Below are 72089 nucleotides of genomic sequence, written 5' to 3' on the forward strand. Positions count from 1 at the left end.
GGCAATTGCTAGAATTTTTTCATTTGGTGATCATCAAGATTTGTCATAAAACATGGCAATCGCTAGAATTTTTCATACGGTTATCACTAGGATTTGTCACAAAACATGACAATTGCCAGAAAAATTCTAGCGATCGCTAGAAGCGCTACCCAAAATTCTGCCCGAAGGCTATTTTCCCAGGATTTTTATTATCGGTGTTAAAATTTAAACAATGATCCTAAAAAGGTCCACCCAGCATAATTTTGTGTTTGGAATGATACATTGTAATTGAATTTGGTGTAGTTACTAGGATAATAATTACACAATATAGTAATTAAATAGGCCTATTTTGTTTGACGTAAGTAATTATAATATAATACATGTGTCACGTTGATTGCACATGTGTAATTAGTAATTAATTTTTTTATTTTAAAATTAAATAACAACAAAAATTAAATAAATCTTTTTAGATGAACAAGTAAATAGACTTTAATTGAATATAAGAAATATTAAATTTTATATATTACTAGGTATTAAAAAGTTACTTTGTAATTACATTATGTAATTTACCAATAAATCTCACCTCCCCTTGAGAGTTGGAGAGTGTAATTGGTCCCCTTCAATTATACCAAATTTCATAATGACCAACTACTTAACCAAATAAAAAGTCCAAAATTGCGTAATTACACCCACGTCCAATTAAAACGTAGCTTTCCAAACATGCTCTTATTTTCCTCTCAAATAAAGTACATACATATTTCTCTCTTTTTTCTTCCTGTGATCATCAGTCCCTAGATACACAAGAACATACTGTTTTAAGCTCTGCTTGAAGTCGCCAGCTGAACTAGGCACACATACAAATTTAAAAACAAAAGTGTGCATCTGCTAAAATGAAGGAATATTTGACAGGAAACACTACTTGAATGAAGAAACCAAATATTCAACAAGAACCCGCTAAGTGCATGGATTTTGAGAGCAATATCCGAGTCAATGCATAAAAAAGGAATCCGATTAAAAGGGTTTAACAATGCTGAAGAAATTTCATAACCAATCAACCTACAAGTACTTTCTGGAAAGGCGTCTTACTGGATGAAGTTGGCAATGACAGCAGACGCAGGCCACATTTCAAGAGGATAAAGTACACTAAATATTGAAAGAAAAAAAGCTTCTACCATTCATATATGCTAACCCCCTATCGCACAACAGAAATTTAAGGACACAAAGACTATATCATAGAGTAAAATGAAAAGTACTCTCGGAACTCTGGATTCTTACACCTCATTCAGATTTTGAGCTGGAAAGATGCGAAGGTATTAACAAGACATAATGAGACATGGTTCATACACAGCGACACACGGTTCTTTAGGACACCTTCTTGCTATCAGAGCGTGACAATGTACGATCCAGTGATTGCAATTGAGAACGAAGATTTTGGTTTTCCTCAAGTAAGCGGTCATATTCAAGAAGAAATCCTTCTGACTGCTTTTTTAGAGCAACTGCATTGGCTTCAGCACCGCTTGCTTCTTTGGCCTTCTCCTGCAGTTCTGACTCCAGCTGTTTAATTTTTCCACGCAATGCACTTGCCTCTTCCTCCAAAGTTTTGATCTCCTCAGAAGCTCCACTTTTTCCATCCTCAAAGGCTCTGTTTTGCTTTTTCACAGCTTCCATGGTCTTCCTTCTCATACTAAGTTCTCTTATATAATGGTGTAGTCTATCGATCATGAAAGCGAGGAAGAGGGAGAATCCTGCATAAAAAAGTAATTGTGAAATCCAGAATGGGAAGGACACCAGAAGGAACTGGGAACAGAAGACAGAGATCAAGTGCAAGTCAGATGCTTTTCTCTGACACACGAAAGAAGCCTAAAAGGTTATACTTTTAAACATGCTATACAATTGCAGCATTAATCCTTAAACAGTAAAATTCTCTAATAAAATAACTTCCAGTTTATTATAAGACCAGCCTGCAGAGAAACCTCAAAAGGAAAAGATATCAAGTTCATTGCAAGCAAGAAAGTACTTCTGAACCGCATTTTTCAAGTGCTTATCAATACACATCTATAAATACTTGGCATTACTATGTGCGGGAAAAAGAGAATATGTATCACAGTTCCTTTCACTTCTCATATCGGTAAAAGTGGAAACATAGCCATCATTAATAACATTTATGCACCATTATATAAGACGATTTGAAAAGAATCAATAGTTTGTACAAAACTACGTCTATGCAGATTATTCCAATTTTCCATCTTTGATCCATGAAAATTTCCCTCCTGATTCTTTTTCTTTTTTGATAACCAATAAATCCACGAGTAACCAGTGGCACACGGTTTGAAACTCGGTGGACGATGGACCCTTCCCTCTACCCTTCTACAGTGAAGCAACAAGCTTTTGTTTGACACATGGTTCAAACCCGTTACGTGCACCTAACACACACAACGCTCTTACCACTACACCAAATCCCTAAGAGCCCATTTCCCTTAGGATTCTTCCTAGCCTTAACTTTTTCTTCCTTTTGATTGAAAACTTTGAAACCAAACAAAGGGAAGATCAAGGAAGACTTTTACTTTGATGGTAAAAGTAGTTCATCTAGACAGTAAGAGCACAAATGTGACTTCACAGATGCAAATCTCAGAACTAACCCAGTTACAATGCCCTGGCTCTAATAAGCTGGCAAAACCCCTAACGAAACATCTCAACTGAAGCAAAACTCTAGCTTAGGAATAGACAGCCCCGAAATACCAACACCAGAGCATGACACGTTTGAACGTGTACTTTTTCCTTTCATTTCATCGTAGTTGAATAATCAGTTGATTTAAACAACAGAAGGCAGAGTACCGACTTAAAACATAAAAGTAGGTTAAATTTGTGGTTGTGGACTTAAATGGTCATTGCACATATCGAGCAGTTGCTAAATGAAAGCATTAAAGACATTGTACTAATGAAAACTAAGTTTTTAATCAGAAACACCCTCCACAATCGGCATGTCTTTGTGAAAAATTAGTAAAACAAATCATTGTATACAAACGTTTAACATATAATTAAATACGAAATTATACTAAGCAATCGACAAGGCTATTTGAAGGTGCTTGCCGGGGCACGGAATTTAAGATGTTAAAGAAGACTCTTGACGTGTAAGCCAAATATATACAAAGTACCAAAATTATCCTTTCAGGGTGGTGAGAGCTCCACATATCTTTTCATTTTCTCTCCTTATAAAAGAATGAACTTTTATCTTTCTCAAAAAAATAAATGAATGACCTTTTATGTCTAGTGGGTCCAACAAATCATGTTATTAATAGTAAAATGGTAATGATCAGCTTAAATTGTTTCTAAAAAGAGAAAGATGTCATTCTATTTTGGGACAAACTAAAAAGGAAAGCATGTCACATAAAATAGGATTGAGGCAGTAGTTTTTTATCAACTGCTGACAAATGGCAATGTGCACTGACTGGCAAGATGGCACAGGTGGAGAAAACCATGCATAACTTTGCAAAGGGTGACTGTATAAGTCAAGATCTCCACATCCCCTCCCCTCCCCCCCCCCCCCAAAACCTTCAATAGGGTTTAGCAAAATAGATGAGGTTCCCTTTGTAAGAGCACTAAAGCTATGCGTTCTAAATAGTTTTTCTAATACCGTTATGCTTAAAGAAGTGACGACCAAATGTATAACCTGATGTTATAGAAGAGGATAATAAAGACAATTCTTGTGCAAAAAGAAGTGTAGCACGAGCATTTTAACTTTTTAGCATGCCCCACGCAACTGTTGGTGTGTACATGGTAATGAACTACTGCGTTAAGTATGTCATTTGTCAAAAAGGAATAAAACAGTGTTTAGAGAGGACGGAATAAAATCACTGTCATATAATAAGGTTAAAACTTTAATTCAACGCTTTAAGCTAACCATTTGAAAAGGTCAACCTCATTCAGATCAATAGACCTTAGTTTAGTATAGACTAACCAACGTGAAATAAAATATATAAGCTTTGTCGTGAATAAATAAACCAAAAGAGCTCTAATTCTAAGTCAACCACTGATGTTTACTCAAATTTCAGAGGTAACAAATATACATGTAACCAATAATTCAAATCATTGAGTTAAGAACTTGCACGGATAAGGAAGGAGAACCGCTTTGCAGTTTATAAATGTAACAATTCAGACAACAATTCAGCACAACAGATATAACAGAAAATAAAAAGAAAAAGAAAAAGAAAAGAATCTTACAAGAGGCAATTGAATTTTTAAAAACAGAACAAGTGGAAGGTTTATTGTACAGGTTGATGCACTTTTACATACATGTGCACCCACTGCTTGTATGTTGAATAATCGATCCAGCATACCGGCAGTGGGTGCACGTGCACTCATGTGTTATTAAAAGCCATTGCTTCGTCGCATAAAGTGATGAAGCGGTGTGAAGCGAGGTGTTATGCTTCATGGGTGAAGCCATACGCTTTAGAGAAGTGTATGCTTCCAACATTGACAAACCTAAACTGAACTAATGAGTAATATTACAATAAAGAAATCAAGAATGGGATGAATTGGATAAATATACAGACCCCAAATAATGACTACAATTGAAAAGGTCTTATCAATAAAATTTTCATTTATTCGTGATCTAGGCATCCAAAAAGTGATCTCGACAAGAAGTAGTTGGTTCCCTGAATCTCAACTTTGAGGAGTTCGATTAATATGGGAATTATTGCATTTTGAATGTTGAAATTGATTATTTTAATTGTAATTTAATTATTACAGTACTAAACTTATATGTTTGTGGTACTTTTAATTTTCTATAAATTGTGTGCACTTACTTCACCAGAAACGGATCCAGGATATATACTTTATGGATTCAATCTTTAAGCTTCTTAGCATTGAACCCGTTATTTTTTTTAGAGGTAATGGGTTCATGTCTACTGTTTGTTACAATTTTAATGAATTTTTAAGCATAAATTTATGCTCTGTGTCAAGAGTACTATTTCAGATGAACCCGTTAGCATAACGATACATCCGAACCTTGTGCTTCACACTTTTTGCTTCAAGCCCCATGGGCTTTGTTACTTTACACCTTTTGCTTTTAAAAACACTGTACACTACTATCTCAGACTCAAATTATATGGAGTAATATGTATAGGATAAATTTAAAGGAAAATTTCAGAATCCGCATATAAAGTACGATATACCCGCTGTCTCTGAAACCGGAATCTTCCTCTACTAGCACAGCACACAAATTTTACACATTTATTTATTTTACATCCATAAGCTTCAAAAATAATACAATTACAACTAGTCTAATCACATCCAACACGCAGTCAAATACCAAAACTAATAAACTAAATTAGAGAATCACAAGATCAAAATTCAGTTTGAGAACGATACCCATGAGAGAAGCTTCGAGAAGATGCTGAGCCAATAGAATCTGATCAGTGGGAGTAATATCACCTCCTTCATCCATCCACCGCGTGCGGATCGACGCAATACTGTAGATTGTGGACAGCATAACGACGAAGAGAGTACCAGCAACAGTTTTCACAATAATTGGGCCGCGGCCTCTCTTGACCCGGTCCAGGCCCATTATCACTAGCTTCCTTAATGGCGTCTTGAACACGAAGATCACGATTAATGCCATTTCGGCAAATATCAAAGTGAATAGTAACTGAATCATGATTCTAGTCGGTTTCCTTTTTTCTTTTAAACGGTCGAGATTTCAGATTGCGAGTGTTGATGGAGGCTTTAACGGCGCAGGAGAGCGTTGAGTGCTCAACGATGACGGAGGAGGAGAATATGATCTGGAGAGGTTTTTGTTGCAGGTTTTTGTAGCTGAAAATAAGTTGCAATTTAGTACAGGACTCTTAGTTACACTGAGGTCCCTTAGCTTTTCCGAATTGTAGATTTGGTGTAAATACTTTAGATAAATTGACAAAGTGGTCTCTTGTATATACTCCTGAGTAATTTTGGTCTTTTAAGTTTTCCAAAAGAAAGCACTTTTAGTCTCCGTTAATTATATAATAAATTTTAACTGTTAGATCTAACGGGAACTATTAAAAAGAAAAGGAAACATGAACTCACGCTAGGAGCTACAGTTTTTTTTTTTTTAATAGTTTTTGGTATTTCAAATCTATTTTTAAAGTTTGATGCAGCTTTTGTGGTATTATTTCTACTACTACGTATTTTTTATTTATTTTTAGTATCCGATAAAGTTTTTGATATACGATTATTGTTCGACATGACTTTCGAGATGTTTCTTGTTAAATTTGTTAAATGTAACAACCATGATTGTTAAATATTGGACGAAAATCAAAAGTATTCAACTTTAATAAATTTAGAGGATCAAAACTGTCAAAAAAAAATTTAAAAGACCATCTTAAACTTACCTCAAACATAAAGGGCAAGTTTTGTCTATGAGGGTGATATAAGCCTAACTAGCTTGTAATTGAGGCTCATAAATCCTTTGTAGCTGTGATTGGTTCACTTTTTTAGGACAAAAAAATCTTTTTATAATTCCTAAAATAAGTGATTTTTTTCTGTTTGGGTTTGGAATAAAATTGCACTAAATGGCAGCAACTTTCATTAGATTAAAGTAAAGAGAGAGGAAAGAAAAATGTTGAATAGATTTTTGTTTTCACATTGTTAAGCGAAGGAGTGGGAAAGGTTCAAATTGTGAATAGGTTCAACTTGATGGAACTGAAGTTAGAATTGTTTCCTTTTGACCATTGTGTTATTCTTCTAGATCAAATCTTGAAGAGATTGAAAAGAAAATGAATGAATTTCATTTTTTCTATGTACGTGGGTACTACTTTTTTAACATATGATTATATAATATAAAATAAGCGTCTGGTGAAGAGGAATCAACTGCCCTGGCTAACTTCTACCTAAACAACTTAATTGTTGAAGTAATATCTACGCACGCCCAAGTACAATTCATTGTCTGTAATCGAATTGAAAATGGTATGGCGATTTAATGTAGTACGGGGAGATTCACATAGGTAGGCAGTTAACAGGCAGTTAACAGCTTATCTTAACTTCTTGGTTGTATTAAATTGTACTTACTCCCGTCCATAACTGGTGATCATTTTATCTTTTTATTTTGGTCCGAAATAAGTGTTTATTTAAATAATCAAAAAAGAATTGTCCTTCCATACTCAGTTGACAAAAATTGTCCCATTATCACACATTTAAATTATGCGGATGACACTATTCTCTTTTCTTCAAGGGATCCCTTGTCCCTCATTGCTATGATGAATAAGTTGTGAACTTATGAAAAGTGTTCAGGTCAACTAGTTAGCAAGAGCAAATCTTGCTTCTTAGTTGCACCTAGTACATCTCAGTGTCACGGGCCGACTCCCTTACGCTCGCCAGCGGCACCGAATTGTCCGTGCGGCACCTGCAGTTCCCCTCGATGCATGCCAGGCTTCATCCTTTCCCAGGTTTTCAAGCACGATCTTGTGCCTGTTGGTGGGACTCGCCCATGAGGCTCGCCCCAACTTGTGCCACCCGTAAGATATCTAGGCACTTGGCCCTAGACATGTCGTGGCGCTTCTCATCTTAGGATCATAATCCATGCGCGCCCTGGGATTGGCTTAGGACATGTCTTGTCCTTCGCCCAAGACTGAGCATCGCTCTCGCGTGCACAACCCAATCCTCAAGCTTGACACTCGCCTAATGCATCCGCAACCGACTCGCGCCTCGCCCGAGTAAGGCAACCTTTAGTCCTTGGCCATTGTCATGTGCGTCTTTCGTGCCATGCCCATACATAGCCCTCGCGACACACTTCCATCCCGAATAGTGCAGTGTCGCCCCACAACTGCACGTTTAGGCCAACGGACCCTTGCTTGCATGGTTGAACCCAAGCCATGCTCACAAGTCGACACATGATGCCCCTAAGCTAGGTGCATCAAGTATCCAATCAGCACGGAGGTCTCTTCCAACATTTCGGCAACCCACGGGGCAGGCCGTCCCACACATCGAGCCTCCAGCGCCTACTTGATGCCCAACGCTAGCCCGAAGGCATTGCGTCGTCCATAGAGTTCCCTAACTCGTATGGATACCAAGGACACTCCTTTGAGTCATCCAGGCAGGCCCTTGAGGTTCACCCTCAAGGTAGCTCTTTCTATACGGCTCGGTGGCAGCACCTATGGGAGAGGCAGGTCGGAGCTTTCATCACCTATACCCCCCTTATATATACTTAAAATCAAAAGGCCCAGGTTCCCCGAGTAGACAGATCTACTTCACACAATCAGAAGAGCCTTTTCTCACTAGTTCTTGGCTGAAGTCATAACCCCAAAGTGCGGGTTGTGACATCCTTCCACACTCATTATGTCATTGTCCCTGATGATACATCATGGCCTACGACATCCCGGAGTCTGCCCCCTCAGGTATGTACATTTCGGCTCCCTTTGTCCTGTGGGTTGGACTTCCTCGAAGTCCTGTCTCAAAAGGAGTCGTGCCCTATACATTTCTCCCCCAAGTATCTTCCAAGCGTGCCTCTGCACTTCACCTCCTTTCGGTGTTCACTTGGAAAGTGCCTCCGCATTTGCACCCTCTGGTGTCTAACTTTGTGATTGGCCCATAGTAGTCAATTACACCATGACCCTCACGGCCGTCATGTCCGTTTGAAGCTTTCCCTTCACAGGTAAGCACATCAACGTGCTCTTTGGCGCGGCTCTCGCAGCTCCGTCGCTCACTTAGCCTTACAATGCCCTCTGGCATAGCTCCCATAACCTTTCGCTCTCGTAGCTTTTCCTTGACCTCATTACCTTGAAGATGTGTTCGTTTCCGGACTCACAATTCGCCCTTATGACTCTTGCATAGGAGGATCCTCCCACACTCAATGTGGAGGATACTTCTTAGCGATGTCGTCCCACTTGGCATTCGGCCAGCTCTTGGGACGACTCTTGGTGAGTACTACTTTCTCAAAGTCATAGCATCGCCGCATTCCCGAACAAAGCTCTTTGTTTTCCAACGTCACTTCCTCAGCAAGTACCCAATGTTCCCGGTAGTACTTCAATACTCGCCCTATAGACAGGTACTCTCTTAGTCCTGCTAGCACGGCTTTCCGGTTCGATAGTTCCTCGCACTTGGACTCTCAACGGTCCCCGATCATTCGGCGTACCCCTTTCCATAATGATAACATCTTCCAACTTGGAAATTCGCCCAATTCCGAAGCTTCGATATACCCTCGAATTCGTCTCCTCACCTTAGCAATGCCCTCAGGCAGTCCAAAAGTCTATCCTATTGGAAAGACACTTAACTGATGCATTGCACGCATCCTTGGCAAGATCTCCGCTATGATCATGCCGAATGTTTATAGTCCACGGCTTCCACTCTTTTACAATATAGTTGCACGACCTGGCAAACATGGCCTTCTCTTAACCATCCAACTCATCGGCATATTACCACATTCAGTAGCACCCTAGACTTTCGAAAGAAAGTGGAATCACCCATTTCTTTCTTCGACCAGCAGTATCGCGTTCTCGAACTCTGATGGCATATGAACATCAATCTATGCTTTGACATGATCTCCGCACAGACATCCAACGTGCACTCGCCATCTCCACCCTTGCCTTGACACTGTGTCATGGCATAGTATGGCCTTAATCAGCTCTGATACTATGAGTCACGGGCCCGTTTCCTTACGCTCGCCAGCGGTACCGATTTGCCCATGCGGCGCCTGCAGTTCCCCTCGCTGCAGGCCAGCCTTCATCCTTTCCCAGGTTTTCTAGCATGATCATGTGCCTGTTGGTGGGACTCACCCATGAGGCTCACCCCAGCTTGTGCCGCCCGTAAGATGTCTAGGCATTTGGCCCTAGACATGTCGTGGCGCTTCTCATCTTAGGATCATGATCCATGCGGGCCCTGGGGGTTGCCTTAGGACATGTCTTGTCCTTCGTCCAAGACTGAGCATCGCTCTCGCATGCACTGCGCAATCCTCAAGCTTGACACTCGCCTAGTGCATCCGCAACCGACTCGCGCCTCGCCCGAGTAAGGCAGCGTTTAGTCCTTGGCCATTGTCATGCGCATCTTTCGTGTCATGCCCATACATAGCCCTCGCAACACACTTTCATCCCGAATAGTGCAGTGTCGCCCCACAACTGCACGTTTAGGCCAACGGACCCTTGCTTGCATGGTTGAACCCAATCCATGCTCACAAGTCGATACATGATGCCCCTAAGCTAGGTGCATTAAGTATCCAATTAGCACAGAGGTCTCTTCCAACATTTTGGCAGCCCACGGGGTAGGCTGTCCCACATATCGAGCCTCCAACGCCTACTTGATGCCCAATGCTAGCCCGAAGGCCTTGTGTCGTCCATAGAGTTTCCTAACTCGTATGGATACCTAGGACACTCTTTTGATTCATCTAGGCAGGCCCTTGAGGTTCCCCCTCAAGGTAGCTCTTTCTATACGGCTCGGTGGCAGCACGTATGGTAGAGGCAGGTCGGAGCTTTCATCATCTATACCCACTTATATATGCTTAAAATTAAAAAGCCCAAGTTGCCCGAGTAGACAGATCTACGGCAGACAATCAGAAGAGCCTTTTCTCACCAATTCTTGGCCGAAGTCACAACCCCAAAATACGAGTTGTCACATCAGTCTGTGATTGATGATATCCAACAAGTTACTGGTTTCAACCATTCTAAATTTCCTTTTTCATATCTAGGGTGTCCTATTTATGTTGGAAGAAAGAAAGTGGTATATTTTGGGGATCTTGTTGACAAATTCTCCAAAAGGCTACAGGGCTGGCAAGGAAAAATGTTATCCAAAAGACGGGTTTTAGAAGTAAAATTCTGCCCAAGGTCTCACCATGTTTCCAAAAAATAGGTTGCAGGACAATATCATACTTGGAAGAGAATTTTGGGGGTCAGAAAGGAATGTGAACAGTTTATTCTCCGGAAAGTTATTGCTGGAGATCTATCCTTTTAGTGGGACAATTGGGTGGGACTTGGCCCCCTAGCTCAATTCTTTCCTTATTCCTATAAATCCAAGAAAGTTAGAGTGGCTGAATTTATGGAGGATAGAACATGGAATTTGGCCAAACTACACGAGCATCTTCCCGATCATCTAGTGTCAAAAATTCAAGGGATCACAATACATGAAGAGTCAAATGACATTCCAGTTTGGACACTTGACAAGCAACGGATTTTTTCTTGTAAATCAGCGTGGAAAACTTTGAGGACCAAGAATATCACTCTTTTTGCAACCAAAATATGGCATCACAAAGTTCCTTTCAAAGTTTTCTTTTTATGCTCAGATTATTATCCTATAAATTGCCTACTGATGATGTTTTGCTAAGGTTCAATATTATTGGACCTTCTAAATGTCTTTGTTGTATGAATAGACATACAGAAAGTATTGATAATTTATTCAATAATGGGGACCTAGCCATTGCAGTTTGGAAATTTTTCTCTAGAACTTGTGGGGTTAGCTTAAATCAAAGAAGCATTAGATCAACTCTGATGAAGTGGTGGCTCAAACCAAAAAACAAGGTACACTCTTTTCTGCTCCAATGCTTGCCTTCAATCATCTGCTGGGAGTTGTGGAAAGCAAGGTGTAGCTCCAAATATGAGGATAGTCGATGTAACCCAGGAAGAATTATAAATCAAGTTATCTACTTAATGAAATTAATGATTTCTTCCCAATTTCCTACACTTGTATTGGATGAGCAATGGCATGTTGCATGTGATCAAGTTGAAAAACTTAAGCCTAAGCTTGATATTCAGTGTTTGAAATAGATCAAACCCGATCCTCTGATGTATAAATTAAGCACGGATGCGTGCTGTAAAGGCAACCTAGGCAGAGCAGGAGGTGGTGGTATTCTGAGAGATGATAAGGGTCAGCTAGCCATGGCATATGCAAATTATTTTGGGATATGTTCCAACAATGTGGCAGAGGTTTAAGCAGTGCTTATGGGAGTTCAATGGAGTATTAACATGAGTTACTTGAATGTTATAGTTGAATTTGACTCTTTGGTCATTATTGGAATAATTAACGGGACACATGTTATACCATGGCAAGTCAAACATATCATCATGAAGATTTTAGAGCTAAAAGTCCGAGGTAATTTTGTTTTCCACCATTGTTACAGGGAAGTGAACTGTGTAGCTAATTTTTTTAGCTAACTTTGGAGAGCACACAATGCAAAGTTCATTCTTCACACTTGATTTAACTCTCCCTTTGAAGGCTAAAAACTATTTGAAGAATGACATCAACGGCATACCAGTCCTTCGGATCAAAGCGCAAAGAAGAAACTTCACTTTTGATTATGGGTAGTTACAATAATATATTTTTACGGGTTTTAACTAACTTTTACCTAGAGTACAAAGTTCATAGTGTAAAGGATGAGACTTCATTTACTTTGTTGTATTCTGAACACTTATGTACAAGAATGTCTAAAAACATTCTTCATTTTGTATTGGAGGCTAGGGTCTACATCCTCCTTCATGTACTCTTTTTATGTTATAATTCACAGGTCGGGGTGTCCGCCTAAACCCCCCACAATGGTGGCTTTTGACCAAAAGAAAAAAAAAAATTTAATTTTACTTTTCCAAAATTTGTCCTATTTACATATTCCAATGTGTCAAGGTAACAGTTAATTAAGGTTAATTTAATGAATACATTTTTTTTTCTAAGAATTTGTATTTTCTTAACGGATGTGCCAAAGATAAAATAGTCACTTATTGTGGACCGGAGAAAATAGTTACTAGTCTCTTTTTAGTAGGGATATCTATTTTACCTTCCATATTATGAATGTTATTTTAGTAATATAATTTTTTCACCGAAGATTTGTAAAATATATATATATATATATATATATATATGCATGAGATTGATTAATAGAACACTAAAGATATTTGTAGAGTTATTTTCTTTTCAAATCACATATGGTCATTTCCTCCTTTTTGCTCTATTTAATGAGAAATGATTAGATATTTTTACGAATTTGAATAGAAGAAAATGCATCTGTAAGATTTCTTATTTTTTTTCCCCAGATATTTTACATATAAACATAAAAATCTTTTGAGAAATTTGATATAAAACAAAACAAAATAATTGTAATGAACCGCAAAATCAAATTGACTTCTTCACATGTCTCAACTGATGGAAAACTTCACAGTCATCCTATAAAAAAGAGTGGAGTTGAAAATTTTAAATAAACTAGTCAAGAAATTCAATAGTATGCTCTAACTTCTTTTTCTTCAACTCTTCTGACTAATCTTTCAACTATTGTACATATTTATGCAACAGAGAACTCTGTACAGAATCATTCATGCAACAAATTAGAGAAAGCCGAATTAGAAGTTTGAATTGAATTTTCGACACACTGCACGAGAAAACTGTGCCTATATATAAGTTGATTTATATTGATTACACATATGCATTATTTACTTTTTTTCTTTATTAGAGGTTTTGCAAAACAAAAGTTTCCGTAAATAAGAAAAGGCAGAATGACTTCCTTACCACTTAAATTTGTTGGGTTTTTAAAAGCCGATATATAAATTTTTTACTTTTTCATCTTAACATTCGAACTCATTTTTTTTGCAACTAATAAACACATATGACAAGAGACCATGTGCGCGTGTATTATACATACACATACGTGTCCATCCAGTCAGCAAATGACCAATGGATGTCTTACGCGTCAAAGGCGCGAAAACCCTAACCCAAGAGATCGGGGTCCCCTCTTTTATTCCATAGACCGACCCCCCTCCCCTCATTCTAACCTCTCTCTGACCAAACCCTCCACTGTTCATTCCCAATTCTCCATGTTCCTTTGTTCACGCAAACTCTGCAAATTATCCGACTTAAACTATATCTCCAAATGCCATAGCCTAGTGTAATTCACAAAAAAAGGAAAAAAGAATATCCTATAAATCTATTCAAACTATAGCTTTTGTTAACATTTTCGATGACATTTTCAATCAATTGGCTTCAAAGTACCCATTTCCGAATCAATTTCTAGGGTTTTGAAATTGTTCATTCCATGTTACGAGAATTACCAAAATATAATACTTTCATGTATTAGCCGCTCGCTCTCTAAGTCTTCTTGCTCCAACATTCAAAAAGGACTTGTTTATGGTGGTGGATATGGCGTGAGGTAAGCGGTACTGGATGAACTTCCAAAATCGATCATAATCACTCACTCCCTTCCAAAATCGATCAAAATCACTCACCCATTTTTTTATTCTCGTTTATTATATGTTAATCTTGTTCTGATCGAGCTTCATTTGGTCTAAGTGATGCAAAACTTAGCTTCAACTCCACAATGACAAAATATACGATTATCCATCATTTTCACGGTCTGAAAGAAAGAAAAAAAATTAAAAATAGAGCTTCAGACTTTACAAGAAGGATGAATGGAGCTTATTTTAAAAAATAGAGGAAGAGGTTATTTTAGAAGGAATGAATAAGAAGACACTTAAATACAACCCATTTTGTATTGTTAGGCGTTGGGAAGGGGGCTTTCACGCTCAAGTGCGTCGTGTTCCTCACGCGGCCTGCTGATTAGGACCAACTGGCGCCATATGGGCATGGTCAATGGTCAAATGTGTTTATTAGTTATGGAAAAAATGAGTTCGAGTATTCAAATGAAAAAATTGAAAGTTTATGTATCGACTTTTAAAACCCCGTCAAGTTTAAATGGCCAGGGAGCCATTCCGCCATAAGAAAACTTAGCATTATGAAAAATGATGATTGAGTATGTTTGGTTGTGTACCCTATGCCCAGCGTTGCATCTCGTAGACATAGAGAATGAAGAATGAGTAACTTACTTTTTCTGAAAATTCTTAATGAATATAGATAATAAAAAGCTTGAAGGTTTAGAAAATGGGTTTTAATTGTTAATATTTTTTTTTCTTTTTTGCTTTCTTGTTAATAATTTTTTTAATAAAAATACAAAATTGTAAACATTTAGTCCAGAACTTGATTAATAAAATCAGTTTTGTTAGAGAAATCATCCTAAGGTATATTACTTCTTTAAGAGGAAATTTCTTGGTCAAAGTATTACCATTTGACATTTAAAAAAGCAGCCTTAAACCTTCTAGTAGTATTTTTGGTTTCAAATGTGATGTTCTCTATTCCCTTTTTTTCCACGTTTTGTTCGTGGAATTGATATTATTTTGGAAATAAAAGAAGATTAGCCATATCACAAATAGGAATGGCAATGAGTATTTTCTTCCGTTTACATTCCGTCTGTCTCACTTTGTCCTCGTCGCGTTTCACTATGTTAGATTTTCTGTTGTTTATTAAATTGATCTCTTTATATGTTTCTTCTGATATTATTTCCAATTTCTTTTACTTGTATTTTCCATCGAAAACTTGGGGGGGGGGGGGGGGGGGGAGGGACTCTAGAACTATAAATTGGGCATGAAAAAATATATAAGCTAGGTAAACATGATTATCTAACAGTTGTATTTCGTAAGAAGTAAAATGTAAAACCCCTTTTCGTGTGGCTAGACTTCATCTGTTTTTTTGCCTAAAGAACAGAGAGAGTGGTACTAAATAGGTCAGTTTATTCAATGTTGTGGTTTCGTTCCCCTTGGAGAATATAATCCAACATCACAAGTTTTAGGCTTTTAGCAGAAGATTTAATGCCCCGACTTGCAAATTAACCTCTTTGACTGGACTTGTAAATGAAATTGCACTGTCAAAATGGTTCAGTCCATTTGAGCTAATTAAGATCCAAAGCAAGAATCTATGTGATATGAGCATTGCATCCCCCTCTATTGTTTTACATGTTTTGAACCTAACCTTCCGACCCGTGCATCAAATATTATTAAATATCTTTGAACTTTAGGATTTGCATATATTGGTTTGCCTACTAATATTTGTAAACACTGAACATGATACATTGAACTACTAGTTTGAGAAGCATTTCAAATGAAATACTGATTTTTACTCACAAATGTTACTTTAACACCCCCCCCCCCCCCCCCCCCCAAAAAAAAAAAAAAACTTGGTAAAGATCATGTACAAACATAATTTAACTTTCGACTACTTTTTTTCAACCTCAAATATTATACTTATTTTTTTCAACTACAACCAAATTTTGCCAAACGTACGGCATGCTTTTACAATCTTAAAAGCAAGAATTCTAGAGTATTTGAACTGCACTTCAGACCTAACGATCCAGTCCTGCTCTAACTTCAAAGAATTTGCACTCTTCCTCGCCACTTGTCCCTAGTCGAAAGTAGAACAAATTAAATACCTCGTTGCTACTTGCTACTTTCAAGTCCTGTCAATATCGTTTCATATGTTTGTTGAGGAACAAATTTGGTAAAACGTTGTCCTTGTTTAGGAACAGAATACCGGTTCCAAGTCTACGGGAGTACACAACAAAATTCAGCAAGATATATCTTCAGGTCCTGTTAACAAAGGCTTTCTTGATAAAAAATAATGGTACGGTAATGTCTGCTTGACACAAAGCCAAAGGTATTTGTCTACAAAATCTCGTCGCCCAAGTAACATGAGAGGGCAAAGAATTGGAACATAAACGACATTTGAGCTCTCCTTCAAGCTTTTTACCACAGTTGCTGCAAGGTCTTGTCTAAGATATAGCTAGGCTCCTTTGATGGTGACTCAGCACATTAAGATCACAAGTTTCGAAAGAGAGCCAAAACTGCCAAGTTGTGATGTAGATCAAGATGGGCTATTCAATAATCACAGCTCAATGATCTATGAACGGTGCACCGTCTAGGAACTCACATTAGCCAGCCCTCAGGAACTTTGGTTATGTTACTTGCCCAAAGTACTCCCAAGTCAAAAATTTGATTACATCCCCACATACAGAGATTGATCACATATCCAGTGAGGCCCTCACTGTGAGGGTAGAAGGGAAATATTCGTCTTGAGTGTTTTCCGTGCTCGCCAGTGAACGGCTGCTGCAGTTTCTGATGTTCCCATCTGAGCAGTAGTTAAGAAAGGATCAGCACTAAATGCTTACTCATTTATCCGTAGTCCAAGAGTAACATAAATCTTCACAACTTGACAAGATAGTAAATAGCAGTACATACAACCTTTCTGTCCCATAATAAATAAATATGTTACTATTAGTAAAAGCATATAACAATAATTAGATCAAGATCTGTGAATCCCTCATTTAAAAGCTTAAATTGCAAGAGAGAAGACACTTGTATTTGTTCATTTTAAGTTTATAGTCAGAGTTAAAACAACGTACACCTTTTTCCTCTAATTCCAGCATATCTCTAAACCTTTTTCCTTTATTTGTTTAATGAGAAAAGTATCGGGCTCGCAAAAGGAGGAGAAGGAAACAGCACTTACCTTAACTTCCATATAATAATAGTCTCGCCACAATCCAGTATCTTGATCATAAGTTGTAAGCGCAGTCTCATACAATTTCCGGGCATTTCCGAGACTAATCTTATCTCCACTAGATGCAAGGTTCAATTCCAGCTCAATGCAATTTCTATAAAAAGAAAGTCCTGGATGCGGTAAAGCAAGAAATCTGCACAAGGTTGTCAAACATCAGTCTTGAACATATATCATTAATGCTGTTTAAAGAACAAATGAAATATCATCTAGCATCACAGCACCCCTAAAATTGATCTCATACATAGGGAGAAGTTTTGATTAGGTAATACTGAATAACAAAGTCAAAAGACTGGAGAAAACCCTTATAACTCTCCAACATCTGGAAGTCCCTTGAAGAACCCAATACAAGTTTGAGTTTTTTGTACCAAGGAGGAACCAGGTTAACCTTTTCGGTAGTAGAAAGAAATCGAACTAACATGGTACCTAATTACCTAAACCATCTTTTGAAAACTACTGATTAGCTAATACAATAGGGAAGAACCATGATTGATTCATCTAGTGATCCAGTTGGAAGTGGGTTCATTTTGTACTTTATTCCCCAAAACTGAAAAAGTGGGTTAGAGATAGATGTCTGCACATTTTCTTCCACAATTTTAAACAAGTCTATTTTCAAGTTAACAAAAAAGAACACATTCACCATAACAGAATAGTTTATCAAACATAAATGTTTGCACTATATATACATGACAACAATCAATCAGCAGTAACATACCTCTTATATAACTCTCTAGCACTCCCAAGTCCATCCCTTTGCAGAACAAAATTGACGATGGCAGAAGAGAGGGAAAATCCATCATCACTTCCACCATCTTTGGCCAGTGAAATCATAGAAGTCTCGACTAACTTGTCAAACTGTTTTTGAGTGGAAAAATATTTGATCGCCTGCATAATATGTAATGTAAACGGATCATAAAGAAGCTTTTTAAAGGAGTAAATGGATCTAAGAAGTTCAAGCTCATATATATCCCACTCTTTCACAACTTGTAAAATTAAGGCACAGAAGGAAATCAAACACAATGGCATGTAATAACATTACTCGGGAAAAAAAATGATAGCTTTGCCCTCAGAAAAGAAATAAAGAAAGCCTGTTGCTTGATCAAATACCATGGAACGGGCTCCTAGAGCTCCCATCCTTTTTTTTCATCAGTTAGAGCTCCCAATTCCCATCCTAACAACTACTGGAAAAGAAATTAGTGTTTTCTTTTGGGTAAGATTTGTTTTAAGTCTCCACATCGACAAGGACAAATCCTGCACTTCCTATGAATGCTACTCTATACCAAAAAAGAACAAAACAACAGTTAAACTTGTAGCCATGCGCATGCGTCATTTACTTATACATCTTAACATGGTCAACAATGTAACATGCACTGAATTCAATGAAATCTGTCAACATATAAACACAGCTCAAACACATATAAACACAGCTCAAACTTGCATTCTGTATGTAATATCTCATGACGCCCTCAATGAATGCTTCCTATGCCAAAAAAGCAAAAAACAAATAGAAAAAGAAACAGAACACAAACGACAGTGAAACAGCATAACCATGTACATGTGTCATCCACTGATGCATCTCTAACATGCTCAACAAAGTAAATGCATTGAACTAAATGGAATCTGCCAAGATAAAAGCACCGCTCAAACTTGTATCTTATATGTATTATCATATGAAAGCCCTCAATGCTTGCAAAAGGAATCTATTCAGGTAGCAGAAGAAATATTGATATGTGCTCTCGGAAAGCAAGATCATATATCACAGCTAAGACAAAAAGAGCATTAAAGTTTCTATCATCATCTTATAATGCATGACAAAGACTCTAAATAAGGATGGTTTTTGCTTTGGCCTACCATACGCCATATAGTTTCTGCCTCTGATACAGGAACTTTCAATAAAACATTTCTCATGAGTTCAAAGACAGAAGACAGAGCTGCCTTATTTGGAGTGCAGCTCTTCTGGATAAGTCTCATTTCCACTGAGAGCCGTAAAGCCCATAGCTGCACTGCTTCTGAAAATTTTCCAGAACACAATTTCTCCGCCAAAGTCTTAGCTTCATCTACTTTCCCAAGTTGCAATAGAAAAGAAACATGCTGACAAGCAAGATCCTCTGTGATGCACCCCATGGTTTCAGCCTTTTCAAATACTACCAGGAGATGTGAAATAGGATCCATAGCATGACTAGATGCACCGAAGTGCTCAGAAGATTGACTGCTCTGATTTCTAAAATGAATGACATCCATCAAGAACTTTGAATAACAATCAAACATTGAGGCTGAAGGCACAAATTTTAAACCCTCCTCATAAACCTACAGAATTGATGCGTGTAACCTTGTCAGTAGAGGACAACTATACAGCATAAAAAAGAGAATTGCAGACAATGAATTCTCCAAACAACCCCCCTCCCCACCCCAAAACCCACAAAAAAGAGTATCAGAGTTTGCTACTCAAGAACATACAACTGCCTGCACCTGCTAGTGAAATGAGAAAGTTATACAGGATATTCCGAAAAATAGTTGTTTACTAGTGAACTAAAAGAGTGAATCAAATCATAAAACTAAACGAAAGGAAGACATTGAACAGTAAAGCACAGGCCTGGGATTATCTTCACGTTTCATGTAAAACCAAAGATTTTTGGCAGATGTCATCTGACTTAGTCAAGGAAAAGTATAAAATTGTCCTCGATACTCGATAGTAAGTTCAAGTCAGTGTTTTGGATAGCGTGCGGCGACAAATAGCGACGAGGGCCTGCTTCACTGAGGCGAGCAGCGAAGCGCTCGCCTTTTTGATGTGAAGCGACAATTTATACAAACTAAAAACTCAATAGCAATAATATATTAATAAATATATCAATTCAAAAATTAAAAAACTCAATAGATAGTCATAGTAGATTCATAAACTAAAACAAGCAACATCTATATGCAATTAATTCTGCTCTATAAGACTAACGGAGAGTAACTTTTAGGTTTGATTTGAACTATGAAGAAGCTCTCTGTCTAATTGCCTCTGCCCGTATCCATGATTAAAAAAACAGAGCAAAAAAAAAAAGAAGAGAAGAAGAAAAAGGAAGGGAAGAAAGAAATAAAGATAGAAAGAAAGCTAGCTCAAACCTCAAAGAACTCTCTGCTGCTTGCTCGAACAACAGAGCCAAAAAAAAAGAAGAAAAAGGAAGGAAGAAAGAAGACTGAAGAAAGAGGAAAGAAGAAAAAGAAAAAGAAGGAAAAAAAATTGACAGCATTGGTCGAAGCTAAAAAATGGAGAGCAGAAACTCGAAGAAGAAAGGAGAAGAAGAAAGAAGAAATGGACAACGCTGATGAACGAAGAAGAAGATGAAATCCCAAGCCCTAATATTTAGTTTATTGATCAAAAAAACAAATGGCGCTGATGGTTGTTGAAGGAGAAAGAAGTGAAAAACCCAAGCCCTAATTTGTATTTTAATCGTTGTTTGGTCGCTGCCTTTTCTTTCTTTTTATTCCAAAAGCGCCGCTACACATCGCCTCACGCATCGCAGCGCCTCTCGCTACACATACAGAGGCGCTCGCCTTTCTGAAATCGCCACGCAACAGAGCAAAATGGCGCCGGCAGCTCGCATCGCATCGCCTCACGCTATTAGCGCTGGGGCGAGCGCTATTTACAACACTGGTTCAAGTAGCATGTATAAAATTGTCCTCGATAGTAAGTTCAAGTAGCATGCACTGTTGCACATGAAGGAACAATCTCCAACCACATTAGAAGATGGATACTCAGAAGGGTAATTCCAGAATTTATGCCACCTTTTTCTTAGACTGAAGAACAGGAAGTGGAGCAAACAAAGACTGAGGATTTATTCACGAATTAAGAGCCTTCATTTTCAAATAGCAAGCGTAAGTTGCTGGCAAATAACATGTCCTTTTATATGATCTTAGACATGACAAATCAAACTATCATATTAGACAAGGCAATTTAAGGCAATGGATTACAACATCAAAACTGAACATGTCTGGAGCAACTAAGGTTTAGAGTTACCTGAATTGCTGTGCTTAACTGATCAGCTGTCATTGCTTCAGTACTCTCTGGATTATTAAGATCAATCACTTCCTGTCTTGCAAGCCAATCCCAATATTTTGGTTCTTCGGAAAAGTCCCGTTTCATATCAGCAAGTATCTCATTTCGCATATCTTCTGAATGAGCTAAATCTGTTGCTGCTAGTATCTCAAGAAACCGTGTTCTTAAACTGAAACTGGAAGGGAGGGCTTTAATAGAACCACTGTAAACTGTCCGAAGAACACTTAAACCTTGTTCCCTAAATAAATCTAATTTTTCCTTTGGGTCTCCTTCGTGAAGGTTGGATAATTTGTCATCCTCTCTTTTATCATCAAGGGCCATAAATAATTCCTTGTTCTCATCTCTCCACTGTTCCTCTTTAGCATTTTTGCCAGAACGAGCCAATGTTCCCTCATCTTCTCCTAACACGACTTTGCGAGCCTTTAATTTATTTAGGTATGTAAGCTCCATCCGTAGATATTCTACCCACAGATCCTCAGAAGTTGGACATGCTCTCAAGCCACTATGCATCAGGGCACGAGCAGCAGCAGCATTTAAGTTGTTGTCAAATTCCCAAGCTGCAGCATATATCCAAACTCCAGGCACCTTAGGGTGAAACCTAATTGCCTGCGCCAGGGCCTAATGAAGAACAATATGAATGAGAACAACATAAGACACCCAAAAGCACAATTTCGCATCATTCTCAACATTTAATGATTTGACACAGAATGTCATCAAAGTTAAGACTCCCTCATGCTCCAAATCCTACTTGAACAATTGGCAAATTTTAGTCTGATTAAAATCTATATCTAGCATCTAGTAAAAAGCCTCGATTAGCTATTCCAGCTCATTTTTTCACCTTTCTTCACCACCATGTTACCATGTTAGACTCTAGCATGTTTTAATATCAAGAGAATCCGGATAAGCCTTATGCCAAGAACAAGCTTGAATCTCTTTTCCATTTAAGAAGACAACCTATCAAATTTCCAGATGATTCTGGGCGAACGGAATTCATAAATATAGGAGGAACATCTAAATCGGACAGATTCCTCCATTTGACCATGTCGCAAATGATCATATGCAAGGGCATATATACAGGGAAGAGAACCAAGGATTGAGAAATATAAAGTGTTCGTCAAATCCAAAGAAAAAGTATGAGTTGAAAAATAGAAACTTGACCACAGAATAGACTTAGTTAACCAACTTTAGAAATTATATAAAGGTGTCTTGGACTGCCATGATTAGCTATTATATTCAAAATATGCATTTAAAGACTGCAACTTTGGACCTTTTATGTAGAACAATAAGTTCATCAAACTCAACAGTTTGCTCAAGGTGTAAAGCTAATTTTATTCTGGATACCCTCAATGCTTGATAAATGGAACTTTATCTTATCAATGACATTGACATTTCAACAGTAATAAAAGCAAAATTACCCACCCACCCCACCAACCCCAGGCCTTCCCTCGTTATCTCATCTAATGTTCTTTATTTCTAATGGTTTAGAACTTGTTTGCTCCCCAATAAGATTCAAATGTCATCAAGAATCAATCAACTATACCTCAATTCCAAATACTTCGTTATATCATTCCAATAGAAAGGATCCCCTAATTTATGTGATGTTGTGAAGCTTGCCGTCTAACACAAAACGAATATATTTGTGACTATAATCCTTAAATTGTTTCTGAATATAAAGAGGTATTAGTTTTTTAAAAAATGGACTAAAATTGAAAGAGTATCATTCAAATAGTAAAGAATTACTAGCATTTAAATTTTTGAGTTCTCTAAACGTCTCGCTTGTGGTACAATAACTAGTTTTAGGGATTCAACAACTCCACCTCAGTCCCAAATAAGTTGGGGTCACTATATGAATCCTCACCGGCCACCATACTCCGTTTAAACTCATCTCATGCCAATAGAAGTTTTGTATATTTTCAACTAGTTTAAGGATAAAACACTAAATTTGAGCTACAAAATAAGCAGGTTTTCGCAAAATGTAAAACGTACCTTCTTCATTCGACCATTCCTTCGCTCCCTACAAAACTCCAAATACTGAAACCAAAGCTCTATGTCGCCCTTAAACCTACTCGTCGCAAGCCGATAAATCTCAATAATCCTAGAAACTCCAGCATAATCCGAAACCGATTTCTTCACCTTCCTATCGCCCGTTTTCTTCATCTGAGCTTTCTTACGTAGAAGTCGAAGAGCATCTAGACTTTTCTCATAATCAATATAAGCAACAAAATCCTGCTTTAACGGGCTAGGTCTCTTTAGCCTGTACTCGAATTTACGTCGTTGTTTAACTATTTCCGCTATTTCATGGCGGCTGAATAAGCCGCGCCGTTCTAGGTCGTCTAGCTCAGGGAGCATTCGCTCCATCTTGTACTGTACCACATCCGCCATTGCTTTTACTCAGTCACTGCAAAGCTAGAGAAATTTGATTATTTTCACAAATCAGTATAACTTAACAAATTTGAGGTGTTATAATGAGAAGCAAATGAAATATACGTTAATTTGTACGTGCTTACCGATAACCAGGAATAATGATATCGGCGTCGAGGGTAGAACTTAAGGTGTTTGCAGTAGAAAGAGAGGGAAGGAGCAAGGTTTGCGACAGAGGAGGGTTTAGGAAGAAAGAATTAGGCAGGAAGCAGTTCAATTTGGGCCAGATTTGATTGGTAACAAACCCTTTCCTGATTTAGCCCATTAAATTTGAATATGGGCTTGGTCGAAGCCCTTCGTGTGGTAAAAATTTTACAGGCGTCCTATTTGGTCACCCTCATTTAATTTATATCCACTTTTAAAAAAAAATTTAACTAGTATCCAAAGTATAGATAACTTCAAGCCTTTTTCTTTATCCCCTCCTCCTCCTCCTCCTCCTCCTCCTCCTCCTTCTTCTTCTTCTTCTTCTAAATCATGTATTTAATTTTTGAAATTCGAAGAACAAGTTTATGTTTCGGGGCAATTTATACTTTAGACCTATTTGGCCTTAAGTGCATGAAAACATTAGTTGCACTTCAGATTTATTTGGCCTTAAGTGCATCTGAAGTATAATTTTTTCACTTCAGACCTATTGTCCTTAAGTGCATGGAAATATTTATTGCACTTCAGTCCGATTTAGCCTTAAGTGCAATTTTTGCACTTTAGACTTAATTGACCTTAAGTGCATTGCACTTCAGATTATTTGTTTTTCCAACTTCAGACATGATAAGTATGAAGTTGATCCTAAAGTAGGTACGCTTGCAAATTTTTGTGCAAAGTGGATATAACTTCAATCGTGACCCCAAAACTAGTATAACCCTAGAGCTTCCTTGCTTCGGTAGAACCTTCTACTTTACCAAGTCAAAATTTTAAGCTGGGACACCATGTCGATTAACTTTGCGTTCCGCCATCACATATTCCACTTTCTTCGACAAGGAAGGCGCCATCCTTTCTGGTGCCCTCTTGGAAATGCCTCTTGTAGGGTATTTTATGTCTAGATGGTGTGTCTTTAGACACCCCACGTGGAAGACAAAGTGGATCTTTAGCTTGGAAAGAAGTTGAAGTTTTAAATGCAAATGCTTTTTGATTTTTTTGAATATTATAAAATCAATTGGTCATAATTTTACTTTATAAATATTAATCTAAAGAATTAAACTAAAAAAATATCACAAAAAATTCTCAAATTTATATTGCATTTTATTTTATTAAATATATCTTAAGAAAATCACAACATTAATTCGCAATTACTAGGATAACTTTAATTTAAGAACTTAAATAGCGAGTCTTCTCCGTAGCAATTTGAACTTTGAAAAATGGAAGATAATCTTTGTACTTTGAAAAATGAAAGATAATCTTTGTCAAAGTTATTACTTGTAACGACCTGACCGGTCGTTTTGAGAATTAACGTCTCGTTCGGTGGCTTAAGGTCTCGAGTTATTTCATATTGTGTATTATGACTTGCGTATATGGTCAGATTCGATTTTTGGGTGATTCGGGATTGATTTGGAAGAATGATTATTGTTTTAGAAGCTTAAGTGGTAAGAGTCGACCGGAGCTTGACTTTAATATAGACGACTCCATAATAATATTTTGATGATTCCAATAGTTTCGTATGATGATCTTAGACTTAGACGTATGTCCGGATTTGGATTTGGAGGTCCGTAGGTTGATTTGATGCATTTGGCAAAAGTTGAAAAGTTGAAGGTTTGGAAGGTTGAGAGGTTTGACCGGGAGTTGACTTTATTGATATCGGGTTCGGATTATAATTTCGGGAGTTGGTATAGCTCTGTTGTGTCATTTGGGCCTTGCATGCAGAATTTGAGGTCATTCCGGGTTGATTTGATATGATTCAGTGCAAGTTGTAGAAGTTGAAAGCTCATTATTTCATTAGGCTTGAATTGAGATACGATTTGTAGTTTTGATATTGTTTGTTGTAATTTGAGGCCTCGAACAAGTTTGCGTTATATTATGGAACTTGTTGGTATGTTGAGATGGAGTCTCGGGGGCCTCGGGTGTGTTTCGGATGGGCTATGAGTATTTTCTCCATGTTTTAGACTGTTGATGGCAGGTGTCTGATGTCCTTATACACGATCGCGAGGTGTAATTCATGTTCGCGTAGTGTATTTTGCGGCTGGCAGATTCCCTTCTTCGTGTTCGCAGTGTCGAGGTCGCGATCGCGAACCTATGGAGAGCTAACTCATCGCGTTCGCGGTGTAGGGTCGCGATCACGTAGTGGGTGGTCAGGTTGGGGAGGCCAAGAGCTTTAGCTTTCGCATTCGCGGAGGAGCCTCGCATTCGCGTAGGTTTGGAGTGTTAGTGCATCGCGTTCACGTCTGTCCTTCCGCATTCGCGTAGCACATTTTTAGCAACTGGTGATTTTGTTCTTCGCGATCGCGATGCATGTTACCTGGGCAGAATATAAAAGTACTATATTTCGAAGGTTATGATATTTTTATCACTTTTTGAGTTAGAGCTCTCGAATTTGGGCGATTTTGGAGAGGATTTTCACACTTTGGTCTGGGGTAAGTGTTCTTGACCCGGATTTTGTTATATTCTATGATTGCATCTTTGTTTTTATCATTAAATTTGTGATTTGAATTGGGAATTTTTTAAAAAACTTTCTAACACAAAAAAATGATGATTTGAAGGCCGATTTGATGTCGGAATTGGATAATTTTGGTATGGTTGGACTCGTATCGGAATGGATGTTCGGATTTTGTGAGTTTCGTTGGGTTTCGAGGTACGGGCCTAGGGTTAACGTTTTTGGGTTGACTTTTTAATTTTCATTAAAGATCGAAGCTTTATTATCCAGAATTGCTTCCTATGGCTTTTATTTATGATATTAAGTTATTTTGGCTAGATTCGAGTCGTCCGGAGATTGTTTCATACTAGAAGGTCTATTTAAAGTATTGATTTAGCTTCTTTGAGGTAAGTATCTTGCCTAACCTTGTGTGGGGAACTACCCCTTAGGATTTGGGTTGAGTATATTGTTTGAGTTATGTGGAAGATGCGTACATGAGGTGACGAGTGTATACTCGGCTTATATATGGCAAAATTGACCGGTTTAGACTCTTAGGCTTCTTTCATGTATTTATTTGAAGTTGTTGGCACATTTTATAACTTTTATTTGACAAGTTTACTCTCACATGCTTTATTTGAAGTTGTTAGCACATGTTATATCTTTTACTTGTCAAGTTTACTCTTATATGCCTTATTTGAAGTTGTTACCTCTTTTATTGTAATGTAACTTCCTTTATTGTTGAGTTATTCTTAATTGAAATTGTTGTTACATGATATCCTTTCGTTGTCGGGTTATTCTCATGCATTTAGATGTAGTTTCTATTTCTTGAGCATCTCTTTCGTTGTTAGCTTATGTCATTCAATAGGAGTTGAAGTTGCCATTTCATGGAAATACCATCATTATTGAGTTTATTCTTAAACAACTATTGAAGTTGGAGTTATTGAAAGTCATTAACCTGTTTTAGTTGAAGTTGTTGTTTAATGGTGTATTGTTCATTGTTGAGTTATTTTCCCCATTTTATTTTTGTTGCTATTGAGATTTTTATACACATCGTGGTTGAGCCGTGGGCTATGTGTTATGGTGATATTGGTATTATTGTTTTGGAAAGGTAGTGGCCTACGAGCACTTGTGGTATGAGTTGATATGTCGTGTTGTTATGATGTTAGCATATGTGATTTGTTGTATGGTTTGATTGTTGTTATGCGGAGCATAAGGGTGGCATCTCACTATTGTTGATTATGCGGAGTGATACAGATGGCTATTGATGTAATATCTGGCGGAGTGATACGGGTGGCTATTGTGTTAATGTCTAGGCAGAGTGATGCAAATGACTATTATACAGAGCGATACGGGTGGCTATTGTATTATTATCTGGGCGGAGCGATAAGAGTGGCTATTATGATGTTGTCAATACGGAGATATAAAAATGGCTATGTCAGGGATGATATGTGATGGCCTGGGAGCATAATGTTGATGATATTCGTGTGATGGTGTGAATTTCCTTATGTATGTCATGAACCTTACGTGACTTGTTGTGTTTCTTCTAATGAGCTACTCGATGTCTTTGATATTACTTGTTGACTTGGACTGTATTAGTATACTTGCACAAGCATACACCGTAGCATGCCACTCATACCAATTCAGAAGTATGAAACTTGACATTTATTGATCTTGCACATGTATTCTTGTATTATCTGCTTCGACTGTGATATTGAGCCTGTGACTATGCCGAGCAGACTATGATATTGAGCCTGTGACCACGCCAGGCGGATTGTGATATTGATCATGTGACCACGCCGGGCGGATTGTGTTAGTGAGCATGTGACTATGCTGGGTGGATTGAGATATTGGCATGTGAGTTGTCCGTGCGGTTGTGATAAATAATGTGGGCAGAGGTGCCGTGAGCATATGATTTATGGTTTGAGACTCGTGACTTGTGATTATTAGATAAGGTATCTCGGAGTAATGTTGTTGTGAGACTTGTGTTAGAACAACTTGATTAGTTGGTTGTCATTTGTTTTCTCTTATTTGGTTTTATTGGTGCTTTAATGATGTTTTGATTACTTTACCGTTTATATCACATATTTATTCCGTGTTGCTATTTACTGATTCTTATTTTCATTATTAGCTTTATACTTATATATTGCATAGGTTATTATGACTAGTAGGTGTCTTGACTTGTACCTCGTCATTACTCCACCGAGGTTAGTCTTGATACTAACTGGGTACCGACCGTGGTGTACTCATACTATACTTCTGCATATTTTTGTGCAGATCCAGGTATTGGAGATATTGGACTCAAGCAGAGTTAGTTTCTTGATCGCGAGGATTCAAGGTAGAGCTGTTTGGTCATCGCAGTCCCTTGGAGTCCTTTTCCTTTTGATTGTACTGTTAACTCGTTGTCCGAACAGTATTGTGTTTTTATTTTTGAGATATTTCTATGTATTCAGCTAGAGTTTGTGGCTCTGTATTACCTAATCTTGGGAGGTTGTTGTGATTATTGCCGCGTATGCTTGTTTCACCTTTTTTCGGTATTTATATTAACTCTGCTTTTAAAATATCATTGTTAAACTGGCTTAATTGTTGTTAGTAATCGACTTACCTAGTCTTAAAGACTAGGTGCCATCACGACGCCTTTGGCAGGATTTTAGGTCGTGACAAGTTGGTATCAGAGCTCTAGGTTCTACGAATCACGAGCAAGTTTAGTAGAGTTTTGCGGATCGATACATAGACGCCTATATTTATCTTCGAGAGGCTACAGAACTATTAGGAAAATTCCACTTCTTTCATTCATGTCGTGCGTTTTTGTTGATTTCGAAGTTTGAGCCTTTGTATCTCTATTCTCTCACAGATGGTGAGGACACGCACTACCGGATCAATCGAGCAGACACTTGCGCCCCCTGCTAGAGCCGCGAGAGGTCGGGGCTGAGGTAGAGGTTGAGGAGGGGCATGTACCACAGCTAGAGCACATGCCAGAGCAACAGCTGAGGAGCCACATGTAGCTCCGATTGGGGGGCAAGCACTGGAGGCGCCTGTTGCTACCCCAGGACTTCAGGAGACTTTAGTGCAGTTCCTGAACATGTTTGGTACATTGGATCAGGCGAGATTGATCCCAGTTGCACCAGCTACTTCACATATTAGGGGAGGAGCTCAGATTCCCGCCGCCCGTACTCTAGAGTAGCAAGCTTACATTGGTCAGGTTCCGGGTGTTATACCGGTACAACATGTTATTCCGGTTTAGCCTGAGGTCAGGCCAGGGGCATCAGATAAGGAGCAACTGAGACTTGAGAGGTTTAAAAAGTATCACCCTCCTACTTATAGTGGCATAGTGACTGAGGATGTGCAAGGTTTTCTAGGGAAGTGTCACCGTATTCTTCACACCATGAGTATTGTGGAGGTGAGTGAAGTTGCTTTTACTACATTTCAGCTGTTAGGAGTAGCGTATCAGTGGTGACAGGCTTATGAGGAGGGTAGGCCAACTGATGCAACATCACTCACTTGGACTCAGTTTTCAGAGATATTTTTGGGGGAGTTTGTTCCCCATACCCTCCGGGATATGTGGCACACAGAGTTCGAGCAGCTACGTTAGGGCATTATAATGGTGTCAGAGTATGCCATCAAGTTCTGTGAGTTATCCCGTCATGCACCTACTTGGGTTCCTACAATCAGAGAGCGAGTTTGCAGATTTATCGAGGGGCTTAGTTATGGTCTTAGGTTCAACATGGCTTGGGAGTTGGAGACTGATACTCGAGGTGAGGAGAGAGAGGATAAGGAGGCCAAGAGGTCTCGAGGTTCTGGAGGATTTAATGGATTCTATTTTTTAGCTATGACCCATCACGGTTGAGGCTCTGGTAGTCGGCCAGTCCAGTCCGCATCAGGGTACTGATATGTGGCAGTCATCTTTTAGTGCACCAGTTGCACGGGGTTCCTACAGCGGTTATTCCAATTATCCGGCATAGACTCAGTACTAGCAACCACGCCCACATAGGGATTGTTATGAGTGTGGCGATACTAGGCATATCATGAGGGATTGTCCCATACTCGGGAGAAGTGGATTTCATCAGGGCACTCAGGCTATGGGCACCATTCCAGTTGCTACTCCACCTGCATGGCCAGCTAGGGGTGGAGAACAGGCTATCACGACCCTAAACTCAAACCTGTCATGATGATGCTTATTGATGGTACTAGGCCAGCCGACTCCCACAATACTACAACAATTCATTCACAGATATGCCAAAAAGCGTCTTGTATAACAGAATTTCATAAAAGAAACAAGGGTTGAACTCAAAAATAGAAATGCGGAATGAAAAGCCCCAAACATCGGGGTGTCACTAAGTCATGAGCAACTACTAAAAACTGGTCCGACAATAATAAGACTAACATAGTCTGGGAAAAATCCAAAATACAACTAAGGGAGAGATAAAGAAGGAGAAAATAGGGCTGCGATCGCCAGGCAGCTACCTTGCTAACTCCAATGATCAACTGCAGGAATATCAACAGCCGCTACCGTGACCAACAATGCCTGGATCTGCACACAAGGTGCAGGGAGTAACGTGAGTACACCAACTCAGTAAGTAACAGAAATAAATAAAGGCTGAGAAGTAGTGGCGAGCTAAATGCAAGTATCGTTCATATCACAAAAATTTAGTAAAGTGCGACATGCTTTGTAACCAGAGTTTAAGTCAAATCAGCTTGTTTAAATCAAGTTCAAGTAAATCAATTAGAAATATCTTTCAACAGTTCTCAAACAAGGACTTAAAGCAACTATGAGCATGGATGATGAAATTATATACTGCCCCTCGGGCTAACATCACTCAGTCCTCCCAATCACTCATGCCTCACCATCACTCATACCTCACAATCGCTCAGCACTCGGTACTCGCACTCAGTAGGTACCTGCGCTCACTGGGAGTGTTCGGACTCCGGAGGGGCTCCTTAGCCCAAGCACTATAATCTGCACGGACAACTCACGTGCTGCACGGACAAATCACGTGCAATAATATCATATCAGAATCCTCACGGACAACTCACGTGCTGAGGTACAATACCTCACAAACAGGCCCTCGACCTCACTCAGTCATAAACCTCTCCAGTCTCTCGGGCTCTCAAAAAATCAAAGAAATCAGCCCAAACAACATTAACATGATGCAGCAAATAGAATAACAGAGACTGAGCTATGATGTAATAATGCATGAACATGACTGAGTACGGGATATCAACTAAAGCAGTAAGAGGACAGCAAGAAACGACCTCTAAGGGTACAAACAATACTGACATAAGGCCTAGACATGGTATCTAGCATGGTTTATAGTAAATCTTTCTAAAACACATAAGGAGCATATAGCTACAACAGGTTGTTCAACTTTACAATTGCTATAGGATGGACCAAGTCACAATCCCCCAATGGTGCACGCCCACACGCCCGTCACCTAGCATGTGGGTCACCTCCAATTAGTCACATGACATATAAATCCGGGGTTTCATACCCTCAGGACTAGATTTACAACCGTTACTTACCTCAATTCGAGCAGATCCCTACTCCGCAATACCCTTGCCTCTCGAATTAGCCTCCGAGCATCCCGAATCTAGCCACAAGCAGTACAATACCATTAATATATTTTAAAGGAATCAATTCCATAAGAAAACTACTTAATTAAACTCAAAACCCGAAATTGGCTCAAACCCTCCCCCCGGGCCCACGTCTCGAAATCCGACAAAAGTAATAAAACCCGAAAGCCCATTCACTCATGAGTCTAGTCATACCAAATTTACCAAAATCCGACAATAAAATCCCCTTCAAAACCTCAAAATTCCATCTCAAGAACTCTTCCACTTTTTCTCCATATTTTCACCCCAAATCACAATTTAGATGATAAAAATCAAGATATAATCGTGGAATTTAACCAAAACCAAGTGAGAAACACTTATCCCAATCAACTACCTGAAAATCCCTTCAAACATCGCCTAAATCCGTGGTCTCTAGCTCAAAATATGAAAAATGAGCTCAAACCCTCAATTTTGTGAATTTAACACTGTCTGCCCAGATTCCTTCTTCGCGAACGCAAACACCCTCTCGTGTTCGCGTAGACCAACTCAGACTGCCTCTCCGCTTTACTCTTCGCTAACGCGACAACTTCCTCGCGAATGCGATGCCTTACCAGCTCAAACCTTCGCTAACGTGACCCTCACCTCGCGAATGCGTAGACCAAGGACCTGGGGGTCCCCAACAACCTTACTCCTCTTCGCAAACGCGACACCACTCACGCGTTCGCGATGCATACACCGCCCTACCCTTCGCATTTGCGTCCTCACCTTCGTGAATGCGTAGAACAAAAATTCACCATCTCAGAAACACTCTTCGCGAACGCGAGCCCCCTCTCTCGAACGCGTAAGAGGAAACTAGAACCAAAATACAGCAGCAGATCAACTATCTCACCAAGGACAAAAATGATCTGTTAACCACCCGAAACTCACCTGAGGCCCTCGGGACCTCAACCAAACATACCAACGCGTCCCATAACATCATACGAACTTAGTTGAACCTTCAAATCACCTTCAATAACACCAAAAACACGAATTACACACGGATTCAAGCCTAATGAACTTAAAAATTTCCAAATTTCACAAACGACATCGAAACCTACCAAACCATGTTCGAATGACCTCAAATTTTGCACACAAGTCTGAAATGACACCACAAAACTACTCCAACTTCCAAAAATCCTACCCGACCCCGATATCAAAATTTTCACTGCTGGCCAAAATCGCCAAAATTCTTACTTTCGCTAATTCGAGCCTAATTCTACCATGGACCTCCAAATCACATTCCGAACACGCTCCTAAGTCCAAAATCACCTAACGAAGCTAACAGAACCGTCAAAATTCAAATCCGACGTCGTTTACACATAAGTCAACATCCAATTGACTTTTTCAACTTAAGCTTCTAATAAAGAGATTAAGTGTCTCAATTCACTCCGAAACCACTCCATACCCGAACCAACTAACCTGACATATAATAATATAGCTGAAGAACACAAAAAGAAGCAGAAATAGGGGAACTGGGCTATAACTCTCGGAACGACCGGCCGGGTCATTACACAGGCGGGTAGAGGGCATCCTAGAGAGGGAGGCCCGACCCGTTGATATGCTTTCCATGGTAGGGTTGAGAACGCTACACCAGTTGAGGTTACCTGTATAGTTTCGGTTTTTCATAGAGGAGCATCATTCTTATTTTGATATGGTCCTATTTATCGATACGAGTCCTCATACCTTGCTTCATATATGTGTGAGTTTCGTGATTCTTGTACTCTGTTTATGTGTTTACCTCTGTCAAGAGATTCGATAGTGGTCGCTCGTGTCTATCATTTCAATTTTTTTACTATTGAGAGTTATGAGAATAGGATGAACTTTCTATTACTCATTACGATAGGTTTTGATGTGATTTCTGGATGGTTTGGTTACGATTTGTGATTTAGGTGCTCTACCGGTATGGGAAGTCAGTAACGTGTTGTGGTTTAAGTTATTTCGCGGAATTGAGTTAGTGGAAGGTTTCGGTTGGTGTGATGTGTATTCTACTTGTGATTCAGAGCTGAGGATGGGATCCTCGTATTTCTGTGTGGATTGATATGTTTGGACCGGACTACGTGCCATAATAGAGTTGTATTAGGATGAGATTCTTGCGATTAGTTCTCATGTTTTGTTACTCCCTTGGGAAATAGATTTGTAGTATAATATTGGTAGGAAGTTATCCTGCTGGGCTTGTTCGATAGTTCTCTCATGTGTTTCTCTTTCCAGATTCAGTCATATTCGAGTTATGCTTGTGAGTTGAGATTGCGAGGTATGTGCCCATGTGGCGTTGGGTGTGACTTGTTGATTTGCGTGAGTGGTTATGAGATCTTCATATTTCACGCGTCGATCTCAGTTTTATGGAGGTTTGGAATAAGGTTTTAGTCGTGATGAGGCTATTTACCGGTACAGAGTTTGGTAATGGATAGTTATTGCAGTTGTAATGACCCAACTTGTCATTTTAACTTTTAGAACCCCGTTCCCTAAAATAAAACTTACCGTATGTACTTTTAATGATTTATGACTTGCGGGGATGGTTGGTTCAAGATTTGGAAGTGTTTGGGTTGAAATCGGAATACTTGGTTCCTTAAGTTAGTGTTAAAAGGCCAAGTCTGACTTCGGTCAACATTTTGAGAAAAATGACACCGGAATCAGGATTTGACAGTTCCAATAGCTCCGTATGGTAATTTTGGACTTACGAGCGTGTTCGAAATTTTATTTGAAAGTCCGTGGTTAAATTAGGCTTGAAATGGCTAAAACAAGAATTTAGGTTTGGAAGTTTGACCCGGGAGTTGACTTTTGGATACCAGAGTCGGAATCCAGTTTCGAAAATTTTTATAGCTCCGTTATGTCATTTATGACTTGTGTGCAAAATTTGAGGTCAATCGGACTTGATTTGATAGGTTTCGGTACCTATTGTAGAAGTTGAAAATCTTAAGTTTCATTAAACTTGAATTGGAGGATGATTCGTAGTTTTAGCATTGTTTGGTGTGATTTGAAGGTTCGCCTAAGTTCGTATGATGTATTGGGACTTGTTGGTATATTTGGTTGAGGTCCCGAGGGGCTCGGGTGAGTTTCGGACGACTAACAAACCACTTTTGGTCTTTGGGAGACTGCTGATAACTAGTGGTATTTTCTTCTGATTTCCTTATATGCGATCGCGTAGGTTGGTCTGCGATTGCGTAGGGTAATTTGGGCAGAGGTGAATTTTTTCTACGCGATCGCGTGAATGGGGTTGCGATCACGTAGGCTTAATTTGGGCAGATGAAAATTTGTTCTATGCGATTGCGTGGGCACGTCCGCGATGGCGTAGGTTAGGCCAGCATGTGCATCGCGATCGCGTGTGTCATGACCCAAAACCTAGCCCATCGTGATGGCGCCTAACTCAATACTAGGCAAGCCGAAAATCTCAATAAACCACATATCTTTTAAATACGAAAACATAATGATTAATTTCAGCGGAAGAAAATCTCACAAGTACAAATATAAATACTCCCAAAACCCGATGTCACTGAGTATATGAACATCTAATATGAATACAAGTCTGGAAAATATGGTCTATAATAGTCTGAGACCAAATACAGTAAACAAGGAGATAGAGAAGGAGAGACAAGGTCTGCAGAACATGGCAGCTACCTCAAAATCTCCTGAAAATCAACTGCGCGAAAGGATCAACACCCGCTATGTCCGGGAACACTTGGATCTGCGCACGAAGTGCAGGGTGTAGTATGAGTACAACCAACTCAGCAAGTAACAATAATAAATAAAGAACTGAAGATAGAAACGAGCTACACAATTATGGTTCATTTCCAGTAATTCCAGCAAAGAATAGACATGTTATCAAATCTGGAAGTTTAATATCAAATCAATTTCTATACAGTTCCTGTTCATTTAATCCGTAGATAAAAATCTTTCAGAGATTTCATAGCAATGACAGATAGCAACTAAGCACAACAACAAATGGAAATCAAGTACAACCTCTGAGGACAACAATCACTCACTGGGCTCCCAGCCCTCATCACTCACTCTCAATGGGTACCCGCGCTCACTGGGGGTGTACAGACTCCGAAGGGGCTCCTACAGCCCAAGCTCTATGATCTGCACGGACAACTCACGTGCTGCACGGACAACTCACGTGCCATAATATAACTATCTAGATCCGCACGGCCAACTCACGTGCTGCACGGCCAACTCACGTACTGCACGGCCAACTCACGTACTGTAGTATAATATAAGGATCCGCATGGCCAACTCACGTGCTGCACGACCAACTCACGTGCTATAGTATAATATAAGAATCTGCACGGCCAACTCACGTGCTATAGTATCAATATCTCACAATCAGGCCCTCGGCCTCACTCAGTTATAAATCTCTCCAGTCTCTCGGGCTCTTAATAATCATGAAATCAGCCCAAACAACAATGATATGATGTATCAATAATAACAACAGAGACTGAGATAAAATGTGCAAGTAAAAGCTGAGGCTGGGTACATATAGCATTTAGCAGGCAATTCAACAAGTAGGCGGCCTCTGTGGGTCCCAACAGTACTATCACATAGCCTAAGCATGATTTCTAACATGATTTACAGTCAAATTTTATCAACACATAGAGAGAATATAGCTAACAACAAATTATTTTAACTTTACAGTTTTCCGGGACAGACCAAGTCACAATCCTCTCGGTGCACAATCCTCTCGGTGCACGCCCATACACCCGTCACCTAGCATGTGCGTCACCTCCAAAATAATCACATGATACCAAAATCCGGGGTTTAATACCCTCAGGACCAGATTTAAAACTGTTACTTACCTCAGAGCGTGAAATTCTTTACTCTGCTATGCCTTTGCCTCGCAAATCGGCCTCCGAATGCCTCGAATCTAGTCATAAATAATTTGTTTCAGTCAATAAAATTTATTGGAATCAATTCCATAAGAAATGCTAATTTTCCGTAAAAATCTGAATTTTAGCTCAAAAATCTCCCGCGGGGCCCACGTATCGGAACTCGACAAAAGTTACAAAAACCGAAAGTTCATTCAACCACGAGTCTACCCATACCAATTTTATCAAATTCTGACCTCAACTCAACCCTCAAATCTACAAATCTTATTTCCAAATTTCTAAGTTCCAATCTCCGATTTACACCTCAACATCATGTAATCTAGTCGGATTATTCGATGATAATTCAATATTATAGAGTAGAAATGATCACAAGGGACTTACCTCAAGTTTTCCTTGAAAATATATCAAAAATCTACTCTACTCAAGCTCCAATTTGTCAAAAATGGCGAATGGGACGAAGTCCCTGTTTTTATAATTATGCCCAGACAACCTCGGTTCTGCCTCGATCTTGGCCTTCGATCGAGGTCCTCGATCCTAGGCCTCGATCCTGGCCCTCGATCCTGGTCCTCGATCCTAGGCCTCGATCCTGGGCCTCGATCCTGGGCCTCGATCATGGCTTCGACCCTGCCTTCGACCGTGGCCCTCGACCCTGGGCTCGATCATGGATTCGATCGTGGCCCTCGACCCTGGGCTCGATCTGGGCTCAATCCTGGCAGATTCTGGGCTCGGTTCTGAGAGATTTCTGGGCTCGAATCTGGCAGAAGAAATTTCCAACATAAGGAAATTGCAGCAGCTGTTGTAGTTCAATTTTTTGATCCGTTAACCATCCGAAACTCACCCGAGGCCCTCGGGACCTCAACCAAATATACCAACAAGTCCTAAAACATTATACAAACTTAATCGAATCCTCAAATCACCTCAAACAAATGCTAAAACCATGAATTACGCCCCATTTCAAGCCTATTGAACTTTTGAAATTTCTAATTTCTACAAATAATGCCGAAACCTATCAAATCACGTCCGATTGACCTCAAATTTTTCACACAAGTCATAAATGACATAACATACCTATTAAAATTTTCAGAATCGGATTTTGACCCCGATATCAAAAAGTCAACCCCTCGGTCAAACTTCTCAAAAATTTAACTTTCGGCATTTCAAGTCTAATTCCTCTATGGACCTCCAAAAATTCTTCTGGACACGCTCCTAAGTTCAAAATCACCATACGAAGCTATTAGAATTATCAGAATTCGAATCCGAGGTTGTTTACACATAGGTCCATATCTGGTCCACTTTTCTAACTTAATTTTTCAATTACGCGACTAAGTGTCTCATTTCACTCTCAATTCCTTCTGGACCCGAACCAACTAACCCGGTAAGTCTTAAAACGATTGTGAAGCATAAATTGAGCAGTAAATGGGGGAATGGGGTTGTAATACTCAAAACGACCGGTCGGGTCATTACAGCATGTCGTTGTTTGCGATCGCATAGGGGAAACTGGAGAGGAGCTGGCCACGCGCTTAATGCTTCACGATCGCGTGAGGAGGTTCGCGATCATGTAGATTTGTGGAGTCAGTGCTTCACGATCACGTGAGACTTTATGGGATCGGGTAGGGTTATTTTTTGGGCGGTAAAATTTGTGCTACGCGATCGCGTGAGGAAGTACACGATCGCGTAGAAGGAATCACTGGGCAGAGAGTTTAAGTTCTGAAAATGGGACTTCGTCCTATTTTTCATTTTTAACGATTTGGAGCTCCGATTTGGACGATTTTTGGGAGAGTTTCATAGAAAATACGGGGTAAGTGTTCTTAATTTAATATTTATTAAATTACCCGAATCCATCACTGTTTTTATCATTTAATTGGTGAATTGAGTTGGAAAAAGTTTGAAAAACCTCTTGGATAGATTTGAGGATTTGAGGGCCGAATTGTTATCAGAATTTAGTAATTTTGGTATGGGTAGACTCGTGGTTGAGTAGGCATTCATATTTCATAACTTTTGCAAGTTTCTAAGACGTGGGCTCCACAGACGAATTTTTAATTAATTTCGGACTTTTATTGAAAAATATAATTTTTTCTTGTAGAATTGATTCCTATAATGTTTAGTGATTGTATCGAATTATTTTGGCTAGATTCGATCTTGACAAAGTTGGATACTCGTGGAAAAGGCCTTCTAGTAGATTAAATTGGAGCGAATTGAGGTAAGTCGCTTGTCTAATTTTGTGAGAGAAAAATTACCCCATAGGTAATAAAAGTAATAATTGTTGCTAATTGTAGGGGCTACGTACGCACGAGGTGACGAGGGTCCGTGCGTAGCTACTATTAATGCTAAAGTCCAGGTAGTTTAGGACTCAAAGCATGAATTACTTATGTAAATTATATTCTTTGTTTAATATATATATATATATATATATATATATTGTGAATTGTTAGATAAAAACATTAAAGGATGAAAATCTCATATACTTGATTTTCTGTTTAAATTAATTAATTGTTAAGAGAAATTATTTTTCCTCCCGAATTTATCTTATAATAAATATACTCTCCTTCCGGAGGTACATAAGAAAATGTCCTCCTTTTTTGTGGAGCGGGCCGAACGCCTCGGCAGGATAGATGCATCTATGGATCGTGCCGCACGTCCCTCGACAGTGTACATGACACTCTAAATCAGGTCGTACGACCTCGACAAAAATCGTGCTTAATAATAATAATTACACGATACTTTGATAGTTTATTGTAGCTTGTGAAGCTAATTGATAAATTGAAAATCTTTGGAATTTAAAGAATTATTATTCCTGCTTGTTAAGGAATTATTGTTATTCCTGTAAATGAGGCTAATTGATAAATTGAAAATTTATTGGAATTGAAGAACTTTAATTAATATATTGAGAATTGTTGCATTTGAAGTAATTTAATTATTTCTGCTGGTTAAAGAAAATCATTATAAATTCTATAAATCATGTTGATCTAGAAATTGCTATTTTTATTTATTTATTTATTTATTTATTTATTATTATTGACTCTTAGTGAGTGTCAAAGTCGGCCATCTCGTCTCTACCACTTCAAGATTAGGCTTGATACTTACTGGGTACACGTTGTTTGTGTACTCATGCTACACTTGCTGCACTTTTTGTGCAGGATCTGAGACAGGCACTAACGGAGGACCTATCATCGCACATCCACGTTATCCAGAGGCGTAGTGGTGAGCTGCCATTCCGAGTCGTTCTGCAGCTACCAGTGCCCCTCTTCTGGGAATTTCATTCTGTCTATTTTTATTTCAAACAGTATCTGGAGTTTTGTTTAATCTATTAGATACTCATACACTTGTGACACCAGGTCTTGGCACACACATTGGTAGAATTTGGAATTGATATTATTTTCTTGAATTTAAATTAATCGGTATCTTTTTTATTCTCCTCAATATTGCTAGTAAAAGAATAAAATTACTTAGAAAATTATTCTAAAATTAATTGATATATGTTTAACTTATTAGTTGGCTTGCCTAGCTGTAGTATTGGGCGCCATCATGACCTATAGGTGAAATTGGGTCGTGACAGCAGTCAGAGTTATTGCTTTGGGTATATGGATGGTGTGTTACGTCGTGTGGTTATACCTTGTTGATGTATGCATGAGCTGTTGCAACTAGTTGAGGTTGATACAATATGTTTATGTGGGAATCGGGTCTTTGGAAAAGGATCGGATGTTGAAACTTTTGGTTCTAAGGCTTATCGGTATGGGTGAAAGGAATAATCTTCAGTTGATATGGTGTTGTCGGGCTTGTGTGGATTGGGGTGACGTGGGGTCACCCGCGAGTATATGTATGGTGAGTTCATTCATCGATTTCATTACTTCGGAACGATTCTTGGCACATTCGTGGACGAATGTTTATTTAAGAGAGGGAAAATGCAACGATCCGACCAATCGTTTTGAAAATTAACATCACGTTTGATGGATTAAGGTCTCGAGTATTTTTGTATTGTGTATTATGACTTGCATGTATGGTCGGATTCGGTTTTCGGGTGATTCGGGATTGATTTGGAAGAATGGTTCTTATTTTAGAAGCTTAAGTGGTAAGAGTTGACCAAAGTTTGACTTTTATGTAGACGACTCCGGAATGGTGTTTTGATGATTCCAATAGCTTCATATGGTGATTTTGGACTTAGGCGTAAGTCCGAATTTAGATTTGGAGGTCCGTAGGTTGATTTGATGCATTTTGGTGAAAGTTGGAAAGTTGAAGGTTTGGAAGGTTGAGAGGTTTCACCGGGAGTTGACTTTGTTGATATCGGGTTCAAATTGCGATTTCGGGAGTTGGTATAGCTCCGTTGTGTCATTTGGGACTTCATGCAAAATTTGAGGCCATTACGGGTTAATTTGAGATGATTCGGCGCAAGTTGTACAAGTTAAAAGCTCATTAGTTTATTAGGCTTGAATTGAGGTGTGAATTGTAGTTTTGATGTTGTTTCTTGTAATTTGAGGCCTCAAGCAGGTCCACGTTATATTATGGAACTTATTGGTATGTTGCGACGGGGTCCCGGAGGGCCCCGGGTGTGTGTCAAATGGGCTACGAGTATTTTCTCCATGTTTTGGACCGCTGATGGCTGATGTCTGATGTCCTTATACGCGATCACATGGTGTAAGTGGCATTCGCGTAGTGTATTTTGTGGCTAGCAGATTCCCTTCTTCGCATTCGCGATGTCGAGGTCGCGATCGCAGACCTGTGGAAAGCTAACTCATATCCGGTGTTGAGTCCCCAAAGTCAAATGCACGTGATGCAAAGAAACATTCCTACTAGGGATCCGACATGAGGCTATGTTATTCTAGGTTTAAATCCGGGGGTTGTATTTTAAACCTGGCTTACCCAAGTGGACAGCTCGAGCCGAGGTGAGAGCAACGTACCGGGAGCACGAAAGTCTACCCAACCTAGTTATTGACCCAACCTCATTCTAATTGGTATGACCTCTAACAGAAAAGTGGGCCATGCCAACATGTGCACCATAAATTCAGAAGACTTAGAGGGAAGGTGTAAGGAGACAATTTAATATAGTTCAAGTAATATTAAAGCGGTAAATAAGCAGCATTTAGCATATTAGGCCCACAAACATAGTAATATCGACAATCAAGAAAGCCAAGTATAGATCACATTACAAGCTCGAATTCCGAATCCTGAACCAGAGATTCTGGGTTCGTATCCCCAGCAGAGTCGCCAGAGTTGTCACACCTCATTTTTATAGGGAAATGAGTTTTTCTAATTTAAGTGACATTATTTGGAAAGAGATTGATTTTATTTAATTTTAAAGAGTTGCCACTTGGAATAAAGTTTTTTTAGGTGTTCTAAGTCACTAATTGTTAAATCCCTAATCGAGAAAAGTTTTGACTCCTAATTATAGTCCGCGAAATATAGAAGATCGGGTAAGAAATTCTGTTAACTAAGGAGAAGGTGTAAGACACTCCTGAGTTTCTTGGTTTTAGCACGGTCGCTTAATAATCATACTTGGCACAACTAATTCTGGATATTCTATGTGTTTTGGGACTTTATACATTTTTTCCTTGAACTACTTTTAAATTACTTGATTATTCATAATTATGGAATTATCTTGAAACGAGTCACGCGTACGTGTACTCGTTTTATTTGGTGCGTCAAGAATAATGTCACTCGTACGTGTACACAATTAATAACACTTTATTATTATTTTAAGAAATTAGTTTGTCAAGTCGCGCAAACGTGTACTTTGCCTTTAAACTTGTAGATCACAACTATGTCACGCGAATATGTACATAGCCACGATAATTAAATAAGTGGCCCCTAAAGCATGCTAGCGCATTTGAATTATTCTTTCCCTAATTTTGGAATCAATGTGATGCCACAGAGTTATGGATAAATAATTAAGTGGCGCCTAAAGCATGCTAGCGCATTTGAATTATTCTTTCCCTAATTTTGGAATTAATGTGAGGCCACAGAGTTATGGATAAAAATGATTGCGGAGGAAACGATCAATTCACCATCAATACTTACGCATTAACTTAAAAAAGAAATGACAACAAATTAATCTAAAGCGATATTAAGCAACAAACTAGCCAGCAACGTACGAACCCGTTATAAAATAAAGACTGTAAACTAAAGACAAGTATAGAGAGAAACTGATATATTATTCAAACTTCAAACTTATGTACATAATGAACTAAAAACTCCTTTATTTATAGAAGAAAGGAAGCTTCTGTGTAAGCTGCTACTGTACCAAATATAGATAATCTTCTACCGGTGGTAATATTTATCCATAATGGAGTACCGAAAGGATAAGCACATTGTACCAGATATAGATAATCTTCTACCGGGGGTACTATTTATCCATAACGGAGTACCGAAAGGATAAGCTTCTTCAAGAGGCTTATTTCCAATAAAGCACTAAATAGATAAACATATTTACAACGGAGTCCCATATGGATAAGCTTTTTCAGGAAGCTTCTTTCTAACGGAGTACTAAATGAACATTCATAATATAATATATTCATAACACTCCCCCTTGGATGTTCATTAAAAGATAATGTGCCTCATTAAAACCTTACTAGGAAAAACTCCGTGAGAAAAAAATTCTAGTGAAGGAAAACGAGTACACATATGTAGTAATACGCATAACTAGTTGTCTCATTAAAAACCTTATAAGGAAAACCCTGTGGGAAAAAAACTTAGTAAGGAAAAAGAGTATAGCGCGTATTTTACTCCCCCTGATAAAAACCTTGTTTCAAATATTTGAGTCTACGCATTCCAATCTTGTATACCATCTTCTTAAAAGTTGAAGTTGGCAAAAATTTAGTGAATAAATCTGCCGGATTGTCACTTGAACGGATTTGTTGCACATCAATGTCACCATTTTTCTAAAGATCATGTGTGTAGAATAATTTTGGTAAAATTTGCTTCATTCTATCTCCTTTTATAAATCCTTCCTTTAATTGGGCTATACATGCAACATTGTCTTCGTATAAAATTGTGGATCTTTTATCACATTCCAAACCACATTTTTCTTGAATAAAATGAATCACTGATCTCAACCATACGCATTCCCTACTTGCTTCATGAATAGCTATTATCTCAGCATGATTTGAAGAAGTAGCAATAATAGATTGCTTTGTGGAGCGCCATGATATGACAGTACCTCCACATGTAAACATGTACCCGATTTGAGATCCAGCTTTATGTGGATCAGATAAATAACCTGCATTTCCATAACCAACAAGATCTGCACTACCTTTGTTAGAATAAAATAAACCAGTATCAAGTGTTCCCTTTAAATATCACAATATATGCTTAATCCCATTCCAATATCTTTGTGTAGGAGAAGAGCTATATCTTGCTAGTAAATTAACAAAAAATGCTATGTCAGGCCTTGTAGCATTACAAGATACATAAGTGTACCAATTGCACTAAGATAAGGTATTTCGAGACCAAGGAGTTCCTCATCCTCTTTTGGAGGTCGGAACAAATCCTTATTCACTTCAAGTGATCGAACAACCATTGGTGTACTCAATGGGTGCGCTTTGTCCATGTAAAAGCATTTTAAGACTCTTTCTGTATAGGCAGATTGATGGATAAAGATCCCGTCTGCTAAATGTTCACCAAGATAAAGTTTTGTCTTTCCAAGATCTTTCATCTCAAATTCTTTCTTAAGATATACAATTGCCTTTTAGAGCTCTTCTGGAGTTCTAACAAGATTTATGTCATCAACATAAACAGCAAGTATAACAAATTCTGATGCCATTTTCTTTATAAAAATACATGGACAAATAATATCATTTATGTAACCCTCTTTCAGCAAATATTTATTAAGGCGATTATACCACATACGCCCAATGTAATGACCCGACCGGTCATTTTACTTTCTAGAACCCTGTTCCCCTAAATAAAACTTCTCGTATGTGCTTTTATTAATTTATGACTTGCGGGGATGGTTGGTTCGGGATTTAGAAGGGTTCGGGTTGAAATCAAAACACTTGGTTCCTTAAGGTTGGCTAAAAAGGCCAAGTTTGACTTCGATCAACATTTTGAGTAAACGACCTCAGAATCGGGATTTGACGGTTCCAATAGGTTCGTATGATAATTTCAGACTTGGGCGTATATTCGGATCGGGTTTTGGATGACCCGGGAGCGTTTTGGCGCATAATAGTGAAAGTTAGTTCTTGAAGAATCTTGAAGTTCTTTAAATTTGGTTTGGAGCGGGTTTTGATGATATCGAGGTCCAAACGGAATTTCGAGATCGAAAATAGTTCCGTAATGTCATTTAAGACTTGCACGAAAAATTTGGTGTCATTCCGAGTAGTTTAAGTACGTTTCGGCGCATTGGAAGTAAATTGAAGAACTTGAAGTTCTTAAGTTCGATTCAATTGGTTCTTAGTTTTGATGTTGTTTCGGGCATTCCGAGAGTTTGAGCGAGTCTGTTTTATGATTCCTAACTTGTTGGTACGTTCGGGTGGGGCCCCGGGGGCCCCGAGTGTCAATCGGACGAGGCTCGGACCAATATGAGAATTTGGAGCAACGGCTGAAGCATTAGGTCTGTCATAATCGCACCTGCGATTGGCTAGCCGCAGGTGCTAGCTCGCAGGTGCGAGCCAAGCCTCGCAGAAGCGGCCAAGGAAGGGCACCCCAAATTCCGCAGGTGCGGCCCATCCTCTACAGAAGCGGGACCGCAGAAGCGAAAACCCGTCCGCAAAAGCGATGCCAGCCGGCCCAGGGGAATTTCACAGAAGCGAGGGCGCAGGTGAACACGTCCAACTATGCCTTATAAAAGGACTAAGCGGTCGTTGCAAATATAATCCGGTTTACAAGTCCGGAGTCGAATCCCACTGGAAATTAACCTCTCAAACACAGCTACTAGACTCGCACGAACTCATGCAATCAAACTTTAGAAATATTTAGGTAACAATTTGAATGTTTTCTAACATAATATTACGTTATAAAAGTGCAACAATTAATAACTAACTACTAGCGGGTTATAGACAAGAATTGGAATGATCTAAGGTTGTGATTTCCCCTATTGTCAGAATCTTTTCCGCTATGTTTTCTATAAATTTGCCTAAGTATTCTCTATCAATCATGAGCACTCTAACTATCGTAACTCTCTTCCGAGTAATTACTACAATTTACTAGACATATTCTCCCGAATTACGCTAGCTGGCATTAAGTACGGCTCACTCAGATCGCACCAAGGTTTCGTTATCCTTAATCCCACCTTTAAACCCTTCGTGTTGATCCCTCATATATGTTAGGGGTGATGTTGTTCAACAACTACCTAAATATGCAGTCTCTCCCGAGTAATACACACTAAATAGGCACAGTCGATTGAGGGCCCTTCAATCAACCACAATAATATTATAGTTGAACAAATAGAGAAAATACTACGGCAAATCTATATTAACGTAACAAGAAGTCATCCTTCAATAGGTTCCATCAAAACCTTAGATTATGAGTTTAGCTACTCATACTCATAGTCACAATATCCAAAGTATTTTGCATAATTAAATTACAAAGTAAGGATAAAAGGATGTAGAAATCGATGAGTCTAACTCCCAATGATTGTTCCACGAGCTATCCTTGCCTCTGGTTGCAAAAGTTCCCTCAAAAATGGCGTTTTAGGTCTATTTATATGTGTAGGAAAAAACCTAAATGTGTAGGCCAAGTCCTAGTCAAACCAGGAGACGAAATAAGCCTTTAAAGTTTGAAATGTGCGCGCCTCAGACCTAGCCTCGTCGATGCTTCATGCGAGCTGAAGCTCGCCCCAGACCTGGCGTCGCCAGCTTCAATGCCTGGTGGAGCTCGTCCTAGGCCTGGCGTCGCCAGCTTCAATGCCTGGTGTAGTTCGCCTTAGGCTTGGCATTGCCAGCCTTAACGCGAGGTGGAGGGCTCGCCCAGCCTGCTCTAACTCCTGCTCTAGGCTTGGCTTCGCCAGCTTTTCATATGTCGGTAGCTCACTTCTTTTTTTCTTTTTTTTCAATTGTTTTCGAGCACGCTTTAGACTTTACTTATTCCTTTTTCTCTACTTTCATCTCCAATTCACCTACACATAAAATACACTCTATTACGCACAAATAAAGTGTAATTTATCATTAAAGCATGTAAAATGCAAGGCGAATAATGTGCTAAACTATGGAATTATAGCCACACATCAATACCCCACACTTAAATATTGCTTGTCCTCGAGCAATCAAACTACACTTATAGACACAACCTTTCTAAACAATTCCCTTAACTCATTACACCAAGAATATTTAAAATAGTCTAAGCCCAAAGGTGTAACATCCTCGCCTCAAGATTTGACTCACAAATACCATGCCTTATTCACAATTCACTCACTTACTCTAACATGGAGGTCAATGACATTAACTTTCCCTTATGAATCAAAAGCCCTCACCCAATCAAAGATCTTAGTTCCACACACAATGAATTTTAAGAACGTAGGAACTCAAGATAGGAAAAATTCACTCGCTCTCAGAAATAACATTCATATGCCACACATGATGCACCATAGGCTTGCCCGGAGTGTAATACTCTACTGATCGAGTTCATTCAGTCTAAGATCAAGTAGGACTTTCATTGGTTGTAATGTAGGCTGCGGGTCGGGTAAGATACATTTGGATATGAGTGACTACACCTCCCTTAAGCACTTTAATACATATACCTTAATACAACAGCTCATACTTATGTCAAACCCAACATTCCACCTTCATTTCAAATTATATTACCCCATACTTCTTTAAGCACAAGTATATCACTAGCCACCATCATCAAGAGTTATTTTTCATACAATACACTATTATCATTTTTCTCTCTTCTTTTCTTTTTTCTTTTTTTTTCTTTCTCTTCAAATGGCTTTTATTGACATCTTTTTTTTTCAAGACAATGCACCTTTCTCCTCATTTCAATTGTTCCACTCAAAAGCCAACCCACCACCCACACTTTAACTTTTACATAATTCATCACAATTCAAGTGCTCATGAGATGTGACAAGGTTCAAATTTATGGTCATTTCAAATAAAGGGGTACGGCTTGTAATGTGGTTACCAATGAAATAGGATTATAGGCTCAAAGGGGTTAACTACGATACATAACTTTTAGGTGGGTAAACTATATATATCTGGCTTAACAAAGAAACGCCTATATCACTTCCTAGACTGAACAAGACTACTTTTTCACTTTGCACACATATGGGACAAGTCTAGACATCAAATGCAATGCACAGAATACATACAAAACCTCACACAGACATGGCACATAACTCACTCAGGATTTGTTTCATCGCGACATTCCAGTCCAAGTAGTTAAGCAAAATTAAGAATCTATGATTTAAGGTACTTATACTAGAGTCAAAAATCGAGCCTAAGCGTCACAATCATAGTACTAACTATTCTCAAGGCATAACAAAGCTAAGAGATATTGCTGCAATTAAATGTATAGCCCCGTGTTTCCTACTCCTAAAAATTAAAACTAACTACACCCGGTTCAACTAAAAGCCCTTGGAAAAGAACCGCGGCCCAAAGAAAAATCAAGGGGGAATTACTACACTATCTACAAGAAAATCTTTTTGGTTTATTTTTCTTTAGACTTACTTCCCTCAAGAAAACTGTATAGGAGATCCATCATCGGGAAAAGTCCAATTTTTATTTTTTTATTTTTTACTTATAACAAATAAATAAAAATAAATACTAAAACAATTAACTAAACAAATAACTAAACAATTAACTAAACTAATAACTAAAACAACTAAGCAAAACTAATATTTATAAGTCTCCACCCCACACTTAGATCATGCATTGTCCTCAGTGCATGTACAAAATGATAAAACAAGAAAAATGTGTAGGGTGTTAGGAAAAACTCCCTGGTCATGCTGCATCGTCGCCCTCATCCTCTGAGGCTGCCCATTCTTCCTCCTGTGCATCCTCCTCCTTATCATTATTGTCCTTATCGTCTGACTGGTCCGACTCAGCCTCGGACTGCTCAGGTGTGTTAATGTCCTCGTCATATAGAAGTATATATCCATCACCTCGCCCAACCAGCTGCTGAGCATGAGCGTTGAGCGGGAACCGCTCATCCAATAAGGCCCTCTCCTCAGTCGTGGCCGGCCGACCCCCCTATCCTCAGCTGCAAATCCATCATCCCACAGAAATGGGCCATAAAACTATCATAATGAGCATTGCGCTCGGTACCTGTCAATGATGGCATGGCCGTCTCTTCTTTCACCCGTACACTAGTGATGTCTGTATGTCGTATGGGCTGATCAATGATGTGGTCAAACTCTGGCTCCTCCTCAACCTCCTCGTGTCTTAAGAACTGAGTCAAAAAATTGGCAAATGGAATTCGATCGACCTTCTTAATTGTGCTTACCGAAGATATTTGGTAGCAGATCAGATTACCCACATTCACCCTTTGCCTCATCATGAGGAAGTAGAGCACACAAGTCCTCTCTCGGCTAATGAGCGTGTCATGATTGCACGGTAGGAGCCGTGCATTAATCAGTTTCAACCAAAATTGAGCCTCCTCCCTCATCTTCTTTTTGGGGAACTTCTTGTGCCGATTTGTTTTCTTATCGCGGATCCACGCTGCCGTAGAATTGACACCACATAACGGTGTCTCAGCTCTCTATATGTAGGACGATGAATGAAGTAGTCCAATGGCTCCACAGGAACATCTGGAACACCTAAAATGTTACATATGGCTGTGGCTGAAAAGTTTATCAACCGTCCACGAATTCGCACCAGCTGTTCGGTATCCTGTGGATCAAACCCTAGATAGAATTCCCGCACTAGATTGAGATTAATATCCCCTGTGTTCTTAAAGACCGATCAACCCCAAATCATGGATGCCCCTCCAAATAGTCTGGTACTTTGCTTGCAGTCGGTGCTCATGGATAGCGGCTTCCGGATGTACATGTTTAGGCTTACAGCACATGTACCAATCCTTAGTATGCGGGGGTATGCTTCTGATGCCAAACTCCCGTTGGCCTTAGGGTTGTGGACGCATGGCTGCTACAGCTGCCACAACTTATGCTCCTTCACCTCGACTGGAGGTAGCTTCTCCCCCTTTTCTCTTCTTTGGGGAGGTGCGGAGGTCGCCTTTGCTTTAGCCAGAGCAGTGGAAGTAGCCTTTCCTTTGCCGGTGTCTTTTCTCGGAGGCATATTCATTCCTACACAAGTAAACATCAATCAGTTAAAACTGCATTACTATATGACATACATGGTCTTGCCCAAATTTCTGAGGTTACTCAGACTTCACCTCGTATTTTCTTAATCTTGAGAATCAAACAACAACACATGGGTGCTTCCTCTAATTTCAAAGCATCGGTCTACCAGTGAGGCACCCCACACTTAAGATTTTAACGTGGCGCATGACTACATAACACTAGTCTATTAAGCCCGGAGACTCGAGCTCCAATGGGGATAAGGAATGCTATTGAGGCATTATAGCAAACACTTAGCATGCACTAGTGACATGGTAGTGCTTGTAGGGGTGGGGGATTGCCTCACCCTCCCAACTCGGCTTGGGCATTCCGTACCACCACGTGTTCATACAATATTAACACCATTCCTATGGGGTTCATGGGGTTGGGACACACACATATTATTATAATGAAGAACAACCCCCAAACTTTGTGTCTAATTTCATACCTTCATCCAACTCGACATTGCAAAGGAAGGAGATAAGAATCATACCTTAGATGTTTTAAGAGGAAGAATTTGCCTTGGTACTGCTGTTGTGCAAGTGAAGGAAATAGGAGAAGCTTGCTTGACTTCAATGGAGTTGGGAGGGGAAGGGATGGCAGTGTTGCATGAGTGTGTGAGGGCAGTGTATCTGCATGAGTGTTTTGTGAGGAGTGAAGTGTTTTAGGTTAGGGTTTTGTGTTTTTTTTGTTTTGTTTTGGGCGTTTAAGTGGGGGAGTTAGAAGCAAATAAGGTAACAAAAATTAAAATAAGCCCGACAATTACTTACCTGGCGACGCCTGCCTTATTACCTAGCCCTAGCCCTCGCGACGCGAGCTAGAGGGCTTGCTGCATGAGGCTTATTTCTTGAACCATCTGGCCTTTTCCCTCGCGACGCCAGATATAACGCGAGCCTAAGCTCACCCAAACCCATGCGAGGCGAGCTCTGTCGCCTGTTATACCTCGCCTCAATCTATGCGAGGCGATCTCCCATGCACGGTTTCCTTCAGACAATGCACAGTGCTCCGTACGACATGCCAAAATCACCTGCAAACTTTTTAGGACCTAAAAACGAAGAGAACACTTCTAACTACACTACAAATTAACTACGAATTGGGTTGCCTCCCAACGAGCGCCTTAGTTAATGTCGCGGCACGACGGATATAACATTACAATGGGATGCCTCCCATGAAGCGCATGATTTAACGTCACGGCACGACGTAGGTAATCGCACTTAAGGCTCACTCAACATTTATGGCTCAAGCAGATGAGTCACCGACACTACTTTCGCATCATCCATGCCCAAATAATGTCTTAACCTGTGCCCATTGATTCTAAACATGTGAGGGTCATTTTCCGCAACAATCTCTACGGCACCAGTGGGGTGAATCTCTACCACACGAAATGGTCCTGACCATCTTGACTTTAATTTGCCCGGAAATAACCTCAGTCTTGAATTGTATATCAAAACCATATCTCCGGGTTTAAAACTCCGCTCAAGAATATTTTTATCATGCATCATCTTCATTATCTCCTTGTATAGTCTTGTGCTCTCAAAAGCGTGGTAGCGAAACTCATCAAGTTCGTGCAACTCTGTGACTCTAATTGTACCCGCAACTTCTATATCGAGATTCAGCTGCCTCAATGCCCATAAAGCTCTATGCTCCAACTCCACTGGTAAGTGAAACACCTTCCCAAATACCAATTTATATGGCGACATGCCAATCGGAGTTTTGAAAGCGGTACGATAGGCCCAGAGTGCATCATCTAACTTTCTCGCCCAATTCGTTCTTGTAGCATTCACAGTCTTTGTCAAAACACTCTTTATCTCTCTGTTCGAAACTTCCACTTGCCCACTCATTTTTGGATGATATGGGGTGGAAACCTTGTGGCGTATATCATACTTTTCTAACAACTTTGTGAAGGCTTGATTACAGAAGTGAGTGCCTCCGTCACTGATTATTGCCCTTGGAGTGCCAAATCGGGTGAATATATTCTTTCTCAAAAAACCAATTACCCCCTTTGCATCATTTGTAGGGAGCACTGCAGCCTCCACCCATTTTGACACGTAGTCCACAGCTACGAGTATGTACTTGTTTCCGTATGAGCTGACGAAAGGCCTCATGAAATCGATTCCCCATACATCAAACACTTCTACCTCCTGAATTGGGTTCATAGGCATCTCATGTCGGCGGAAAATATTCCCAGTTCATTGGCATTCGTCACAACCCTTCACCCATAAATGTGCATCTTTGAACAATGTCAGCCAGTAGAAGCCCGACTCCAGCACTTTTGCAGCTGTCCTTACTCCCCAAAAATGGCCACCATATGGTGGCGCGTGACAAGCCTGCAAAATAGAAGATTGGTCTATCTCAGGGATACATCTCCGGATCATGTTATCAACACAAATCCTGAACAAATAAGGCTCATCCCAATAATACATGCGACAATCACGAAAGAACTTTTTCTTTTGAACAGAGTAAAGGTCATACGGAACAATACCGCTTGCCAGGTAGTTTGCAATGTCTGCATATCATGGCGCTACCTCAAGACTCATGGCTAGTAGTTGTTCATCCGGGAAAGTCTCCACAATATCTTCCCCCTCAACGTTTTTTTCGGCTCCTTCCAGCCCAGACAAGTGATCAGCCACTTGGTTCTCCGTTCCCTTTCGGTCACGCATTTCCAAGTCAAATTCTTGCAGCAGTAGCACCCATCAAATCAGGCGCAACTTTGACTCCTTCTTATCAATAAGGTACCTGAAAGCAACATGATCAGTATAAACAATTACCTTCGAGCCTATCAGGTATGACATGAATTTGTCAAATGCGAACACTACTGTTAGCATCTCCTTCTCGGTCACTGTGTAATTTAGTTGGGCACCACTCAAAGTTCTACTTGCGTAATATATTCGATGCATGACTTTGTCTTTGCGCTGCCCAAGCACTGCTCCCACAATATAGTCACTTGCGTCACACATCAGCTCAAATGGTTGCTCCCAGTCAGGTAAAACTATGATAGGTGCTGTCACCACCCTCTTCTTCAATTCATTAAAAACTACTCTGCAGTCATCAGAAAACAGAAAAAGGGTGATCTTTTTCAAGCAATTTACACAAGGGGTTAGCTTTGGAAAAATATTTTATAAACCGTCTATAGAACCCGGCGTGGCCAAGGAAACTTCTTATTGCTTTTACGGAAGTGGGTGGTGGAAGCTTTTCGATCACATCAACCTTTGCCCGATCTACCTCAATGCCATTACTCGACACTAGGTACCCCAAGACTATACCTTCCTGTACCATAAAATGACACTTTTTCCAATTGAGCACCAGATTAGTCTCGATACATCTTTTCAGCATTCTTTTCAAATTTCTTAGGCAATCATCGAATGAGTCTCCCACCACTGAGAAATCATCCATAAAGACCTCCATGATGTCCTCTACCATATCAGTGAAGATGGCCATCATACATTTTTGAAATGTGGAAGGTGCATTGCATAGGCCGAACTGCATCCTCCGGAAGGCGTAGACGCCATATGGACAGGTAAATGATGTTTTATCTCTATCTTTCGGGGCAATGGAGATTTGATTATACCCCGAGTATCCATCCAGAAAGCAAAAGTGGGAATTCCCAGCCAATCTATCTAGCATTTGATCAATGAACTGCAAGGGAAAGTGGTCTTTTCGGGTGGCCTTGTTCAATCTTCTGTAGTCCATACAAATTTGCCATCTCGTGATTGTTCTTGTTGATATCAACTCATTGTTCTCGTTTTGCACTACAGTCATCCCACCTTTCTTAGGCACACATTGGACTGGGTTGATCCAGTTGTTGTCAGAGATGGGGAAAATGATCCCCGCATCTAACCACTTTATCACCTCATTTTTCACAACTTCCTTCATGTTGGGGTTCAACCTTCTTTGATGTTCTATGGAAGGTTTGTGGCCATCTTCCAGTAGAATCTTATGCATACAGAAGGCCGGGCTGATACCCTTAATATCTGTAATGGTCCAACCAATTGCAGTTTTTTGCACTCACTTAATACCTGCAAACGCTATTCTTTCTGCACATCTAACAAACCAGATGAAATAATAACAGGTAAAGTTGAGTTAGTCCCAAGAAAGCATACCTGAGGTGAGGTGGTAGCGGCTTTAGTTCCAAATTTGGTGGCTCTTCTATCGATGGCTTAGCTGGAGGAATTTTTCTTTTTTCTAAGTGCAAAGGCTCAAATTCGAGCTCTCTTTTCCAAAACCCTTGGCCTTCAAGAGCCAGCACCCACTCCGCCCAATCCTCTCCATTTACTTTATCTAAGTTCATGAGGCAGGCTGCTAGAGGGTCTTTAGCGTTCAAGGTCTCATCTTCCTCCTCCAAAATTACATCCACAGCTTCTATTAGAGAGCAGTTAGCAAATTCACTTGGTCGCCGCATAGATTTCTGCACGTTGAATGTTATTTCTTCATCATTTAGTCTCATTTTGAGCTCTCCAGTTTCACAGTTAATTAAAGCTCTCCCAGTGTCCAAGAATGGTCTTCCCAAAATTATGGGAATCTCCTCGTCAACCCGGCAGTCTAGAATGACAAAATCTGTCGGGAACATAAACTTCCCAACCTGTACTAATACATCATCAAAGATACTAGAGGGCATCTCCACTATCCGATCGGCTAGCTGTAGTACCATGGACGTGGGTCTAGCTCTTCCAATGCCTAACCTTTTGTAGACAGCCAAGGGCATCAAGTTTATGCTTGCCCCTAAATCACATAATGCTTTAGCAAAAGCATAACTGCCTATCGTGCATGGGATTATGAAACTCCCTGGGTATGACAAACAACTTCTCAGCTATGGGTCTCGACACGACTGCACTACAGGTCTGTGTCAATGTAATAATGGACAGGTCTTGGAAGTCCAATTTGCGAGACATTAAATCTTTCATCATTTTGGCATACCCAGGCATCTCTCGCAACGTATCAATCATTGGAATATTTACCTGTATTTGTTTCAATATCTCCATGAATTTCTTATATTGCTCGTCCTTCTGATATTTTGCCAATCTCTGCGGGAAAGGTGCCGGAGGTCGCTTCTTCCTGTGATTTGAGTTTTATCTTGCTCAGGCACTGCTTCTACTATCATTTCTTGTGCTACCTCAGTCTCCTTCGCAATCTCTTTTTCTTTGCTTGTGCTCTCTTGTGCATGTTGTACCGTCACCTCAATTAACCCTGTTGAATCATCTATCTCAATGGGTATTGGCACAAGTGTTTCAGTAGGTCAGCTTTCGCAAGAAATCTCTTGCTCCATATCTAGGTCTCTACCATTTCATAGATTTACTGCCATAAGCTGTTTCGGGCCCTGATCTTTTGGATTGACTTGTGTGTCTGCAGGTAACGTCCCTTGGGGACGATTGTTTAGAGCCATAGAAATCTGTCCTAATTGAATCTCAATACCCTTTATCGCTGATTCATGTGAGTCTACTCTCTCTTGTATTTTTCCAGCGGACCCAATCAGTTGTTGCAGTATTCTATTGTTGCTGTCCAGTATCCCCTTAAGTTCAGCAAACCCATCATCTTGTCTCACAATCTGTTGTTATTGGGGTTGTTGATAAGCCAGCTACTGATTTTGCTGGTTGTAACCCTGTTGCCTTTGGTAAGGCACCACTTGACCCTGTGGTCGTATAGCTCCAGGATTATTGCTGTTATTGTACTGTTGCTGTGCTGGTCTATATTGTTGATTCTGTTGTCCCTAATTCTGACCACTTTTCCTCTGTCCCCCATAGTTGGCTACATAGTTCATATCTTCCTGATAGTGTTGGTTGTCACATTCCGTACTCCACAAGCATACATAAGGTTGGTTAATGCATGGTGTACATAATCCCCTATTAGTCTCATCAACTATGTGTACCTGCTGCTTCTGGCCTGATTCATCGATCTTCTTGGTGAGGATACTCATTTGTGTCATCAGAGTGGCCATATTTTTGGCTATAGAGTTATTTGGGTCCAAAGCCACAGAGTGAACTACAGGAGTGATCGTAGAGTCTCTTGTCATCCATCCTGAGTTTTGAGTCATTTTATCGAGTAGGATCTTACATTCTCTGAATGATTTGCTCAAAAATGCTCCACCCGTTGAAGCATCAACATTGTCCTTTAAGCTGTCTGCCAATCCCATGTAGAACCTCTGCCCCAACATTTGCTCTATGATGTCATGATGTGGACACTTAACCAGCATACCCTTGGACCTCTCCCACGTTTCTTGTAGTGTTTTCTGTTGGTCTCTGCCTGAAACTCAATATCTCATCAATTTGTTTGGCAGTCTAATTGGGTGGGTAGAACTTGTTTACAAATTTCTTGACTAATTCCTCCCAAGTAGTGATGGAATTTATGGGGAGTGAATTAAGCCAAGTCTAAGCTTCTCTAGTCACCGAGAATGGAAACAATAACAGCTTTATTGCTTCCGGTGTCACATTAGGTTGCCTTTGTGTGACACATATTGACAGAAAATTTTTCAGATGTTGCTGAAGATCTTTAATGTAAGACCCAGAAAACAATCCCTTTTTCTGCAACAAATGTAGCAGGTTGTTTGTGATTTGAAATGATTACGCTTGTATTTGAGGGACTGCAATTGCGGTCGCTAAATTTTCGACGGTGGGTTATGCCCAATCATACAAGGCTTCTTCTGGCACAAGAGGCACCACACCCTGATTGTTCGGGTCATTGGCATTATTTCTGTTATTTGAATTTTCTATTGCGTCATCCATTTCTGTTTCAATTTGGTCTGTCGAGTTTTGTTGTTGTTTGCCTTTCTTGTTTGCACGATTTAGTGCCTTGAAAACTTTCTCAGGATCTGATAATTTTTCGAACAATTCACCAGTTCTTGAGGAGTTTCTAGGCATGCATCTATAGCACCCAAGACTGCAAATGTTAGAGAATTTCAATATATTTGGTTCAAAATGAAGAAAATTGACTACACAAAGAATTCTAGCGGTTCTTTTAGCTGTAATTAATACACCATTAATTCCCCGGCAACGGCGCCAAAATTTGATCACGCCTAACTATGCCTTATAAAAGGACTAAGCGGTCGTTGCAAATATAATCCGGTTTACAAGTCCGGAGTCGAATCCCACAGGGAATTAACCTCTCAAACACAGCTACTAGACTCGCACGAACTCACGCAATCAATCTTCAGAAATATTTAGGTAACAATTTGGATGTTTACTAACTAAATATTACGCAATGAAAGTGCAACAATTAATAACTATCTACTAGCGGGTTATAACAAGAATTGGAATGATCTAAGGTTGTGATTTCCCCAATTGTTGGAATCTTTTTCGCTACGTTTTTTATAAATTTGCCTAAGTTTTCTCTATCAATCATGAGAACTCTAACTATCGTAACTCTCTTCGGAGTAATTACTACAATTTACTAGACATATTCTCCCGAATTACGCTAGCTGGCATTAAGTACGGCTCACTCAGATAGCACCAAGGTTTCGTTATCCCTAATCCCACCTTTAAACCCTTTGAGTTGATCCCTCATATACGTTAGGAGTGATGTTGTTCAACAACTACCTAAATATGCACTCTCTCCCGAGTAATACACACTAAATAGGCACAGTCGATTGGGGGCCCTTCAATCAGCCACAATAATATTATAGTTGAACAAATAAAGAAAATACTACGACAAATCTATATTAACGTAACAAGAAAGTCATCCTTCAATAGGTTCCATCAAAACCTTAGATTATGAGTTTAGCTATCATACTCATAGTTAAAATATCCAAAGTATTTTACATAATTAAATTACAAAGTAAGGATAAAGGGATGTAGAAATCGATGAGTCTAACTCCCAACGGTTGTTCCACGAGCTATCCTTGCCTCCGGATGCAAAAGTCCTCTCAAAAGTGGCATTTTGGGTCTATTTATATGTGTAGAAAAAAACCTAAACGCGTAGGCCAAGTCCTAGTCAAACCAGGAGACGAAATAAGACTTCAAAGTTCGGAATGTGCGCTCCTCACACCTGGCCTCGTCGAGGCTTTATGCGAGCTGAAGCTCGCCCCAGACCTGGCGTTGCCAGCTTCAACGCTTGGTGGAGCTCGCCCCAAACCTGGCGTCGCCAGCTTCAACGCCTGGTGGAGTTCGCCCCAAGCTTGGCATCGCCATCCTTAATGCGAGGTAGAGGGCTCGCCCAGCCTGCTCTAACGCCTGCTCTAGGCTTTTTCATTTGCCGGTTGCTCACCTCTTTTTTTCTTTTTTTTCTATTGTTTTCGAGCACGCTTTAGACTTTACTTATTCCTTTTTCTCTACTTTTATCTCCAATTCACCTACACATAAAATAGACTCCATTACGCGCAAATAAAGTGTAATTTATCATTAAAGCATGTAAAATGCAAGGCGAATAATGTGCTAAACTATGGAATTATAGACACTTCAGCAGGTGTGGCCCTATGACCGCAGGTGCGGAAATCGCTGGAGGCAGCGAACTTCATTTAATACGGGACTTTGGCCTTTTTCTCCCATTCTTCACACATTTGGGCGATTATAGAGCTTCAAAAAGGGAGACTTCAACCTAGCTATTAAGGGTAAGTAATTCCTACCTTAATGTGATTTTAATACATAGATTATGGATAAATTTCAACATGCAAAATTGGTAAAAATCATGGGCTTAGATGAAAAACCTAGGATTTAATAAAACAATAAGATTTTACCACTAAAAGGATTATGAAACTTAGTGAAAACCATATATTTATGTTCCTAAGGTTATGGGTAATAACTTTCTTCAAATATTTCCGGAATCCGGGTATGTGGGGCCGGGGGTGAATTTTCGAAATCTTACAATTTGGGTTGGGTAATCACTCTAATAGTAGAGATATGAAATTTTGAGCATAGATTGATTGATTTATGTAATGTTTGTCTAGTTTCGAGTCGTTTGGCATCAAAATTTGGAGGTTTGAGCGCATTCTTGAATTGGGAAGTAGGCTTTGAGATGAGTAAGTTTCTTTTCTAACCTTATAAGAGGGAATTAACCCCATAGGTAAATTATAACTAATATGTGCTCCTACGTGTGGGGGCTACATACGTACAAGGTGATGAGAGTCCATACGTAGCTACTAATTATGATATTGTTCGGGTAGTCTAAAACCTATACCATGCTATACTTGAAATGTTTGCACTCCCATTTATTGATTTAATTGCTTAAGGCATATTGGAAGTTGATAAAAGAATTGAAAAACGTTAAAGTTATTTACTTAAAGTTGCGAATGGAACACTTGATTATAAATGAGAATTTGTGTGTTATTTGAAATGTTTTCTATTTGTGGAGTGGGCCGAACGCCTCGGTAGCAGATAGATGCATCTATGGTTCGTGCTGTTCGAACCTCGGCAGTGCACAATTTAAATATTATATTGGATCGGGCTGTACGACCTCAACATAGTATGCTCATGAAAGTCTTTGGAACTATTCATGATTTACATTGCTTAAAATGCCTTGAATTACAAGCTGTTAAATAATGAAACTAAGCTTGGGATTTAATACTTTCGAAAGAAGAATTTACTATTTCCTGATATTGAGCTTTCAGTATTGCTCATGAAATCCATGCTTAGTATATATTTGATATATCATTGTTGGCCCATAGTAAGTGTCAAAGTCGACCCCTTGTCACTACTTCTTTGAGGTTAGACTGGATACTTACTGGGTACATGTTGTTTATGTACTTATGCTACACTTCTGTACTTGATTGTGCAGGATCTGAGACAGGTACATCTGGTTACCAGCCCAGTGCGCATATTTGATCCCCGCTACAAGACTACACGGTGAGCTGCCCTTCCGAGCCGTTCTGCAATAACCAGAGTCTTTTTCTTTGTTTATTTGTTCTGTCTATCCCATTTGAGAGAGTAGATTAGAATTCTTTTGTATATTTTACTAGTAGCACATATACTTGTGACACCGGGTCTTGGCACACACTAGTAGATTTATGATTTTGGGTTATTTTTCTACGTTTATGATTTCATTTAGCTGTTTTCGTTTTGTTCACTTTAAATTCCGTTATTTGTTAAATTCTCTAAATTTTAAAGAAAGTTAGCTGCTTGACTTATTAAAAATGGAAATCACTAGATTGTTCACTATTGGCTTGCCTAGCAACGGTGTTGGGCGCCATCACAGCCTAAACCAGAATTGGGTCGTGACACCCAGATTACTTTAAACCGTACAAAGATCTTTGTAATATGATTGAATACATTTCTCGAGATTTTAAATTTGCTTCATGCATTTTAAATCCTTCAGGAATTTTTATATAAATTTCATTATCAAGTGAACCGTACAGATAATCTGTAACTACATCCATTAGATGTATTTCATGTTTTTCATGTAGTGCTAAACTGATGAGATATCGAAATGTTATGACATCCATAACAAGTGAATATGTTTCATCAAAATCGACTCCAGGTAGTTGTGAGAATCCTTGTGCGACAAGGCAAGCTTTGTATCTTTTAATTTTATTTTTATCATTCCTTTTTCGCACAAAAACCCATTTATGACCAACTGGTTTTATACCAGCAGGTGTTTGGACTACTGGTCCAAAGACCTCTCTTTTAGCAAGTGCGTTCAGTTCTGATTGAATTGCCTCTTGCCATTTTGGCCAATCAGATCTTTGTCGACATCCTTTGACAGATCGGGGTTCAAGATCCTCACTATCTTGCATAATGTTAAGTGCAACATTATATGCAAAAATATTATTCACCACTATTTCAGATTGATTTAAATTAATCCCTTCACCAGTAAAACTTATTAAAAGCTTCTCACTCACTTGAGTCTTGGGTTCATTGATTTCTTCAGGAATCTCAGAACTAATTAGATCTTGGGTCTCTTTGGGAGATCCCTTTATAGTATCGTTATCATTTGTCGATTTTCTTTTTCGAGGATTTCGATCCTTAGAACCCAAAGGCCTACCACGCTTCAGGCGTGCTTTGGGTTCACTAGCTCTCATGCTAGTAGATGGTCCTGCTGGGACATCAATTCGGATAGGCACATTCTATGCAGGGATATGTGACTTAGTTATCCTATTCAAATCAGTAAATGCGTCTAGCATTTGATTTGCTATATTTTGTAAATGGATGATCTTCTGGACCTCCAAATTACATATAGGGGTACGTGGATCAAAATGAGATAGCGATGAAACTTTCTACACAATTTCTCTTTTGATTTCCTTTTTCTCTCCCCCTAATTGTGGGAAATGTGTTTCATCAAACCGACAATCTGTAAATTGAGCAGTAAATAAATCTCCCGTCAATTGTTCAAGATAGCGAATAATAGAGGGTGATTCAAACCCAACATATATTTCTAACCTTTTATGTGTGCCCATCTTACTGCGTTGTGGTGGTGCTACTGGCACATATACAACACATCAAAAAATTTATAGATGGGCAATATCTGATTCATGACCAAAAATTAATTGTGACGGAGAATATTTATTATAATGTGTCGGTCTGAGACGAATAAGGGATGCTGCATGCAAGATAGCATGGCCCCAAACCGTAGTGGGCAATTGTATTTTTATAAGTAGTGGTCTTGCTATCAATTGCAGGCGTTTAATAAATGACTCTGCAAGGCCATTTTGAGTATGAACATAAGCTACATGATGTTCAACTTTTATCCCAACTGATAGACAATAATCATCAAAAGCTTGAGATGAGAATTCTTCAACATTATCAAGGCGAATAGTCTTTATAAGATAATCTGGGAATTGTGCCCTTAATCAAATTATTTGGGCTAATAGCTTTGCAAACGCCAGGTTGCGAGATGATAGTAGGCACACATGAGACCATCTTGAAGATGCATTTATTAGGACCATAAAATATCTAAACAGCCCACTTTGTGGGTGAATATGTCCACATATATCCCCATGTATACGTTCTAAAAAGGCAGGGGATTCAATGCCAACCTTCATTGGTGATGGTCTAGTGATCATTTTGCCTTGATAACAAGCATCACAAGAAAATTCATTATTTTTAAGAATCTTCAGGTTCTTTAATGGATGCCCACTCAAATTTTCAGTAATTCGTCTCATCATTATTGATCCAGGATGGCCCAAACGGCCATGCCAAAGCATAAAAATATTTGAATCAGTAAACTTTTTATTTACGATAGAGTGTGCTTCAACTGTACTAATCTTTGAATAGTATAATCTAGAAGATAGAGTTAGTAACTTTTTTACAATGCACTTCTGGCCAGAAATAATCTTTGTAATACAAAGATATTCCATATTCATTTCATCTATCGTCTCAACATGATATCCATTTCAGTGGATATCTATAAAACTCAACAAGTTTCTTTGGAACTTGGAGGAGAATAATGCATTGTCTATTATAAGTTTTGTTCCCTTAGTCATAAATATAATGGCTCTTCCGGAGCCTTCAATCAAACTTATATTACCAGAAATTGTTGAAACATTTGCTTTTTCCTTATGCAAATAAGAAAAGTATTTCTGATATTTGAATATGGCATGAGTTGTTCCACTATCAATTACACAAATATCTTCATGATTGGTCTTTGATCCAAACATAATTTGAGGATTATCCATATTCTTCAAAATGACATAAACAAAATAAATATGATAATAAATGTCATTATCAAAGCATAACTTTTATTTATGTACAACAATTACATAACCATACTATATATTACAAACAACAAAAATTAAAATATTTACATTTCTACAGATTTATCACCGATCACATGACCTGTTTCTCCTTCCGGGGTTCAAAATTATCAGCTACATCTTAATGCATGAAGTCTAAATTATCTTCAGAAATAAAATTTGCTTCAGCATATTTCTCTGTCTTCTTTAGGGAGGCTTAATATAGCTCAACCAGGTGCTTTGGCGTACGATAGGTATGTGACCAGTGCCCTTTTCCTCCACATCTATAACATGCATTTTCTGCCTTTATTGCTTGCACTGCTTCATGCTTTTGTTCCTTCCTTTTCCACTGCTGGTGGTGAGGAAGGTTCTTTGGTGCATTATTATTACCATGATTAGAGTTTCTTCCCCAACCACGGCCATGACCAAGACTGGGGCCACGTCATCTTCCACGCTTAGTTTGGTGGAAGTTCGTCTCATTCACTTTAGGGAATGGACAAGAACTAGTAGGTCGGCTTTTATGATTTTACATTAATAGCCCATTATGTTGCTCGGCTACAAGAAGATGTAAGATAAGTTCAGAATACTTTTTGAATCCCATCTCTCGATATTGCTGCTGCAGGAGCATATTCGAGGCATGAAAAGTGGTGAAAGTTTTCTCCAACATATCATGATCAGTAATATTATCACCACATAATTTCAATTGGGAAATAATTCTGAACATAGCAGAATTATACTCACTGATAGATTTAAAATCTTATAGCCTTACATGTGTCCAATCATAATGTGCATGTGGAAGAACGACCATCTTCAGGTGGTCATATCTATCTTTCAAATTATTCTACAGTATGACTGGATCTTTAATAGTGAGATATTCTATTTTCAAGCCTTCATCAAGGTGATGGCGTATGAATATCATTGCTTTGGCATGGTCTTGGTTTGATGCTTGATTTTTGTCCATGATGGTGTCTGTCAGACCCACCGCATTAAGATGAATTTCAGCATCAAACACCCAAAATATGTAGCTTTTTCCCGATATATCCAGGGTTACAGACTCAAGTTTAGAAAGATTTGATATTATTTAGAAAAATAAAGTTCGTACCTCTAATACTTTCAAAGTATTTGCTCGAGATGGCAGAGTCTCTTGCTGATAACGTGTTATAAAATAAAGACTGTAAAGTAAAGACAAGTATATAGAGAAACTGATATATTATTCAAATTTTAAATTTATGTACATAATGAACTGAAAACTCCTCTATTTATAGAAGAAAGGAAGCTGTTGTGTTAGCTTCTACTGTAAGCTGTTGTGTAAGCTGCTGTATAAGCTGCTACTGCAAGCTACTTGTAAGCTGCTACTGCAAGCTGCTATTGTACCAGATATTGATAATCTTCTACCGGTGATAATATTTATCCATAACGGAGTACCGAAAGGATAAGCTCATTATACCAGATATAGATAATCTTCTATCAGGGGTAATATTTATCGATAACAGAGTACCTAAAGGATAAGTTTCTTCAGGAGGCTTATGTCTAATAAAGTACTAAATAGATAAATATATTTACGGCGGAGTCCCATATGGATAAGCTTCTTCTGGAAGTTTCTTTCTAACGGAGTACTAAATGAATATCCATAATATAATATATTCATAACAGAACCAAGGTATTTTCTACTCACAAATGAAAAATATGGCATAGCATGAAATAAGTACTAAATCAGTACATAAAAATAAAATAAATAGTTTGTTGGTAATCTATGTTCGAAACCAGAAAATCAGAAGAAAAGGAAACGTTAGTTCCATAAACAAATCGTAAAATAATTCCGAGCCCACAAGTTGCTTGTGTGTCCTTAAAAAATTTAACCCCCTCACTGTTGCCCAAGGTTATAGATTACTTCCTCTCAGGATAGAACGGAAAAACTATTCTGTAATACTGGCAATCGAAATTATAGAACTTCAGCAAACTCAACAAACAGAGCAAATCACACTTGATACTATATTTATTTGAAAAAATAATACAATAATGTAGAAAAGAGGGGAGAAGTTTTCGAATTTTCCATATCTAAAAAATGAGGCTAAGTCTCTAAATTTATAGACAATGAAAATGGCGAGATGAAGAGGTGCAATTCAAAAGGTGCCTCTTCTATTTCCGATTCACGCTCATTCACTAAACCTAACATAGTTACCATCAAAATTTATGAATCACCCATTTAATATGCTAATTCAAGATGATAACTGTATATATATATATATATATATATATATATATATATATATATATGTAAAGACAAAGGAATTAAAACTATGTCAAAGTTAAAAATGTATGAAGACAAAGAGAGTGCCAAGAACTTTTGCATTAATTAAAAATAGGATAAGAATTGAACCTCAATGAGCATTGATGCAAAGTATATAAAAAGCTTCCTACGGACTAAGAGCTTCAAGCGTAACCTTGACTATAGATCTCACCAACACCTCGAATGGAACTAGCGACCAATGTCCGGAGCTTTAACTGAACTCAATCCCAAAAATGTTGTTATTTTGTGAGGAAAGAGGGCTGTTTTCGAGCTGTTTTTCAGCTGAATTTGGAGCTTCTTTGGACTGGTTTTACTGGTGGTTTTATGGCTGGAGGAGAGCTGATTATCGGGAGTTTTTTCAGCTGGATTTGGGGTGGTGTTTTAGTGGTCTAGGGCTGGTTTCGAGGGCTGTTTTGTTGCCTTTTTAGGCTGCAATTTCCAACTGATTTTGGGTGAGATTTTGGGGTGTTTCAGGTGGAAAATGGAGCTGGATAGTAATGAAAATTTGGAGCTATGAATCCATTGAGTTTTCAGGTGTTTGAAGGTGATCTTACATAGCTGGAAATGGAGGAAAGAAGGTGAAATTCGTGGTGGCTGCATTTCTTCCTCCGGGGAGAATTTTCGGCGCTCAAAACTTAGAAAGAGAAATTACTGCTAGGTTTTTGTTTTCTTCCTGTCTCTCGTCTTTCTCCTATGTTTTTGCTTCTTTTCCCCTCTCTGTTTTCAGGTGTCCTCCTCTTTTTTCTTTTGTGTGTGTTCTGTTTTTATAAGAGATGAGGGAGAGAAAATTGAGTTGGAAGGAGACGAGTGGGTGTGAGATGTGTGTAACTGACGTGAGCGGAATTCATCTAATAAAACGAGGACAGGTGTATTTTTTGAACCTTGGAGAACAAGAATGAAATTGATTTTTTTTTAGAAAAGATAAAGAAAAACTAAAACAAATTAATGCTGAAAATATCCAGAAACGTGAGTCTGAAAAAATATTGTGTAGAAAAATGGAATGAAATCTCACTTCTTTGGACGGGTTGGCCAGATTTTATTGGCCTTTTGTTTTCAATTTATTTTTTTCTTTTGATTATCTTTGGAATGATAATGATAAAATACTAATTACTCACTATCTATTGATTAAGATCTCTAACCTTAAAAATTAAATTAAACTAGATAAAAAAATATTTTTTGTAAGTTTTCTTTTAAAGGACAAACAAATGAACAAAATAAATATACTACTCCTACTATGTCAAAGATAATAAGGTAAGATTACTACTTAATATCTAATTATATTGAAAGCCTCTAACTTAAAAATTACACTAAACTAGCTAAAATTATTAATATTTTTTGAAAACTTTTCTTTCTTTGTAAATAAAAATAAATCTTATACTAAAAATGCGACTCTTTTTATCTTTTTTAATTTTCTTAAGTAAAACCTATAAAGAGGTAAACAAAAGCTAAAACATGCTAATTAAACTTAAAATTATTTACATACTAAAAAGTGGTAAAAATCTAAATATGGTAAAAAAATTGGTGCTCACAGCATGCTCCTCTTTGTTTGGGAACATGAAGAGTTTTCAGGCAAAGAACAGGTGAGCTATGTGACTGATTTTTTACCATACCATTATTCAAAAGAGAAGAAATAAAAGTGAAAAAAAGTACAACCGAGTCCTAATTTTGGACAACCTACATATCCTGGGTTATAAGAGAATCAGGTCGCGTGTAGTTCAAGAAAAGTGATAGAATGATGAGGTTGAGAGTCGAGTGAGATTCCTCGAGGCTCCAGTCCGCGGTCCTATTTATTACATCAAAATAAAAAGAAAATTACAATAATAGAAAAGGAAAATACAAGATCATATCTACTCTTTGTGTCTTGTGTCTTGTATTTTCACTTGAGATCTCGTAAACCCGCATTAGAAGGTGGGTGCCTTCAACTTGAAGCTCGTTGACCCGCATTTGGAGGTGGGTGCTTTGAGCTAGGAGATTGATTCTTGAAGCTCTAGCTTGAATTGATACTTGGATCGAATCTTGAATGCTTGTTTCTTGATCAGAAGGTGAGAAGATGGATCTTGTGACGCAGGGTTGCAGCTTGTATTCTGCCAAAGCTTGACACCAACTGCCTTTATGCTTGAACAAGCATATTTTCTCACCAGATTTTGTAACTTCATTCCTGGATATCAAACCTATATTTTGCAGACAAATAAGACGAACAAAATTTTTCTGCCCCAGTTGTACTAGAAATATTTTGTGAGTTATTAGCAAAATATTGTAAACCATTTTTTTCCTTTTTTTTTTGTTTGATTGAAGCAAAGAAAGCATCAGGAAATGGTATACCCTATGTCAAAAGAAAAAATAATTAGGGATTGGTGTACCCTATGTTTAGAAATGCAACCATAGAGTGGTGTACCCTTCAAAATGCGACTAGGGAATGGTGTACAATATGTCAAAAGAATAACACAACTAGGGATTAGTGTACCCTATATTGAAAAATAAAAACAGGGAGTGGTGTACCTTATATTAACAATGATATCAGGGAGTGATGTACCCTGTATTTAAGAACAATCAACTAGGGAGTGGTGTACCCTATATTGGAAAATACATCTAGGGATTGGTGTACCCTATACTGGTAAGGAGACTAGGGAGTGGTGTACCCTATGTCTAAAATCATCAACTAAGGAGTGGTTTACCCTATATTGGAAAATATAGTTAGAGAATGGTGTACACTATGCTAACATGTGACTGCTATTGTTTTTTCGTGAAAAAAAGTCTTTTTTTAGAAAATTATTTTTAAACAAATTGCCCCAACGCTTATTTTCTGAGGGCATGAACAATTGACCTTCTTTTTTTCTTATTCTTTTATAAATCCATACTTTTTTTTAATTATCCTAGGAGAAAATTCATCAGACTAGGGCTTTTTATCTTAGGAGAAAGATTCATCCGACTAATATTTTTATCCTAGGAGAAAGTTCATCAGACTAGGTTTTCTTATCTTAGGAGAAAGATTCATTAGACTAAAATTTTTATTATCTTAGGAGAAAGATTCATCAGACTAAAACTTTTATCCCAGGAGAAAGATTCATCAGACTAGATTTTTTTATTTTAGGAGAAAGATTCATCAGACTAAGACTTCTATCCTAGGAGAAAGTTCATCAGACTAGGGCGATTTATCTTAGGAGAAAGATTCATCAGAGTAAGACATTTATCCTAGCAGAAAATTCATCAGACTAGGGAAATCTTAGGAGAAAGATTCACCAGACTAAGATTTTTATCCTAGGAGAAAGTTCATTAGACTAGGGAATTTTATCTTAGGAGAAAGATTCATCAGACTAAGACTTCTATCCTAGGAGAAAATTTATCAGACTAGGGCTTTTTATCTTAGGAGAAAGATTCATCAGACTAAGACACCTATCCTAGGATAAAATTCATCGGACTAGATTTTCATATCTTAGGAGAAAGATTCATCAGACTAAGACTTCTATCCTAGAAGAAAATTCATCAGACTAGTGCTTTTTTATCTTAGGAGAAAGTTTCATCAGACTAAGATTTTATTTATCTTAGGAAAAAAATTCATCAGACTAAGACTTTATTGACATGATTTTATGCATACTAGCAAGATAAATAAAGACAAAGACTTGAGAAACTTCCCTTTGGAGGCTCTTCTCTTCTCTTCTTTTCTTTTCCTTTTTTTTATATTTGTTTTCATTTTTCATCCTTTTTTTCTTTTTTTGAACCACTTTCCTTGCACTACTTTTTTTCCGTTTCAAACAAAGAAATTTTTTGTGAGTTTCAAAAAATGGTGGTCGGTTTGTGGCCATGATGTCTTTGACAGCTTGGCATTGTGTCCATTTGCTTATAGAAGACCGACCATTTTGGTAGTTGATTACACTGTTGGGAGACTCTGTTGTTGCTTTCAAGAGACCTTTGTTTCTCCGTGTCAACCCTGATTATTTTGCACCCAATATCATTTATGTTTGTGGCCCAATCAGCCTTATCCCAGAAGAAAATTCTTGCTATGGTAACCTTTTTTTTTTAATTTATATTTTGGATGCCTTTTTGCTTTTTGAGCAATTTATCTGTCAGAGAGAGTCACAACTGGATATGTGCCTTTTGCATGATACGTGCATACCTCATAGTATTTGTTCGGTACTACAGGAAATCCATGATTAATCTTGCGGTCTTTTCTTTGCTTTAGACAACTAGGCCAACATGAGTATATTTTGGGGCAGCCTTTGTATTGCACGAATCCTCAAGATATGTCGGTTGTAACAAATGAGTGCATGTTACTCCTTGAAAAGTGTTATCTTGAATGTTCTGGCCAGAATTTGCTTTGTGTAACTCAAAAGCTGGTAGCAGATTTTGAAATCCTTTTTTGCTTTTTTTGATGGGACTAACTCAAAAACAAAAGGCATAATAATGCAAAAAAATAATATTTTAAACAAAATGCCTCTGTCAGGAAGGAAATAAGGAAGGCTATTTTTTTTACGGTAACTAGCCTTAATAATCATGACATGCATTTTGGACTCAACGGCCTGATCTATCAAACTGGTCTAATCTTTCTTTGTACCATTCCTATGGCCATTGAAGTCGGGCTTTTCTGTGACAATTCTTTGTATCAGCTTCATGACTCACTTTCGACTTGTGGTGCCCCGAGGAATTTTCACCAACAAGTCTCTCTTATTTATTTATCTCTACTTACCGCTGGCTTGCAGTTCCCGTGAGGGTTTTCACTAGTAAGATTCTCTCATTTTTTTTCTTTTTTTCTTCTTCCCTTGCGCGAGCAATTTGACTTCGTTCGTCATACGACAACCATTGTTGATTTCATGCTTTGCTTGGCAATCTCAAAAATGATCAAGAGGTCTTTATTTTGAAGGCTTTTGGATAGGGTTATAAAGAAAGGGTTGCGTGAAGGCTCAATATACACTCAATATGATGGGGTTGTACACTTACAACTCTTGGAATCGACTCTTTCAAAAAATTAAAACAAACTCATGCCCCATTTTTAGATACTGGATTTTCTTTTTGGTTGGACATAATCTTAGGGTAAGGCAGCCTACGTATCCTTTTTAAAGGAATAAAGTCAAACGTAGTTTAGACATCTGACCTAACTATTTTTTTCATCTTTCTTTCTTTTTCTTTGTCTTTTTTTTTCTCTTTTCTTCTTTTCTTCTTTTATTTTTCTTTTGTTTTCGAAACAAGTTGCCCCAACTTTTATTTTCTGGGGGCATGGACCTTTGACTGTTCTTTTCTTCTTCTTTTTCACTTGAACTTTATAAGAGTTGCCCTAGTTTGTACTCTTGGGGCATGGACTTTTCTTTTCATTTTTATTTTTTTTGGACTTTCAACTCTAAACTTGATTCCAAAAGAGGGTAGTCAGAGAAAATAACACAGGTTAAAAAAGAGTAACGAATGGTAAAAAGTATTTGGATAGCAGGAAAAGGGCCTCCCAACCTCGAGAACGCCAAACATAGTATCCTTTCGCGATCACAACATTGATGAACATGTTTGTCTTCTTGGTGTGTCGTGGTCGAAAGACACTTTCCATCCAATAATGTCAAACTTTCCACCAAACTTCAATTGATTCTTTCTCAAACCCGACCTTCACAATGATTTGAAGGTAAAGATCATTAAACTCTATGGGTATGACTATTCTAGTTCCACATGAAATTTGAACCGAGCTTAATTCCAAAGTGTTTCGACTCTTTATTCCTTCTCAAAAATGTCTTTTTCTCAGTTATCCAATTCAAGATTAAACCAATTTTTTAAGATCTGACTAAAAATTCTGCATGCATATCATGTCAATAGAACTAGCGAGAAAAGAACTAAGCATAAAATGACACAAAAGGACAAAATGTATTTTATTGGATGAAGGATAGAAACGTTTGACAATAAGACAAACAAACTAAACTCTGAGTACGACCCTGAAATAGCCTAAATAATGAAAATAACAACAGAACAAATAGACAAGACTCTCACAGACAGAATAGACGAACAGAAGGGTTTGACTCAACTAAACAAATAAAATCTAGATCATAACCCTGAAAAACCCAGATAATAGAAACAATATCGAAACAAGCTACCAAGATTCCTTCCTAGTGAGAGGGAATGACTTTTCAATTGCAAAGATTGACATTTAGCCACAAATTTGCTCATCAAAATCACTAGGGCGTTCACCAATTTTAATCTCATTAACTTCAGTCAACAAGTTCTCGACCCCTTTGATCAACTCGTCTTCAACATTACCCGCCTAATTCAGGATTGGCTTGCCAGTGGTCTCAAGAAGATTTCCATACTCCATGTCATCACGTATTATCCCCACAAAGTGTGCATCATCATGTGCAGGTAAAGGATTCTCCACAATATACTAGGTGTCACTGTCTTGGATCACAATCAGTTTTTTCTGGATCATCCTTTCCATTTCTCTTTTCAAATCCCGACAGCTTTCAACATTGTGCCCCTATGCATTGGAATGATATTCACACCTTTTAGAAGGGTCAAAACTTCTTGCACGTAGGTCCACATAATTTGGAGGAATTGGTGCAATCATGTCATAATTCTTTAATTTCTCAAACAAGCTTGCATGGGACTCTCCTATTGGTATAAAATTATCTTTTAACCTTTGCTCCCCTCTATACTCTTGCCTTGGATGTGGAATATAAGGTACTTGAAAATTTTTCGGAGGCTGGTGGGGATTTTGCGATGCTGGTGCTCGCCTTCTGGGGTGTCTTGGTGGCTGGACAACATACTGAGGTGGAGCAACAGAGTATTGTGGGTTCTAAGGTGGATAGCAGTGCTCTGGGGAGACATTGTAAACCAGACGAGGTTGCGTATACCTTCGAGACGTTCTCCTAGGACCTCTTCTCGACCCTGATGTCATCATGGTTTCTTCATCATTCTCATTCGTTTCACTAAAATTACAAGATTTAATCTGGACAGCTTGAGTTGTGGCTTTGAGAACTGCTTGACTTATAATTCTGCCTGTCTTAAGGCCATTCTCAACCATTTCCCTAATTTTGATTGCCTCCAAGAAGGATTTGCCCACTGTGAACATCATGTTTTGAAAATAATCTAGCTCTTGAGCCTGAAGGAAGACAATGATTAGCTCGTGGTCATCCATGGGTGGCTTAACTCTAGCCGCTTGCTCTCTCCATTTAGTGGCATATTCCCTGAAACTTTCAGTGGTTTCTTTTTCAGGTTTAAGAGAATTGCGGTCTGGGGCGATGTCAATGTTGTATTGAAATTATATGACAAAGGCCTGGGCCATGTCATCCCAGACATGCCAGCGAGAGGTGTCTTGACCCAT

General features: G+C 38.8%; 4 protein-coding genes and 1 long non-coding RNA gene across 6 annotated transcripts in view; all 5 read right to left on the reverse strand.

The window, feature by feature from the left end:
* The window catches only part of LOC138905508 (uncharacterized), a 4499-nt gene extending 4269 nt beyond the window's left edge, over positions 1 to 230 (reverse strand). The window contains exon 1 of the long non-coding RNA XR_011413557.1: positions 1 to 230. This exon is cut by the window's left edge and continues 100 nt beyond it. This is a non-coding gene — a long non-coding RNA (uncharacterized lncRNA).
* A 716-nt stretch (positions 231 to 946) lies between these two features.
* Positions 947 to 5798, reverse strand: LOC104084802 (uncharacterized). Its single transcript, XM_009588753.4, has 2 exons — positions 5350 to 5798; positions 947 to 1724 (listed from the first exon to the last, which is right to left on the reverse strand). Exons 1-2 carry the CDS (start codon positions 5633 to 5635, stop codon positions 1342 to 1344), a joined length of 669 nt encoding a protein of 222 aa, XP_009587048.1. The 5' UTR covers positions 5636 to 5798; the 3' UTR covers positions 947 to 1341.
* Positions 5799 to 16182: 10384 nt separating this feature from the next.
* LOC104084801 (uncharacterized) lies at positions 16183 to 23978 on the reverse strand. Of its 2 annotated transcripts, none has more exons than XM_009588752.4 (7): positions 23842 to 23978; positions 23321 to 23732; positions 21296 to 21952; positions 19144 to 19599; positions 18008 to 18177; positions 17245 to 17428; positions 16183 to 16866 (listed from the first exon to the last, which is right to left on the reverse strand). In XM_009588752.4, exons 2-7 carry the CDS (start codon positions 23714 to 23716, stop codon positions 16780 to 16782), a joined length of 1950 nt encoding a protein of 649 aa, XP_009587047.1. In that variant the 5' UTR covers positions 23717 to 23732; positions 23842 to 23978; the 3' UTR covers positions 16183 to 16779. The 2 variants fall into 2 exon arrangements, with proteins under 2 accessions (XP_009587047.1, XP_009587045.1); XM_009588750.4 differs by having other exon boundaries at positions 23321 to 23740.
* A 27176-nt stretch (positions 23979 to 51154) lies between these two features.
* Positions 51155 to 52084, reverse strand: LOC138905817 (uncharacterized). Its single transcript, XM_070194334.1, has one exon. The coding sequence runs from the start codon at positions 52082 to 52084 to the stop codon at positions 51155 to 51157; it is 930 nt and encodes a 309-aa protein (XP_070050435.1).
* Positions 52085 to 71561: 19477 nt separating this feature from the next.
* LOC138905818 (uncharacterized) overlaps positions 71562 to 72089 on the reverse strand; it is a 792-nt gene continuing 264 nt past the window's right edge. The window contains exons 1-2 of the mRNA XM_070194335.1: positions 72067 to 72089; positions 71562 to 71952 (exon numbers count right to left, since the gene is read on the reverse strand). The exon at positions 72067 to 72089 is cut by the window's right edge and continues 264 nt beyond it. Of these exons, the coding sequence (XP_070050436.1) occupies positions 71562 to 71952; positions 72067 to 72089 (414 nt within the window). The remainder of the gene's footprint in view (positions 71953 to 72066) is intronic.

Source organism: Nicotiana tomentosiformis, chromosome 2, assembly GCF_000390325.3.
Source record: "Nicotiana tomentosiformis chromosome 2, ASM39032v3, whole genome shotgun sequence".
NCBI classification, from domain to species: Eukaryota; Viridiplantae; Streptophyta; class Magnoliopsida; order Solanales; family Solanaceae; genus Nicotiana; species Nicotiana tomentosiformis.

Coding starts and splice junctions, on each gene's coding strand:
- LOC104084801 (XM_009588752.4), bottom strand. CDS start 23,716: ATGGCGGATGTGGTACAGTACAAGATGGAGCGAATGCTCCCTGAGCTA. Junction 19,600..21,295: donor AGTTAAGCACAGCAATTCAG/GTAACTCTAAAC, acceptor TCAATTCTGTAG/GTTTATGAGGAGGGTTTAAA. Junction 18,178..19,143: donor CAGAAACTATATGGCGTATG/GTAGGCCAAAGC, acceptor CATATTATGCAG/GCGATCAAATATTTTTCCAC.
- LOC138905817 (XM_070194334.1), bottom strand. CDS start 52,084: ATGCCTATGAACCCAATTCAGGAGGTAGAAGTGTTTGATGTATGGGGA.
- LOC104084802 (XM_009588753.4), bottom strand. CDS start 5,635: ATGATTCAGTTACTATTCACTTTGATATTTGCCGAAATGGCATTAATC. Junction 1,725..5,349: donor TCTCGAAGCTTCTCTCATGG/GTATCGTTCTCA, acceptor TTTTTTATGCAG/GATTCTCCCTCTTCCTCGCT.